General features: G+C 33.6%; 1 protein-coding gene across 1 annotated transcript; it reads right to left on the bottom strand.

The window, feature by feature from the left end:
* Nucleotides 1-19,437: 19,437 nt before the first annotated feature.
* On the bottom strand, nucleotides 19,438-32,801 carry PTAC12 (plastid transcriptionally active 12). Its single transcript, XM_039027822.2, has 11 exons — nucleotides 32,593-32,801; nucleotides 32,386-32,446; nucleotides 32,180-32,250; nucleotides 31,389-32,057; nucleotides 30,815-30,927; nucleotides 29,647-29,906; nucleotides 28,633-28,754; nucleotides 28,335-28,403; nucleotides 25,569-25,622; nucleotides 24,954-25,055; nucleotides 19,438-19,735 (listed from the first exon to the last, which is right to left on the bottom strand). Exons 2-11 carry the CDS (start codon nucleotides 32,417-32,419, stop codon nucleotides 19,637-19,639), a joined length of 1,593 nt encoding a protein of 530 aa, XP_038883750.1. The 5' UTR covers nucleotides 32,420-32,446; nucleotides 32,593-32,801; the 3' UTR covers nucleotides 19,438-19,636.
* Between the last annotated feature and the right edge of the window lie 29,870 nt (nucleotides 32,802-62,671).

Genomic DNA, 62,671 nt, shown 5'->3' with positions numbered 1-62,671 from the left:
AGGTTTGATGTGTAGGAAACATTACAGAGAAAGTTAGGATTAATTTATCCCAAGAAAGATGGGAATTGTCGGCTAAAAATAATAGAAAATTATGATTTTTTTAATTTTTTTTTTTTAAAAAATAAGATGTAACATGACAACTATTGAATCATGGTACGGATCGGAGACATGAACATGATTGTTTGGTCATGAATCAAAGCTAATGGACAGCTCTCTAACCCCCCAGCCTTTTTTTTTTGTTCGTACGAATTTAATTATATTTTTCGTACTTCTTTAAGTTAATTAATTAAATAATTAATTGTTTTAATTGTGTAGCACATCGTTTTCCAATAATCATTTCTGATTAACCATTTATTTTCTTTTAAGTACCATGTGATTTAGGAAGTCATTCTGTTTGTGTCTTGTCTAATTGTTTGGGTGGATTTGTTATTTGTTTCTTTGAGTTCCGTGCTTTTATTTTATTTATGTGTCACTTAGATTTTTTTTTTAGTTACTTTTGGTTTTGATCAAATTGTCTGATTAAATTTTGCAACTTCTAGAATTTTTTTTTTTCTTTTTTAGAATATATAGAGTAAGAGAATCGAACATCTAATCTCTAGACCAATAATACAAATTTTATATAGATTAAATTAAGCTCGCTTTAGCTTTAAAAAGTGATTTTTCTAATACAATATAAGTAGGGAGAGTCAAACCATGAATCTCTTAGTTTGCTAGCAAATATTGTGTGTCAACTGAGTTATACTCGTTTGAGCTTCAAAAATAGAAGTTTTATTCATTAATTTATATATTTGAAGTCATATTATATGCATGTTAAAATAAGTTTTCTTTTAAAGATCAAAGAAGATATTTAAAAATTTCTAGAGAGACTTGAGTGGAAAAACCAAATTTAAAGAAATGTAAAAATCTGTGAAAGTTTACAGATGAAAATAGAATACTTAAAAGTTGAAGGACAAAACGGAACTCAAATTTTTTTTCCTTTATTCTTTTTTATATATTTTATTTTGGGAAACATATTCCTCAAGTGGCTATCTTTAAATATTTCCTTTACCTTCTATAAGAAAGGTTGCTAAAAATGTACACAATTGAATTTTTTTAAAAAAAAAAGTTTTTCTTTTTGTTAAAAAATAAAAAGCTAGCAAAGATATATACAGCTATACAAAAAAATAAAATTTTATTAGAAATGATAAAATAAAATAGTTTTCAAACCAGATCTTAATCCAACATTAATAAAATTAGCATCTAATAATAACATATTTAATATAAAAGTAATGCTCCATCCGTATAGTTGGAGCATCACCAAAAAGGAAAAAAAGAAAGTTAGCTCAATTAGGGTATGCAATTGGTTTGAACCATAGAAGAAATTTTGGGTTTGAAAAGATTCAGTCAAAAAAAAGACATAATTTCATTATTGATTAAACTATGTTATCACATAAATATATTTAATGTATTTAAAAATACCCTATTGCTTCCTATTGGGAAAGTTTAGACCAAATCTCATAAATATTATTCTTATCAAAACCTAATTGGTAAAATGAAATCGGTTAAAATATCATTTTATTTTTTTACTTTAAATTTCATTTCTAATTTCATTCTTGTAATTTTAATTGTCTAAATTTAGTCTGTATCGATAAATTATAAATTTAGGCTCCATTTGAGATTATTGTAACTTTTAAAATAATTTAGACTAGTTGTGCTTTTAGAAAAAAAAGAATCAGGTGTGAAAAGAAATAAAATAGTGTTTGACAAACTTCAACTTCAACTTGAAAAAGTAGGTTAGAGTATTTGGTAAATAAATACAAAAACATCTTATTTTATATATAATAACTAAAATAGATTTATAATCAACTTTTTTTTTGTAATTTAAAATTTTAAATAATTGCTTAATATGAGAAATTTTGTTTGTTATAGATTATTTTTTAAATATTAAGAAAAATAGTTTTATTTAAAAAATATGAATATGGTATAATTTTTTTTAAAGAAATGATGCATTTAACTCGTGAAAATAGAAAATATATTTGATTATGTGAGAAATAGATAATTATATAAAATAAATCTTCTTTTTAAAGTATAAAATTGAAAATTAAATATTAATTAAAATTTTCTATCTCACTTTAGGAGAATCTAAAAGCTAGAAGATACTGTTTTTAAAGTCAACCTGAAACTAATGTGTTTTTAAAAGTGATTCTAATCAATTTAATTTAAATCTATTTGACCAAATGCAAAAAAAAAAAAAAAAAAAAAAGATTTTTTTTTTCTAAATGACTTTTTTACCCAACTAACATAATGTCAAACGTAGCCTTAATTTTTTAGTTTTTATACTTTACCTTTTATTTCTAATTTTAGTTCTTATAATTTTAATTGGTTAAATTTAGTCTCTATCGATAAATTACATATTTAATCTTTGTACTTCAATAAATCTTAAGTTTAGTTCTAGTTAATTTTGATCAAAATTAATTAAATAATAACAATAATTTTCGTGGAAAAAAAATACTATGTGAATATATTTCCAAAGTTTATAAAAGAGATATATAAAAAATGTATAAATGATAATATAAAGTAGATTAAAATTATTTTAATCCAAGGTTTGATGTTTAACAATCCAATTCTTAAATTTTAGTTTGTAATAGTTAATTAGTTTATAAATTTTATAATAGATAATAATTTAATCTTTGTAGTTTAAAATTTAAAAAACTAAATATATTTATTAGAAGTTACCAGACTAAATTTAAATATGTAAGATTGTCAAACGGTAAAATAAGACTTATAATTACCTTAATGAATGGACCAAATATATGACACAAAATTAAAATTCCTTAAATATATATAGTTTAAGAGAGTATCTTTCAAAACATTAATGAATGGACCAAATATGTGACACAAAATCAAAGATGGACTATACACATACACTACAAGTTGTGGAACATGAATAATTCAGCTAAAAGTCAAGAAACTCCATATCATATATTATAAAGCTAATAATTGCAAGCTAATCTTTTTATTTTCCAAATTATCCACCAAGGCTTTTTATTTTAAAAAAGAAATCAATTCTACTACTTTAGAGATAATAATTAGATGTATAACAATATTTTTTGAAAGTTACAAATATAGCTAAGTCTATTAGTGAAGACTCACATCAAGATCTATTATTGATAGAGTATCTATATTTTACTATATATTATATATATTACGTTATGATATATTTTCTAATATTTTGGATTTGATTTGTAATCATTCTTTAAGATTATTTTGGGAGAGACACGCATATATAAACAAACAGGTTAAAAATATATTTTTAAAAAATCAATTTATTCTAATTTCCCGTTAAAAAAATCAATAAGCATTATCGCTTGTTCAAACTTTTGTTGATAATTTTTAGTTTAATTGACAAATTTGATGTAAACTAGTTGATTCTAAAATTATAGGGGGCGTTTAGGACAATGAGTTAATTATCATAGTCCTAGGTTATTATAGTTGGGTTATGATAGTTTGCGTCTGGGTGTAGATTATTTTAGTTTATGTTATAATAGTATGAGTTTGAGGTGTAAACTATTTTAGTTTGGGAAGGAAATAGTAAACACTATAGCAAATAATAAAAAAAAATGATAAATATAAAATAGTAAAAACTGTAGTAAATAGTAAATACTGTGACAAATGGGAGTTTTGAAATAGTATTGACGATAGTTAATTGGAGACTTTGAAATAGTTTTTACGGTAGTAATAGATGGTTATTATATTTTGATGGTAACTCTTATCCCAGGCCATAATGTTTGATAAAAGAAATTTAAAAATGAAATTGCATATAACTAAATATAAATAAAAAGGGGGATGGAATTTAATTTTAATTAATTGTAAAGGGAATGGGAAGGCATTAAATATTGAAAATGATGTGTGTGTGAGAGGAAAATTATCCATTGTATGGTGACATAGGATGAGGGTTCGTTTGAATTAAGATCAAATTGTTGACTTTTAGGAATGAATTTTGGATGTCTGAAAAAAGGAGGAGGACAAACCAAACATGTCGTTTTAAAAGAATTTAACACCGACGACTATGGAAATATCGTAGCACACAAACATAAATCTCCTCAAAATATAATTAATTCACCATTTTTGTTATGAAATCGTCAAACAAAGAAAACGAAACTCCATACTTATTCAAAACGTCATATAACAGATTCAAAGGTATTTTAACAATTTTCAATGCTTTTTTAACCAACCCACACTAAAAGAACAAAAATATGTCTTTTTTAAAAATATTTATTATATATGTATGCATTTATGAGTTGGGAAGAATCATAGTGGATTTGAGACGAGAAGACTTTTGAGAAAAATGATTTGTTAGGAAATATTTTCTCTATTAAGCATGCTATACATGAGAAGAAATATTAGTTAAGTATTTTTTTAAAATTTTTTTATAGAAGTTATTACGGGTGGATTCTAGAATCAGGGTAAAAATGGCACGACAAGGGAAAGAGGACAAAAAGATGAAAGAAAAATGGATTGAGTAGCAAACGAGCATGATCAGCCTCGCTTATGAAAGATGGCCCAATCTTTTGAGTCTAGCATAATAAGGCCAAAGGCGTGAAGATCAGGCCCGAGGAGGCCAATCTGAACTGCTCGACCTCGACCCGAACAAACCCACTCTGAACTAGCATACAGGAGATCCTAATCAGACTAGGAAGTAAGAAAAGAGAATCTGAAAAGGAAACATGACTCAACCAAAAGCTATAAATAAGAAGGAAGGGAAGCACACTAGACAAATAAGTTTTTCGTTTAAAATCAAATACTTTCTGTCTTCCAACCTTCTGACTTTAGCATCGGAATAGGTATATCCTACACCACATCGGTGTCCAGATTTCTCATTATTTTCAGGCGAGCTCTCTTCCTCGAAATACAAATTTACTATTGCTATTACGTGGAGAATAAGTTCAGTTTGATTAAAATTTGACATCAACATAAATAGTACGTAATTTGAAGTATTAAAAGTCGTAATTTTAGTATCATAAAAAAATTTATTATTATTATTCTTTAATTGACTAAAAACAACTTTGAACTTTTGTGTTATCATAATCTTAAAAACTCTTTTATTTATTGTGATTATAGAGATGTAACATAAATATTTTCTTTAGGTTATATATAGGCGGAGACCACTCCCTCCCTCTAGATGGAGATTCTTTGAATCTCTACCCTAGGACCCATCGCTATGAGGAAAGGTAATACTCACTAGTTAGTTACACTCCCTATAACTAGTGGAATGATTTGACTATTTTTTTTTTATGATGAATAATTGCATATGTAATTTAGCATTTGTAAAGAACGAACAAACCTAATAAAAAACATAAAAGAAATAGAAAATTCCATTAATCTACTTCTTATAAATTTAAAGGTGAAATTAGACACTTTTTTTTAAGGCTGTCTTATTATTTCTTCAAATTTCTAGGACTCGCCAAATATCATACTAAAGTGAAAATTTAGTAGATTTGTATACAATACATCTCATAAATCTTTAAATTTTTTATTTAGTATTGAATATATCCCTCCATTCACTTCAGTGTCTAATAAGTTATTAACATATTCGACATTTTTTAAATTCACTAATCTACTAAACACAAAAGTAAAAATTTAAAATTTCTATTAGTCGTAACATTCATTTTTGTTTCCAGTTAATAGATTAATTATTTTTTGTAAATTTCAAATATATATATAAAGAACCTATTAATCATAAAATTGAAATGCATGTCAAATATATGGACCAAATAGACATGAACTTGAGAGTCAAAATGTCACACTTTTCCCAGATTGCTCTCTTAATCTGAGAAGTGATGTAAGCAATGGTCAATCCTCTTATGATAACTACTGCCCAACATACTCCTGTAAACCAATTCCCTGAGCACTTATTAACCTGATATACAGTTCATAACTTATACTCAAAATATGTATAACTTCCACACCAACTTATTAACTCAAATGCTACTATGCAGAGAAATTCACATTTATTTATACAACAAACATAACGATATTAAACGTTTATATTTACAATCTTTAACTCAAAATCCTACCCACTCCATGACATGTACAGACAAACTTAAGGTTTAACAGACATAGTAAACCGCCTAAGCTTCAACTTTCTGAAGAATCTTGAATAGTGATTGACTGGCAGATCTACTCGACTTCGGGGCGTTGACCGTTACTTGGAGAAATTAAACATTTTAAAACATGAGCTTAAATAGGCTCATTGAATGACTATTTTAGATATCATAAACAACGTAAAAGTGCTTTTCATAAAAACATTAACATGATCATGACCAGGGTTTAAAAAATAAAACTGAAACATGAAATCATATCAAATGGAAACCCTTAAATAGCTCATTAATATCATACTGTAAAATACCACTATTCCACTGTTTAAACATAGGGGAGAGCCCTTTTGCTAAATTCCTGCTATGATAGGTTGGACCGAAATGAGAGCCCTTTTGCTCAATCACTTACCAACCTGAGTTGAAATAGAGCCCTTTTGCCCAATCACCTACCAACCTGAGTTGAAACGTCGATAACATAAGTCATACGTGCGTACAAAGCTGTATTGAGTCTTGACCACCTTACCATACCTTTGGTGTCAAGGATCCCTGACATAACTGAAATTTGGGTACCTTACCATTCCTTTGGTACCAATATTGGAGTAGGACTTGTACAAGGCACAAAACATTTAAACATTTAAAGAACATAAACAGAATATATATTTAGAATAATCATATTTCATGGTTTCATATCATCGCATAGTGCCTTGTAAAACATGGAGTATACTTATAAAATTTCCTTGATAAACCTTCATTATGCTATAAAGTATAGGCATTAACATAATGAAAACACATGCTAAGTTCATAAATAACTTCATCATTTGAAAACATGGATCATGTGATCAACATTCCTTTAAAGGCATGTGTCAAATAAATCATGTTATAGAAACTTCATACAAACTGCCTATGCGTTGAAAATCATTCATGAAAACTATCATTGAAAGCATTTATTAAAACTTGTCACTCACAGTCTTAAGCTTCTTATCCAAGGGGTCTATAAGTCTCTCTTACTTGTGCCTGCCCTGTAATAAAAAGAGGTCCCTTGGTCAGTATCATTAGCTCCCTTTTGTGCTTAACATAACACTTAACTTTTCATTATCACACACATAAATCTTATCGCATCATATACTTAGCCACTTTACCTTCTTCCTGGCTACCCTCTCTATTGGGTGCTCAATGGTCACGAGGACACATTTCTATGCCTATACGTTAATCAACTTCCACGTGTCGTACTTCACGCCTATGCATGTTGTTGCATACCTTGGCAAGCCAGCTACTTGCTTACTCTTCGTATGTAGCTGCTTGCTTATTCATCCATGGCATCATTTCAGATTTTAATATTTTAAATCTCATAACTCTATTTCCAACCATCAAATTCCTTTACATGAATGTGCTAAAACTTCTTAGTTATTTACCTTAAAATTTGAGCGTTAAATCCTCTTTGATTCAGCTGAAAGTCCTCAAGTCTCTTCAAACTTGCTCGACAATCTCTTACACCTTCAGAGCTTCATAGGCATTCACACTTCTTCTTAGGTGTAAATAAAATTTGGCAAAATTGATTTCTTCTTTGCAAGCCAAGTTAGCTGATCTCAACTAAACACCACGCAAGTTAATTCTTAACTTAGCATCTCTAAGGTTGTAACTTAGTCTACTGCCCAGTGTTTCAACTGAATGCTTAGCTTAATTTTCATCGCATAGAGCTTGCAATCACTTAGACCTCATCACTGGTTATCGCATACTTCTAGCCTTAATCATACCACCTCGTCTTAGGTATTTTTAGCACACCTTACGTAGTCAATCTTTACTTTCTTAATGCACCATTTCATATCAACTGAGTGATCCATCATCGCATCTGTCCATGATAGTCTTGCCTACCAACATCTAAACTTCACGGCCACTTATTCTCTTACGACCATTCTAGCATTCTGCCTTAGCATCCCCTTTGGAGTTCTTGTCTAGGCAACTTAGCTATTTGCATGTCGCCTATACTAGTCTTCTCCACCTTAGGTGAAGCTGGTCGCATACTTCTCTCATCAGCCTCGACTAAACATCAAACTCGACGGCTAAGCTAACTTCCTTCCATGACCTTCGCGTACTTCGTGGGCTATACTTTGGCATAGTTTCCTTTCCTTAAATACTTGCCCACATAACATTTTGGAAGGGCTTGCCGCATACATTGGCATGACTTTGTCGCATGGACCTTCCGTTTTCCTTCTAAGTGTGAACTCCTCTTCAATTCACCCGAGAACTCAACACTTCATACTTAGAATATTTTCTACTTTCAAAACGCCCAAGGGCCATCTTTTAACACTTAGAAATTTTCTTCTCCCTTAACATCACATACATGCTCTTACACTTCTTATTATTACAAACATTATAAGTATCATAAACATAGACTTACAATGATATTAAACACATAATTAAGAGGACTTAAGCATAATTAGCTAGTAAAATGAGTTTAAGGGTTTACATTGGAGATGACTTATTGTACGTTTTTTAAAATTTTAGGGACCAAATGCAGAAAAAGTTGAAAGTGGATGGACTAGAATTGTAATTTAAATGAAAATTAATATAATTTATATTACTATGCTTAAATCTTATTTTGGTTCCTGAACTCTGAATGATCTTCTATTTTGGTCCAAAAACTTTAAAAAAATGTTCATTTTAGTTTTATAAACTTTAAATATTGTTTTATTTTTGTCCCTAAACTTTAAAAAATGTTTGTCCCTAAATTTTTAAAAAGTGCTTATTTTAGTCCTTCATATATTAAGATTTTGTTTAAGAGTGAGGTGATCAGTATTCTTGGATCACTAGACTACCAAATAAGTAAGCTATTGTAAGAAATCTAGAGTTTCAATTTTGAATAAGGCAACAAAGCGGGAGAATTTAAAAAACATTTTTAATTCAAAATTTTGGTCGTTCAGTATTTTGACATATTGGTTGTTGACGTTTTACTTCACCTTCATCTTATTCAATACATCTAACGTCTAGTTATCAAAAAATACAAATTTCCTCACATTTATATTGAAAAGTTAACATAACTTTAATAATATGGACTAAAATAAACACATTTTAAAGTTTAGAAAATAAAATGAACGTTTTGAAAGCTTAAAGACCGAAATAAGATAAGATTAGCAAGATTTAAAGAGGAAAGGTGAGAGAGAGTGAAAGTGAAAGGAGGGAAAGAGAGAGAAAGTGGGGAATGGGGAAAGAAAAAGTAAGAGATGCGAAGAAAGGGACAGGTGAGGGCTTAGATTTGAGGGACCCACTCCTAAATTCTCTCATTAGATTTTCCTCGTTCCACTTTCTTTTGACGCCACTCCCCCATTCCCACACGCCCACCGCCAACCAGCCTCAAGAAAACCGAACCCACTCGAACCGAACCGCCGCTATCCTAAACTAATCCTGACTCCGGTCCGGGTTTCTCTAAACTCCACCTCCGAACAAACTTTCCCTCCCTCAGGACTTTCTAAAGTTTTTTTTCCAATTAAAAAAAATATATTGTATCGATAATAAATTTTGTATGTGGGGTTTCTATATGAAAATCTTAGGAAAATACTTTTAAATTATATATTTATTTTATACTAAATATTGATATTATATTCATATTGGTTACATTTTTAACTTTTTTATTAAAAATCACTTTTAGTCTCTAAACTTTGGTATGTAACGATTTAGGTCTCGTTTGATAACCATTTCGTTTTTTGTTTTTAGTTTTTGAAAGTTAAGTCTATTTCCTCCTAATTAGTTACGATGATTTGCATTTTTCTTAAGTACAATGGTTGAATTCTTGCCAAATTTAAAAAACAAGAACAAGTTTAAACTATTTTTTTTAGTTTTCAAATTTTGATTTGTTTTTTCAAGCAATTGGTAAAAAGTAGGTAACAAAAAAAAATGAAGATGGAAGTAGTGTTTATAAGCTTAATTTTAAAAAACAAAAACCCAAAATCAAATGGGTTACCAAACGTGGTCTTAGTCTCTGAACTTTTTATTTTGTAACAATTTAGTAATTGTACTCTATAATTTATAACAGTTTAGTCTCTATTGTAGAAATTAGTGTTAAGGTTTATTGAGAAATCTTACATACATAAATTGATAAATTAATTAGATACTCCATGTTTTTACAAAATATAAAGTCTACATCATAAAATAATAAAAATTGATATTTATTTTTTATTACATCAGAGACTAAATTGTTACAAATTTAAAAGTACAAGGACTAAATTGTTACATACTAAAGTTTATGGACTAAATTGCTACAAAATTGAGAGTACAAAGACTAAATTATTACAATGACTAAATTATTACTTTCATGAAAGTTTAGTAACATGTACTTTTTAAACTTTCTTAATTATGTAAATCTGTACATATATATATTTTTTCATAAATCTAAGGTAAATAATTTTTAGAATTAATATTATTTGCTTTTAGGAATTTACTAAATTTCTTATGAAAACCGACGAGAGAGATTGGAACAATCAAAAGTGTTTTTTTTTTTTTTTTTTTTTTTAATGTTCATATCATGTTGGAAGACTTCATTTTGAGAATTTCACGTGATTATTTTCAAATAATCTTATTAATTTGATATTGGAAATAAGAAAAAAAAAAAGTTATAATACTATCTTGGTCATTTCACTCTATTTCAATTCTTATATGTTCAAATGTCGAAATTTAGTTTCATATATTCATATTTTTCATCCAAATAAAATAATAGTCATCCAAATTTTTAATGGAAAGATTGTAAAAATTAATTTTTCCTTTTGAAAAAATTAATTAACAAGAATCTAACAATAAGAACTATCTTAAAGATTTTATAAAAGTATATAAATTAATTGAAAATTGGGAAGGTTAAAGGTAAAATGACAAAAAAAGTCTTTAACCAAAGCAAAAAAAAAATTCCCTAGCATGTTTTGTTACTTGCAAGAATATTTCAAATATCAAAAAGAAAAATCCACCAAGAAATTCCAAGGAAATTATTTATTGGGGTAAGTTTTAGTCCAATGGGGAAAAAAATATACCTTTTTCCTCTTCAAGATTTTGATTCACATCACATAAAAAATATATTAAACATAAATTTTGAACTACTAAATAAATAAAGCAAGCATCTAAAAAGAGTCTTAATTCAACTTAAGCATCTAAAATAAACACTACATGTACATATAATATAACGCATATTAAAATTTTAAAAACTAGACAATATATCCAAACATCTCTTTAGCCAATTTTGAGCTCACTATATAATCTCTCTACATGCAAAGTCCACGGTAAAATTTTTACGTTGAGATGTTTTGAATCTAGTATGTGACACTTCAAACGACCAAATACGAGATATGGTTGACCGAGTTTAAGCTTTAGAAAAAAGACATCATTTATGTTTATAACTTTAGGATTTAGAGAAATTTATTATATAAACTCTATGTCTCAGTTTTGTAATATGTGTTATTCTCTCTGATTAAATTATTTTTTTTTTGTCCTGTGGACGTCGTAACTAATACACAAGAATCACGTAAATCTCTGTATCGATTTTTTTTGTTTTATAATTTTTATTTATCTTTGTTTATCGATACTTAACATTTGAAGAGACTAAATATTATTTGTTTTGATGTGGTTTAAGATTTAAATAGATATTATTTGAATTAGACTCAAATAGTCAACTAAATATTAAAAAGAAAAAAAGAAAATAAATAAATGGTAGAGAAAAAATGTGCATGGGAAATCCACAAGCAAAAGCGTGCACGTTTGAAATAAATAAGATTAAGAAGAAAGGGACATCAACCAATTAACCTTCGAGAAATAATATAATAATATAATAATTAATGATTAATAATTAATAATAGGGAATAAAATACCAATTAGGCAATAACTTTACGACTAATAAGTAAAGTTTTTGAAGAACAAATCATCTCAAAAGCCATCAAGTGGGACCCTTTTTGTATTAATCATGTTTGTTTGTTTCTTTGTTTTGTGAGACTTTAGACCCCACAAATCCCACTTTCAATTTCTTAATCAGTTTATTTACTCCTTAATTATGGTCTCTAATCTTTGTCATTAAGGACTTTAATCTCTGTCTTCATCTTTCCTCTTTTTTTTTTCTTTTTTTTTTTTTTGGTTTTACTTTTACCATTCCCCCCCCCCCAAAAAAAAGCCATTTGAGATATGGATTAAATTTTAATATTATTTTTTAAAAAGAATAATATTGTTGTAGGTTAAATTTAGATGTAAAAAAATAGTATTCCCCTTCCCCCACTCTATATATATGACTAAAATAAATAAATAATAAACAAAAGTACTACGTGATTTTGGCAATGACCCAATTGATCACAATTATTCGAGTATAAAGAGAGAACAATGATTAGGTGCACTTTCTAATATATATATTTTTTAAACATAGTATAAATAAAATCTTTTAAAAAATTTAATTGAATTCTTTTTTTGTCACGTGATACATTTTTATTGGGTGCAGCTTGGACAGCACAATTGAACTGCACCAATTTTTTTAAAAAGGAAAATACTTTAAAATTCTAAGTTAATTATCAGTAAGCCCTTTCCTCTCAAATTTTTCTAAAGAAAAATATTTGAACCTAGCAACAAACTCAAGGGAAAAAACACACATAAAACTTAATAACAAGACCTCTAAATCTAATTAAGAAGCATTTGATACCAATTAGAAGAATCAATATTCCATGGTTATTCTCATTCAATCATTAAAAGGTTGATTGCTAGCTTACTCAATCATTCTAAAAAGAAATAAAAACTTAATTAAAGATATCAATTTGATAAAAAGTTCAAAACTTCGAGATTGAATTTGTCTCACTCGTTTTTTTTTTTTTTTTTTTTTTTAAAAAAAAGTTTAAAAACTTATTTATTTGTCTCTATTTATCATTTATTGACCATATCATCTTTCACACCATAAAGTGATTGTCCAAATCTTCTTTTGTATTAAAAAAAAAAAAAAAAAAGAAATAGGGTTTTTCCCTAGAAAGGTTATTAACATGAAGAATAAACTAAACATTTTCATTCATTCTTAGGGCCTTTATCAAGGGGCCCAATTGATTATACCATGATTTGAAAATACATATGAAAGAAAGGTTTTAAAAAATGTTTAATTATTAAAGAGGTTCTCATTCTCAAACTCCTTGAAGAAGATGAAAGGTAAAACAAACACAAAATCCATTTAGGGTTTGTAAAGGAAGTTCCTTTTCCCTTTTGTCTCCTTTTTTTTTTCTAGGGTTTTTTTCTCAATAAAAAAATATTTTCCTTCTTCATCTTTTTTTTTTTTTTTTAATTTATGAAGAGGCAAAAAAAAAAAATAGAGAAAAGAAAATATAGAGGAGAGAGAGAGAGCAAGAAAACAAGAAAGCAAAGAAGTCAGTGTGTTAAGATTTTTTGTTGATCATGTTTTGGGTGACATTGAGTTTCCAAACATAACCCACAACTTTTAATTAATTAGCACAAATCATCATAATAATAATAATAATAATTATTATTATTATTTAAAAATAAATAAATAAAATTTGGTGTTTTTGGTGACAAAATTCGTTCACTAATCATTTCTTTATCATCATCAAGCTTAGTGAGGAAAAAGACCAACATACCCCATTATTGCTAATCATTTTCTTGTTTAGTCAAATCCCTTAATTTTCTTTCTTTGAATTAACCAATTAATTAATTCCATCAATCTAATCTCCCTTTCTTATGTGCTCAAATAGCATTTTGTCAATAAGGTGAATAAATGAGAGCTATCATTTCAAGAATATTATTCTCTCGGACAAATATCAATTTATATTCTTAAATTTTGGAGATTTTATCAATTTAAATCTTAAATTTTGGGAGTTGTATCAATTTAGACCCTAAACTTTTGGGATTTGTATCAATTTAAACTCTGAACTTTTGGGATTTGTATCAAATTAAACCCTATACTAATAACTATATTGATTTAAACCTTGAACTTTCATAAGGGTATCAATTTAAACCCTGAATATAGTGTATCCAAATAAAACATAACAGAGAGTTTTAAGTTGATACAATTATGAAAGTTCAAGACTTAAATTGATACACTTATAAAAGTTCAAGGTTTAAATTGATACAATTACCAGTTTAAATTGATATAATCCCTGAAGTTCAATTAAATTGATACAACATTCAAAGTTCAGTGGTATAAATTGATATTTGCCAATTCTTTTTATTTGGGTTGATTATAGATGGGGTCCTAATATTTTTGTTAAGATAAATAAATATTGGACTTTGATTATTAATGGGGATTTTTCTAGAGATAAATGTTGAGAAGAAAAGACATAAACTATAAAATAATTCAGGTAATAATTCAGGTAATTGTAGATTTTCTCCACGTGATCCAAGTTTGAACAACTTTTTAGGCATCAAAAAAGATAATTGGAATATTTTTTTGGAGTAAAAATAAATAAATAAAAATGTATGGAAGCTGCCACCAAAGCATATGAAATTAGGTTTGGTTTAAGTAACATCACTTGCTCATTTCATAATTTATAATATAATATGAAAAATTATAAAAAAAAATAACACCCTCAACTTTTCATCTTTTAAATCTAGCACGTTTTGAAAAATCGTTAAATTAATTTTTCTCAATGGATCTCGGACGAGATCGACCACTGAGATTTAGTTGAAAATTTTACTTTTTAAATTGTTCATCTCATTTTTTCATCTTATTTTTGGGATGATTGGTTTTAATTCACATTGAAATTGTTCATCTTATTTATAAAGAAATGATTTTTATATATATATATATTTGCTTCGAGAAAATGAATTATACAAACTTGAGAGTTTGGGAAACTTGTGCAAAGTTTGAGTCTATAATATAATTTGTAAATTTAATAATTGGAAGGAAAAAAATCCTAAATTTTTTCCCTCGTTTTTGTTTATATTCTTTATTCCGAGTATTTTGAGAATGACTTGTACTACATTACCAATAATAATATGAATATTCCAAAGAACTCTATTTTACCTCATCTTTATTTCTTCAAATAAAGAAATAAACTTTGGAAGATTTTAATTTTAACTCAAAACAATCCTCTTAATTAAGATGTGATGGAATTATATTCATATTCATATGCATCCTCTTTGGCATAAAATTTCAAACCTATCAAAATTATTATAATTCTTTTGTCTTTCACATGTTGTCAGAAATTAAAAAAAGTTGATTATAAATTGAATTCATCCCATATTACTAAATATAAAAAGTGATGCATGAACTAAATTGACTTATTGTTAAATAATAGATTGAATAAAGGAAATTTGGAGTTTAATCCAAAATTTAAAAGAGATTAATGCCTTTAAAAATTGCAAGCTTATTAATTGGAGAATATGGAATGTGCGGGCAAATTTAGCATAAAAGGTTGGGTTTTTAGCTTTGGGAATAGCAATAGTCTTTCATGACAGACATATCATTACTAAATCTTCAATGATGTCAAAAAAAAAAAAAAAAAAGCCATTAAAGGAAGCTTTCCTTTTTTTTTTTTTTCTTTTTTCTTTTTCAAAATTAAAATTTTAAATCAAAAGAAGTAAAATATGCTTACATCACATTATTGCTTTATTCTTTCCCATCCTTTTTAATTTCTACTTTTTATTCCCTAGATTATGCAAAGCACCATCTATTATTAGGCATGTAACTTTTTGAAACAAATTAAACCTAGAAAGAGAGAAGAGAGAAGCTTCTCTAATTATTTGTTGGGTTTGGACAAACTTGTATAGTTGAAGCTAATAATGAAGTTGACAAAATCTTTAACCTTTAATTCAACATTTCCAAACTGATTTTGATCTTCAAACTTTTATATTTATTATGTGTTTATTTTTAAATTGTAATGCGCTTGAAGATGGATGACCGAAGAATATTATCGAGGACGTAAAATGTAATGACAAAGGTTTAGAGATATTGAGTGTTTTTTTATTTTATTATTTTTATTCTTTTTGCTAAAAGTGAGTTCGATGGAAACTCACATGACCTTACTCTTCAGAGGTCAAAAGTTTGATCCTCTCATATTTTTTTTTTAAAAAAATAATTATGATTTGATTATATGACAAATTAAAAAGAAAACTAAGCTAAAAAGATGTTAGATTGCCAAAATGAGTATAAAACATCTCAATAAGTCTAAAAAGTTGAGATTCAAATCTTTAATAATAGCTCTTATATAGTGATGTGGTAGTGGTATTGAAATTAGTTTTTTTCCCAAAAAATTTCTATAAATATTTTTTTTAAAAAATAATCATAATGGAAAACTCCATTACTATAACCATAACTATTATTGAATAGTTCAACCAATTATTTAAAATTCATAAATAAGTGAAAAATAAATTTGACAGCCCAAACTCACAAATAGTTGACAGGCCAAATTATTGGACCAAAGAGTATTTGATCGATTCTGGACCAGCTCAAGCTCTGTTACGATTTTTAATTTTTTTTTTTTTAAAAAAAAAGAAAAAAAAAATTAAAGTTGCAAATGTTCATCCCTTCCTCAATTAAGAAGATTTTTACCCCATTTAATAACCAATTGACATTTTAGTTTTAGTTTTTGAAAATTTAAATATTTATTTTAAAATGTTTAGAGCAAAATAATAATAATAATTACTGTGAAGGAATGAACACAAATTTCAAAATAGAAATTAAACAAAATACTTTATAGTTTTTAAATTGTGATAAAAGGCTATAATAGAATCCATTGGAAATGGAAGAGATTTAAAATTTATGTATATAGTTTAATTGGTAGAACAAATGCTTCCTCTTCCTTTTCTTCTCCATATCCACATTAATGGACCAAAAAAGTCAAGAGTTTATTTATTTATTTTAGGATAGGATTCATATTCATATTCTGAAAAATTTCTAATTAAAATCAAATGAATATAATTTCAAGATCTATTCAAGAACTGATGTACCGAGAACAAAATTGGGAAACTTAATGCCTTTGAAAATAAAGCAGATGATAAATTATTAATAAATCAAGTAACATTATTTATATTTTCCATTATTAATTATTCATGATATAAATTCACATGGAAAACCGAAAAGTAAACTAGCTTGTGCCACTTGAAAGCCCAGGAATAAAATGGAAAAATAAGATAAAATAAATTTGTTTGTAATTTTTCTAAAAAAATACTTTTAATGTTAAAAAAAACATTCCTTTCAAGATTTTTTATTATTTATTATTTATTTTATTATTATTGTTATTATTTTTTGGAATGGTTCACAAAACGAAATCAAGTTTAAAAAAAATAGAAATATCAATTTATACCCTAAGCAATCAATTATCATGTACAACTTATAATTCAAGTCTAACTCATAAATTTAGCAATCAATTTAGACCCTTTATTACAATTACCTTTAAAAATCATTCATACATTAATTCTCAAATGTGTATAGACTTCTTCAAATGTCGATTTTACAAAATGAATTATTAAAGTACATGAGTGATTTCCAAATGAAACTTCGTCTAATAGTCTTAAATTGAGCAATTTATGATAGTAAAAGATTTAATTGATATAATTATAAATTTCACATGAAAATTTTTCAAACGAAATGCAATATAAGGTATAAATTCATACACATGCAAAAATTTACGGTTTAAATTGATATTTTTTTCTTGTACATATATATTACAAGCCATCATTTAATGGAAAACAGTACACAACATTCCTTGAACAAAGAAGAATGCATTACACTTAAAAGGGAGGATACATACTCTTTGAATGATGCATTTTAAACATCACACAACTTTATTGAATAATATTAGAAACCATGATCACCAAAATAAATGCATCCCCAAACAACAGTCAAGAATTCTAAAAGGCAGATAGTGATGGAAAATTCTTACACTAGAATACAATCTACTTTTGTTTATTTTAGTATAATAACAGAGATGAATGATTAAACTTCCGACTTCAAGAGAAGAAATACATGTTAACTACCATTAAATTAAGCTCACTTTAAAATGACATACTTCTTTTATTCAACATTTAACATATCACTAAATGATATATTATCAATATGTCATCGACCTCACACCATTCTTAAATTCTTTTTATGGCAAAGAAGGAATCAAGATAACAAAAAAAAAAAAAAAAAAAAAAACCTAATAAATATTTAAAGCCTTGAGCATCAGTACATATTCAGTAGTTCCAATGAACTAGACTGTTACATTTAAGCCTCAAGATTCGACTAAGTTAATAGACCTCTTCGCAAAGTAAAACATTTGAATTTCAAATTCAAATTATTGAGACAAGAGGCGATTCAGCTCTGTTAAGTTAGCTAAGTTCAAGGCGTTAAAAAGTTTATTTATTGTTCACAGGATATTAGAGACCCAAACCACACAATTCATAATAAACTCCATATTTTGTATCTTTGGTTTTTTTTTAAAAAAAAAAAAAAAAATTAAACGAAAAAAATACCATTTTTGTCTTTAGGCTTTGGGTAGAATTTTTATTTGGTCCCTAGGTTTTAAAATGTTATACATCTGGTCCTCAAGTTTTGAGTTTTATTTCAATTTAGTCCCTAAGCTTCAAAATATTATAATTTTATCTCTGAGATTTGAGTTTTATGTCAATTTGGTTCCTAAGTTTCAAATTTTATTTTTAACCTCAATTTTTCATTAAATACTCACTTTTGAAATATTAGGCGTCAATTTCTATTAATTAATTAAAAATAACCATGAAGTGAAAATTTAAATTTAATTTTAAAAGTGAAAAAATAGTGAAACTTAATTAATTATAATTCTTTTTTTGATTTTTAATTTATAAATATAAATTAATACTAATGATGGAAAATGAGTATTTAGTGAGATTAAAAGTGTAAATCTCGAAACATAGGAACTAAATTGAAGTAAAACTCAAATGTTCAAGAAAGAATTGTAACATTTTGAAACTTAGGGATTAGATTGAAACTAAACTCAAAATGGAAAGATTAGAAATATATCATTTTAAAACCTATGGACTAAATAGGAACTAGACCCCAAACCTAGGTACCAAAAAGATATTTTTCCCAAAATTAAATTACTTCATAAAACTATTTTGGTCAAATTCTAAATTTGGTCCCTATGATTTTAAAAGTTAGAATTTAGTCACTATAATTTGATAAAACCTCATAAATAGTCCCTATGGTTTGATAAAATTCTCATGAATAGTCACTCTATGGTAGAGACTATTTATGAATATTTGATCAAACCATGAGAACTACATTTTAATTAAAAACGATAGGAACTAAATTATAACTTTCTACAAACCCTAGGAACCAAATTTGCAATTTAACCAAATATTTTCAAACTCCAAACCATTGGAAACTATAAAGAATAATTTTAAAAAACTTGCATTTATTTTGACTAAATAGAAAACAAGAAGTGGGTTTAAAATGGTAAAAAGTCCAGCTTATTGATGATTTTATCAATAAATCAATAAATACTACAGATTCTAGTGAAATCAAAACTTTAACAGACAGATCAAGAAATTCAATCTAATAGGTTTCTCTATTATAGATTACGTAGGGGCTAGCTAGCTAGGAAGTAAACAGTTAATATTTAGAAGTTCAAAGAAGGAAAGAATCATCACTCATCTTCTTCGAAGTCCATAAGAAAATCAGTCAAGTTCTCAGAGTTATCAATGGCTCCCTCTAGTGATGCAGGATCCTCCTTTTTAGGCTTCCCCTGCATTTTCAGACAAACATTGAGGCGATGAGGAAAATTCCTTTCTAAAACAATCTTTTAACTGTTTCTCAAGTAAAATTGAAGATTATAAAACAGTTTTCTAAGTTCAGTATAGTCATTTCTAATAATAAAAGAAATTTGGAGAATATACTAAAAGTGTGGCATAGTTTTGTAAGGTACCTTATATAAGCATGGTATTGGTAAGGAGTATAAGAGTAATTGATTGATAGTCACTGAATATTGTTATAAATAGAAGCATGGTGAGTGAAGGAAGATAGGCTATAGTCGAGTGGTTTAGGGCTTGAGTTAGCATACTCAAAAGGGTGGTTCCAAATGCCTTGAACTTGGTTTAGTCATCTTTATATTTCAATATAATTCAGATCTTAGTCTTGTTAGGAGGTATCCTAACAAGTTTATGCATTACAAGAATTCATTCAATTTTATCTCTTAATTCATAAAATTTTCAATATGTAAGAGATTCATTAGCACAAAATCGAGAGTTTGACATTTCTTTTTAAATTATATGACTCAACTTGTATTTTAGCCAAAAATCTATCACTCCAAGAATTAACTCGCAGTTAGGTTAGAGCCGCAATTGCAACTTCAACTGAATTGAAAAATCAAATATAAGAGATATATTCCTAGTTTTTCCTTGTGTAACATGTTTATTTTCTTTTGCAGCTCAAATTAACAAAATGTACAGTATCAAAATCAGAGTTTTCCTAACGATCAAAGTGTTGATTATTTTCTTTATTGTGCAATTTTATATTGTACTTATTGTATTATATTTGTTATATTTTATTCTTTCCTTATTTGTAATTATTTTATTCTTTCTTTATTTGTAATTGGGTATTTCTTCTCTTTAAGAAACTCTTTCCTCCTAAGATTAATAGGAGAAAAGAATAATGGTTTCTAGCATGGTATCAGAGCAACAAAATTTTTGAAACCCTAAAAACTCAAAAAAAAAAAAAAAAAAAAAAAACTCTATTTTTTTTCTTTTTGAAACCCTAGAAAAAACCCAGTCTTCTGCCGACTGGTTGCCGCTGTCCGTTAGCTATAATTTTCCTAGTTGCTGGTTCGTTTAAGCCATCGTGTTTTTTTTTTTTTTTTTTTTTTTTTTTTTTTTCAGATCTACTGATTTTGTATTATGGGTTTTGTTTAAACGATATGTCGGACACTAAGGTATCCATCATTCGAGTTTGCGACCATTGCAATAAACCTCGACATACACGTGAAACTTGTTGGAAACTTCATGGAAAACTTGCGAATTAGAAAAGTTCTAAGCAACATGCCTCTAATGCTAATGTTGTTGACTCCAGCCCGTTTAACAAAGAGCAAATTGATCAAATTCTTAAGCTGCTACAAACCAATTCATCATCTGGTAATCCTAGTGTTTCCTTGGCACAATCAGGTACTTGTCCTCAAGCTCTCTCTTGCCTTGATTCATCTCCATGGACTCTGGAGCTTCTGATCATATGACAAGTTCCTCTTATTTATTTGAATCATATTCTCCTGTGTATTACAATGGAAAAATTCGCATTGCCGATGGCAGCTTCACCTCTATTGCAGGAAAAGGAACTATTCCTTTGACTACAAAACTTATATTACGTTCTGTCCTTCATGTTCCAAAATTAGCCTGTAACTTGTTGTCTGTTAGTAAACTCTCTAAGGATGCTAACTGTCGTGTTATCTTTTGTGAAACTCATTGTATCTTTCAGGATCAGGAATCGGGGGGGGGGGGGCATGATTGGACGTGCTAGGATGATTGATGGTCTCTATTACTTTGATGAAGTTTCTGTTAGTCGTAAAAAGTTCAGGGCTTGAGTAGTATTTGTTCTCCTATTAAAGAAACTATCATGCTTTGGCATCGTAGATTAGGGCATCCAAATTTCTTTTATTTAAAGTATGTGTTTCCCGATCTATTTAAAGGATTTGATCGTTCAGTTTTTCAATGTGAAAGTTGCATTTTTGCCAAACATCATCGATCCACCTATTTGCCTAAACCGTACAAGGCTTCATCACCTTTTTCCTTAATTCATACTGATGTTTGGGATCCGTCTAAAGTCTTAACTCATAGTGGTAAGCATTGGTTTGTTACCTTTATAGATGACCACACTCGTTTAACTTGGCTTTATTTGTTAACAAAAAAGTCAGAGGTAAAAGAGGTTTTTGTTCGGTTTTACAATATGATAGAGACTCAATTTCAAACTAAAATTCAAATTCTTCACTCTGATAACGGCACTGAATATTTCAATGAACAATTAACCAATGTTTTGCAAGAAAATGGCATTTTTCATCCGGCTACGTGTCGTGACACGCCTCAGTAGAATGGCATTGCTGAGCGAAAGAATAGACACTTACTTGAAGTTGCTCGTGCCCTTATGTTCTCTATGAATGTTCCAAAATATTTGTGGGGTAATGTCGTTCTTACAGCTACATATCTGATCAATCGAATGTCGTCTAAGGTTTTGAATTTTAAAACCCCTCTTAATCACTTCAATGAGTTTTTTCCTAATAACCGACTGTCTTCTGATTTACCAATTAAATTGCTTGGGTATACTGCTTATGTCCATACTTCTCCTCTTTCTCGAACTAAGCTTGATCCTCGAACCACTAAATGCATTTTTGTAGGCTATGTTTCTCATAAGAAAGCTTACAAATGTTTTGATCCTTTGACCCACAAGTATTTTGAGAGTATGGATGTGTCTTTTTTGGAAAATCAACCTTTTTTTGACCCAAATTTTCTTCAGGGGAGATATCTAACCTTGAAGATAATTTTTGGGATACTTTATCTCTCCCAAACATCAGTGGTCCTGCCATTATGAGCTCTAGTCCTTCGATACCAAGTATGGAGAGTTCTTCTTCAAGGGGAGAAACGCTATAAAATGACTCTACAAGTCGAAATCCTGAACTTCAGGTTTATACTAGAAGAAACTTGACTCAAAGAGTACGAGTTCAGACAATTGATTTATCACATGATCAATCAAATACTTCGATGAATGATCCTGAAGATCCAGGTATTGACACTCTACTCCTATTTCTCCTAGTTCTTCATCTCCTTTTAATCCTTTACCTGATGTCTCTGATCTTGATATTCCAATTGCCCATAAGAAAGGTACTCGTAAATGCACCAAATATCCCATTGAAAACTATCTTTCTTATCATAGATTGTCCGACTGTCATAAAGCCTTCACATCCAAAATAACCAACCTATTTGTTCCAAGGAATATACAGAAGCCCTAAATGATTTGAATTGGAAATTAGCAGTGATGGAAGAGTTCAATGCACTGAAACAAAATTGCACATGGGACATAGTCGAACTACCAAAAGATAAGAAACAGTGGGATGCAAATGGATGTTCACTGTAAAATATAAAGCTGATGGTAGTATTGAAAGGTACAAGGCCAGATTGGTTGTCAAGGGGTTCACTCAGACCTATGGCATTGATTATCAAGAAACATTTGCTCCAGTAGCTAAAATTAATTCTATTAGAATCTTGTTGTCTGTGGCAGTTAATTTTGATTGGCCTCTTTATCAACTTGATGTGAAGAATGTCTTTCTCAATGGGGATCTTGAAGAAGAGGTTTTTATGGACTTGCCACCTGGTTTTGAGGTGGATCTTGGGATTAACAAAGTGAGCAAGTTAAAGAAATCATTATATGAGCTTAAACAATCTCCCAGAGCATGGTTTGAACGGTTTGGAAAGGTAGTCACAAGCTATGGATTCGGTCAAAGTCAAGCTGATCATACTATGTTCTATAAACATACTGGAAGTGGTAAGTTGGTCGTTTTGATAGTGTATGTTGATGATATCATTCTTACAGGTAATGATGAGATAGGACTGAATATCTTGAAGAAAAACCTTGCTAATGATTTTCAATTCAAGTACCTGGGAACCTTAAAGTATTTCCTAGGAATGGAGTTTGCCAGATCTAAAAATGGCATTCTTGTCAACCAGAGGAAGTATATTCTTGACCTACTGAATGAGACATGTTTACTTGGTTGCAAGATAGCAGAAACTCCTATTGAGCAAAATTTAAAATTGGTTACTGCAACTGAAAAAGAAGTAAAAGAAAAGGAAAAGTACCAGAGGCTTGTAGGGAGACTCATATACCTCTCTCACACACGTCCTGACATTGCTTTTGCAGTTAGTGTAGCAAGTCAGTTCATGCATGCTCCCGGGTCAGTTCACTTTGAAATAGTTTATAGAATTTTGAGATATTTGAAAGGTACTCCAGGAAAAGGTATATTATTCACAAAGCAGACCACCTAAACATTAAGGTTTACACTAATGCTGATTGGGCCGGAAGCACGACTGATAGAAGATCTACTTCGGGGTATTGTTCTTTTGTTGGAAGAAACCTGGTTACTTGGCGAAGTAAAAAACAAAGTGTGGTTGCAAGAAGTAGTGCTGAAGCAGAATTTAAGGCATTAGCCCATGGTATTTGTGAGGGCATATGGATAAGAAGACTATTGGAAGAATTGAATTTCTCTCAGACAATGCCCAAATGCATCTATTGTGATAACAAGTCAGCAATTTCCTTTGACCACAATCCAGTCCTTCATGATAGTACCAAACATATTGAAGTTGATAAATACTTCATAAAGGAAAAGATTGATGCAGGAATAATATGCATTCCCTTTCTCCTGACAACAGAGCAAATTGCAGATGTGTTAACCAAAGGTCTTCCAAAGTGGCAATTCAACGAGTTGATTGACAAGCTGGCTATGAATGATATCTTCAAACCAGCTCAAGGGGGAGTATTGATTATTTCCTTTATTGTGAAATTTTATATTGTATTTATTGTAATATATTTACAATATTTTATTCTTTCCTTATTTGTAATTATTTTATTCTTTCCTTATTTGTAATTGGGTATTTCTTCTATTTAAGAAACTCTTTTCTCCTAAGATTAATAAGAGAAAAGAATAATGGTTTTTAGCACAAAGTTGTTGGAAAAACCAAAAATAATATCTAATAATTTAGATTATCATGTGTATATATTTACTTAAGACTTCAGTATGTATTGATAACTTCTATAGCTTGTGTATTGTATTAGCATTGCACTGAGATTTTCAAATTCACATCATTTCCGAATTTTGGTCATGCAAGAAAAGGGAAATACATTCAACATATAAAATATAACGATCAACCCAAACGCATGGGCCGTCTAGTGCACACACAACCATAAATTGAGAACAACATGAGTTTAATCACCTTAGGCTTGTTGAGATGGGGGCTGCTTTTCAAGACACTCCAGTTGCGTGTTATTTTTTCCTCTGCCTCTTCATCGCCCTCGACCTCACTATCCTCTCCATCCTAAATAAAAATCGAAGATGAAGTTGATTTGTTTACAATTGGAGGAATCATCAATAAAATTGGTATCGTGTATAAAGACTATATCTAAGTTACCCTATTGGAAGGTTAAATACCCCATTCTTCCTATTTAACATAATGGATTTGTTAAAACGAAACTAATAAACCAATTGTTCTTTTTTCTAATGAATCAAGTGGTAAATAAAATTGACACTACAATATCGTTTGGCTTGAGCGGTTAAAGTTTGAATCTCAATTAAGCTCTCGTTATGTTTTCACTAATAGTGTGATCTTAGAGATCTTTAGTTTTCAATAAATGATTTTTTACATTTATTTAATAGTGACGCCCAGTTGAATGTAATTTGATATTATTATTTAATATATGTGTAAGGTTTGCATCCATTAAGTTATGCTCGTAAAAGTTACTGGTTGTAAGAAGAATCAATGCAAGATAACTATGTAATAATAAACAACAAAAAGAACAAATGGAAGGACATGGAGGGAGGAGGAACTCACGTCATTTTCACCAATATCAATAGCTTGGGCCATGGCATCATCCATATCAGTCACCTGTTTTAAAGATATATCCATTCTTTAGTCTATATGATGCTTTTATTTATGAAGCTTTCGTTTTCCTTTAGCCACAATAATTGAAAGAAATGATATCAAGCTATCTGTAATAGCTTATGTCAGCAATTAATACAATGAATTCAAAAGTATCAAAACTTCTTTTGTTAAATAACTATATTAAAAGATAAGAATTTTTTGTAGAAAATCCATCAATGATAGATTCTATCACTGATAGCATGTCTATTACTGATACCATACTATCAGTGATAGAAGTTGTGCAGCTTGTGTTTAAAGTTTGATCAACCTAACAACCTGTTGTTAAATAGCTTTAAAATAACTTCTGTCAGCAATTAATACAATGAATTCAAAAGCATCAAAACTTCTTTTGTTAAATAACTATACTAATAGATAAGCATTTTTGCAGAAAATCCATCAATGATAGATTCTATCATTGATAGCATGTCTATTACTGATACCATACTATCAGTGATAGAAGTTGTGCAGCTTGTGTTTAAATTTTGATCAACGCAACAACCCTATTGAAGAACCAACCCAGAGACTAGATGATCGCTTAACAAGTCCAAACGATCATTTACAAAATACTATACGATCGCTTAAATTATGTACACGATCGTTGAGTAACAAAATGTTATACGATCGCCTACCCAATGCTAGACGATCGCCTACCAAATACTACACGATCACTGAGCTCGGCTAAACGATCGCTTAGCTCTGCTACATGAACGCTAAGTAACAAAATGCTATACGTTCGCCTACACAATGCTATACGATCGCCTACTAAATGTTACACGATCGCTTAGCTCTGCTACACAATCGTTGAGTAACAAAATGCTATATGATCGCTTAAGTTATCTACACGATCGCTGAGCTCCGCTACACGTTTGTTGATTAATAAAATGTTATACGATCGCCTACCCAACATTGAGAATAAAATGAGATACATATCAATTTCACCATCCATCAAATTTTTAAGGGTATTCATTCTTCATCCGATTTAAATGAATGGTCGGTCATTTTTCTCTCACACTAATATTCTTTTTATCACTGACATAATCATCAATTTGTGAGTATCTCATATGGGGCAATCACCTAAACATACAAGGTTGAACCATGGCTTGAACTTGTGACCTTGATGTATCTGAGTTTAGCTTATTCCTTGACCATAGGGCTAGTGTGGTAAGAACCACGCTTTCACTTCCACTAAGAGAAATGAAAGAATATACAAGGACACCAAAAAAAAAAAAAAAAAAAAAAGTTTGATCCCAACTACAGAAAATGACTTAAATCCAAAAAGACCAGGACCAATCTCATAATTACCCTGCCAAAAAATATTTATATAATCATAATTACAAAAAGGCCCAAGTCAATGCCCATAAGGAGACATTAAACCTAATCACTTCTCAAACTTTCTCCCTCAATCTGTCTCCCTAAAAATTCTATTATTCTGCTCAATCCAAATCCCCCACAAAACTGCAAGGCCTACCGCAAAACTTTACTCTTCTCCTAAATGAAGGAACTAAAAAACATCTCCTCCAGCTGAGCCCTACCATCTATATTTCAAACCCAATAGACACCAAACAACCTCATCCAGCAGCTCTAAAGTTTATGAGCAAACAGGCAATCCCAAATTGCACCATTGTGGGAACAAAACTCAGGAAGTGTGGCTTTGAACTCGATCTAAGACATTGCAAATAGTGATTATTAATCCTACACTCCCCATCTGGTGAAAGGTAAAAGGCCTACCAAAGGAAATGTGTAGTTGACAAAACGTGAAAATGAATTTAAAAATTCTAGGTTTTATCAACCATGAGCTAAGTCCTTTTCTGGCATACTTCAAATGAGGGACAAAATTGCTTAATAAATTCACCCATCCGTCTGTTTTAGGCAAGTAAACACGCACACTAAAGATAATATTAAATAAAACTCTTCTACAAACTCTACTTTGGCAATATAATTTGGTCGTTCAATGGAATTCTATTTAATCAAGTTGCAAACCAACTTCACTAGTTAATCAAACAAACCAAACAAACAAGCAAATCTGAAAAACAAAGGTGAGTTTATAAAGGCCCAATCCCCTACAACCCAGGCTACTTGTAGTTATAACTTGGGATTTTACATACATTTCACAAAGCACTTCTTTGGTGAGGGGGGAAATTGAATAATTGAAAGAATTCTATAATTAGCTTTTCTTTCAAATAAATTAAATTTTCTGGATTATTTCATGTAATTTAAATGACAAAATTTGTAATTATTGGGGCAGAAAAGGAAAAAATCACCATTTAGGTAAAATACATGGGGACGGGGATGAACAATAATGTGGAGCCAGGGAGAAACGAAGATTTGAAACTCCAAAAATAAGCACAGCTGATCGACCTTCCAATACACCATTAGATTCAGAATTAAATATTTCTAGTTCAGCTAAATTTTCCATGTGATGGGGAAAAAAAGTCTCGTCAGTTTTTTAACTTACGCAAAATGACCTTTTCATTTGCACTTTTTAGGATTCAACAAATAGAAGGAGATACCTTACAGTTAAGAAAAGGTGAAAGAAAGATACCAAATGAGAGAGAGAGCACTAGCAATTGCCTTTATCGTTTTAAAATAGACATGATATGCAGATTGCAGCCAAAGTTTATCTTTAAGTTCCTTAGTTGAATGTAGAATATCCTATCAAGCTTTGTATGTAAATACCTCAAGCTCTTCGTTTTTCTCTTTAGCCAGAATTTCCTGAAGCTCCTCTCTTGATATAATTTTACCATGCTGATTGAAAAAGGGAACAAGGAAAAGGTCAGTATTACATGTGTGAGCATAATCGAGCATAATCATCACAAACATCAACTTATGTCGTGAATTATACTCTATTCCAGCAGTTGCTAAATAATGTTTTTTTAACAGGATGTAAAAATTCATAAAGATGAACAAAAACAGAAACATCATATGGATGGGGTATAAAAGAAACTTCTAAAAATAATAAGCAAAGTAAAGCAACCTCCTTCAGAAAATCTAGCATGTCAGGCGTTGGTTCGTGAAAATCTGGACCCCTATAATCAATTATTTCATTAGGATCTTGAATGTAGTTGATGGTAGGGTACACAGGATCGCCCCCCCATACTGCAAAGGTCAACAACAGACTAAATTAAATTACTACAAAAGAGGGGGGGGGGGGATGTGGATGAAGTTAAAAAAATAAAAGAAAGCAATTTTCTCAGAAGAATATCATCTATGAAGTGAAAGTACAGGGTAATTGATACAGCGATAGTAACAAATACTTTGAATTCCAAGCCATTAGAATATTGAGAAATGGACCCAAGGGAAGTTGGTGGTAAAAGCTATGAAGAAGGGAAAAAAATAATAAAAATAAAAAACAAAAAATAAAGATACGAAACTTCTCATTAAGAAAACGAGGAGAGATTATTGCTCAGGAATACAACCTCCAAAAGGAGTTAAAAGGCAAAAAATCAGCAAGTAAACAAAGGAAGGCCAAACTAGCCATCAAAATCAAACTAATACACAATTCAGAAAGCTGAAAACAAAAGTTCCCCAACTGCGGTAAAAGTCTTAGCTGGAAAAAACATCAAATAACTTTGAGAGAGAACACCAAGATGAAGAATTTAGGCAAGCTAATTTTAAACTAATTAGAGCATGGTAGAAAAAGACTCTAAAATATTCTCTGAATTCTCTCAACTCATAATTCTGAAAGAATTGCTTTTGACTAAGTTCTCAAAGAAAATTTGCCACTGAATTTATCGAAGGACCTTGTTCAACATCCAATGTATTTTAGTGATCTCATTGACAAAACAAAAATTGTCAAAGTTGGACCCCACCCAACTAATTAGCCAGTGCAGCCAGATGAAACGTACACTTTAAGAGAAGGAATAGGATTAAAACCTATTTTTTACAGCTGGGAAAAAGATTGGTGCAGGAAATTGTGATGATAGAACAACATGACAATCGATGAATAAATTGAAATACCACACAAACTTATCAGCTTTGGAGTGGATACTTTGCTTAATCTGATCTTCTTGCATACGCATCGCCAATGGGTCCCTACGAATGCGAATATCAGTCCCCATCATAATGCGAAACTCTCTCTCTGTTTGATTTTGAAACATTTCGATCATTTGGGTGTTTTCATCTTCTCCAGTCTCTTCAAAATGTTTTTTTATGGCATCCTTTGAGGTATCCCTCTTCCAAGCTTTGACCCATTCTGAGTAGAATGCTATGGGACCTATTCTTTCCAACCTCTCCTGTTCAGCTTGAAGTCTGAAAAGATAGAATCTACTTATTACTAAAATGTTCCCAAACCACCTTTAAACAAAATGTTCCTAGACCATGGAGGTGCACAACTAGTCTTGTTTGGCTTTAAGCCCATAAAGATTTTACTTTTGTAATCAAATTTACCTCAATCAACAGCAGTGAAAATATTTTCACACCCGCAATGTGGTTAGAAAAATTTTGTAAGCATGTGAAATAAGAATCAACACGGAATTACTGAGCATCAAAATAGAATCAACTAGCATCTTTCAAAAAAGAAGAGAAAGAAGAAAAAGAAAAAAGAAAAGAAAACTCCTAGAAAAAAGAAAAGAAAACTCCTAGACGTTCAAAGGATCCAATAGACTTCCAAATTCTATATACTCCATTAAGTCTGATGCTTCTATATGAACCATATCTTTGAGTCTTTTAGAGGCACATCCCATTGTTTTTTTATACTCATGAAGGCTAGGGCCAATCTTATGTGCATCTGAATTAACCTTACGGGACAACTATATCATCCTACTGTAATTGGTTGCGAAGGATACTAATAGGATATCAAATCCTAGATAGGTGGACTTGTAAAATAAAAAATCCTAGGATGGCCATAAATTCATTCCCTCTAAGTCATTTAGTTTTTTTCATCTGACCCATAACTACTGGGTAACCTATGATACTTGAGGCCTGGTCTGAATTAGAAAGAAAATAATCGAATTAAGTTTCAGTCTGCTCAAAGTTATGCACTATTTATCATCCCTATACTTGAATCTAATAAAATTATAAACTGCATGCATTCTATATTCCTAATTAACTTTAAGAATATATTTCAGCTGCTAACATTCGGTACATCCTAAACAAGTCTAACCAAGTATACATGGTTAAGATAAATGTATCATACCACTCAAGCTAATACAGAATACCTTTCTTCCTTGTAAAGATGTCGCCGAGCCCTGTACAGAGAAGCTTCAGTTAATGTTGGATGTTCACCATACAGCTTTATCTGCCCAGTCTCTGCCATTGCTTTGAGAAAAACCTACAGACATTATAAACAAAGAAGGCCAATATAAATATCTAAAGCCGCTTTTCCTCATTTAAACAAGTTGTATATTGTGTATGGTGCTCGTCTAGTTATTAAACACGAAAATTAGATCGAAGAAAGAGCACTTTTCAAGGTTGACAAATTCTAGTTATTCATGGGGGAAACTCATCTGCAATCCTAATTAACACTGCTTTGCTATATGTATGCAAGAATCAAATATCAGTCGCTGATACACATATGTGCATATATACAATAATAATTAAGACTTAAGTGGAGACAAGCAATTAGAAATAATCTATGACTCAAATCCTGTATTTGTACTTTATGTTTATGGTTCTCGATATATTTTGCATATCTTTGCATGGAAAGTTCTAAATTCCACTCAATGCAATGTGAGTACACATGCAAAGTCATTTTCAACATTCACTATTCTCTTTCTTTGCAAATGGACTGACCGTTTCAACATCAGGTTTCCTCCTTTGCCACCTAGACCATTGCTCTTTTTCTGGCTTTCTCCAATTCCACCAAAGTTCTTCACTTGTACGTGGCTCCTCTATTGGCTTCTTCTTTACAGGGTCAATGAATGGGTGGGGATTTCCAAGTTTTTTGTCTAAATCAAATCCAGTTTCTTCCTCGTCAGGTTCTGTCCGATAAACAACATACTGTGAAGTAGCATCTTTAGGCTCCTCGATTAAATCCTCGGAAATGTCAGAGATCACTAGGTCACTTGAATCTACTTCAGTCACTTCGGATGAATCATGAGCAACAGCTGCTAGCGTTCTATTCTTCTTTCTCCTACTTCCTGGATTTTGGCCATAAGATGGAGATCCCACAGACGCACCAGTTGGTTCGGGAGCCCTTGCAGCTCTAACACGACTAGCAGTTCCTTCTGGCCAGTATTCCTCTCCTGGAATACTTGCACGTGCCCCCGAAGCTGGTTCAAGCTGCCCAGAAGTTGAGTCCATGTAACTATGGTATGGTGGGCGCTCCACCGATACATCTTCATATGATTCATCCCTATTCTCACCCTTGATGCAAGGAACCAACTGATTTCTCTGCAGTGGTTTGTTCAAGGCATTTCCAGCCAGCAGTAATCCTACTGGAAATGAACCCACAAATGGTGTCTGGATATTCAACAGAAAATTAACACGCGTTTAAGACTGGTAGCAAAAAAGATGAGCTGGATAAAACCACTCTTACACTCGGGAGAAAAAAATTGCAATCATGACATGATAAAACTGCAAACCTTCAGGAAATTTGATAAAGATTTCCCGCCAACACATCCATTTGCATAAAATACTCCATTCCATCCTCTATCTGCAATTCAAATATCTTTAGAGTGATAGAAACCAATCCCATTCTTCGCTGGCTTATAACAAATTAACAAATTCTATACGGCTAATTTGATCGACATTAAAACTACAAATCATAATCTGAATAACGATAACAAACCAGGATAAAGGCATGGAGTAGACAAGGAAGCCATCTCCAACCCAGTATATATACTTATAACCTGCACATATTTTCTCATTACAACACTATGAAATAGTACAAATCATGGGAAAAGCCACTATTCTCAGGGAATTCTTTTCCAAATCTTCATTAGATGATTCGTTTTACCAAAATTGAGAGGCGAATAACATGTAATGCGAAACTCACAGTTAACAATGGAGCAAACGAGTCCGGCTGCGGTCTACTCCGGTGGTATTTTGATTGAGATCACCGGAGAATTTCAGGCGGGTTAAGCTGAGGTTTTTCGCGCTCCTGCTGCCCCGAGAGGCACATGAAATATATTGAACAGGGTTTTAGAAGTGGATAAGGTTTAAAGCATTCAAAATTCGATTTGAATGAGAAATAATTTGACGAAATGACCCGAAACCCAAAAACTTTTCTACTAATAACTTCTTCCTAAAAAAATTTTTACCACTGATATTTTCTCCATGTAAAATTTCAAAATTATTTCTAGTTTTTAAAAAGTCTTCAGACCACACGGTGAACATGTCTTTTAAGCTAGCATTTAGATATTACTAAGCGATCGGATAGATATTACTAAGCAATCATAGAGATATTACTAAGCGATCGAAGAGAATACTAAGTGATCGTCTAGCTATCCACTATAGTTTATATTAAACGATCGTTTAGAGAATACTAAGAAATCGCTTAGCTAACGGTTCCGCAATCGTTTAGATATCCATTATGTGATCGTTTGGCTAATACTAAGCAATCGTTTAGATAATACTAAGTGGTAATTTAGCTAATACTAAGCAATCGTTTAGCTAACTGTTACGCGATCGTTTAGATATCTATTACGCGATCATGTACTAATTTATAAAGCGATCGTTTGGCTAATACTAAGCAATCGCTTAAGTTTTGTTATGCGATTGTTTAGAGAATACTAAGTGATCGTTTATGTTTTGTTAAGCAATTGTTAGATAATATTAAGTGATCGTTTAGTTTCCGTTTAGATAAATTTGTGCTACATTTGTAGAATACAATTGGTGTTGTACATTTAACTAAGCAAATAAATAACTAAGCGATAGTTTAGATAAATTTGTGCTAAAATTACATATTGTACAGTACAATTGGTGTTGTACATAATATAATTGGTGTTAAAATGACATATTGTATAGTGTAAATTTGTACAGAATAATTGGTGTTGTACAAAATATAATTGGTGTTTTACAGAAAAATCGAAGCGAAAGCGAAAATTACATATTGTTTAGTCTAGATGGGCCAGTGTCAGGTGTTATCAACATTTGTTTGTATGTTTTCTTGTTATGTCCTATCTGTCCACATCGTGTACACCTGTGCATTTGTCGTGGCTCCTCTCCAATTAAAGGTATCCTGACGGTTTGACGTTGGCCTACACTTACTGCCTTTTGCGGTAGTAGAATTGGTTCAAAATCTGCAACCCATTCTTGACTGTGTCCGACTGACAAGATTAGTTCAGCGTAAGTAGCAAGCACATACTCAACTGTAAACCACTTTGCACATAATGTTTGAACATTGATGTTTCTCAGGGTCGCTGCAGATATTGCATGGGAGCATGGGATCTGAGGCAATTAAACTCCATACACGAACATGTCCGTCAACAAAGATCAACCAACCCCCTCAAATATCCATCGTCCACATTAATTATATGCATATCCACCAGAGAAACACAATGTGTTCTAGACATCAATTCTGATTCTTTAATAATACTCATTGCGTAATCAGTCACAATGTTTGTGCATGCCATTGCGTGTGTACGTCGAATATAAAACCAACCTTGTAGTCACTTGCGGATATGCTCTAATAACTTCATTATTGGTAGTTATTGGGCTTCTTTCAACACTCCATTGAGGCATTCTACTATATTTGTCGTCATCTTGTCATACCTACAATGGACTCGATAAACCTTTGCCCATCGTTGTAATCCAACCTCCTAAAGATAGGACGTCATACCAGGATATTGATGGAGCTTAGCCCAATACATCTAAAATTCAGACATTCTATATGCTTTTGTCGTGGAAATGTGGGATTATGTCCTGACTGGGCTTTTTAGAGATAAGAAGGAATATAACAATTCGTATAGTTTATGCCTTTACAATCAGATTGAATGTTTCATAAAAATCGACATCGGGTGTTTAATGAAAACCTTTAGCAACTAACTTGGTATTGTGACGCTCAATCAAACCATCTAGCCGCCGTTTGAGATGAAATACCCACTTACAATTGACAATGTTCATAGACTTTGTGATGGAACCAAATCCGATGTGTGATTGGCCTAAAGAGTTGAGATTTCATTATCCATGACATTTTTCCAGACAGGAGTGGCCAAGGTAGTAGAAATTTATGTGGTCTCAGTTAAACTCCAATCAGCAGTCACCTGTGAGGTAAAAATTTAGGGTTTAAAGATATCTGCCTTAATGCGCGTTATCACTGGGTGACTGGGCAAGACCATTACTGTCAAAGAGGAGGAACTGGTGTTATCGGCAATAGTGGTGCTGGTTTTGGTGTATCAAAAAATGGAGAAAGACAGGATCACGTGACATGGGTAAGGGCGAAGAAGGAAGATTTGAGTCTGTGGGTTGATAAGGTGAAAGGCCATTATTTGGGTTTTCCTCATCGACACGTGGTGGGCTAGATGACACCCAAGCATGTGGCTTGGTCATAAGAGGCCGAGTATTTTGGAAAGAATGGATGGATTGGGTAATAGGCTCGTGAGAAAGAATAGTTGAGTGTTCAAGTTGGCATATTGTTAATAAATTTGTAGTGGGTTGTGTATTGGGCTAGAAATTTGGTAGTGGGTTGGGTTGGAAACTATGGGACATAGTGGAATCTAGAAGAATGTTGGACAGTAAAAAACCAATCTTGAATGGGAACTTTTTTTCGTTAAATTTAACATACCATGAGATAATTATTCCGCCACTTGAATTAAGACATTTGAAATCTTTGTAAGTTGGACTTGGGCCAATGTAAACACATTTGTTAGAATGAAAATCAATATTATATATATTGCAAGGACGTAAATAATGATAACAGGCACGACCGAAAATCTTCAAGGAAGAAAAATCAACATTATTTTAAAAAAGTATCTCACAAGGTATTTTACCATTAATTTCCTCAGTTGGAAGATTATTAATAAGCATGGTTGCTGTAAGAAAAGCCTCCCACCACGATTTTACTGGCATTGTAGGTTATGCTTGAAGGGTTAGCCTTATTTCAACAATGTGACGATATTTCCTTTATGCCCTTCTGTTATGAGCTGAAGTATAACTTTTGTTTCAATAATGTGACAAGATAGCCTCAACTGAATTCCCAACTGGTTGCATAACTAATGTACACGTTTATATTCTCCATCGTTATTAGACTGTAAGAATTTGATATGATGTCCAAATTAAGTTTTAATTAGGCTTGGAAAATGATTGAAAGCTGTTGCAACATCACTTCTAAGACATAACGTGTAAATACAGATAAAATGGCTAAAATCATTTAGGAAATGAACATAGTAACGAAAATCACCCATAGCCAACACCGAAGCTGGCCCCCACAAATCAGTATGAACTAACTCAAATGGTTAAGATGCTCTAGAATGAGACAATGTAAAAGGTAATGCATGCGATTTTCTACACTTACAGGTTTCACGAAAAGCAAAATTCTCATTTAATGTTACTAGCAGATTACACCGTTTAACTGAAGTTTTAACAATATCAGAGGATGGATGTCCAAGTCGTCTATGCCAAATTTCCTTGAACACAACCATATTAGCACTAATATTAACATTTGGTAACATACGAGCTGAAAACACAACTACATTATTTGCCGACTCCAAGCTTTTATCAACAACACTTGAAGCACTACCAGTAACAGAACTTCTTGTGTTCAGCTTGTAGAGCCATTCTTAAGATCCCCCTTTAGCACCACCTAACCTATACCAACATCCTTCACAAGACAATTACCAGCATGTAACTCAACAAAAACATCATTATCTCTAGTTAGTTTGGATACAATAACTAAGTTATTTGCTATTTCAAGAACACAAAGATTATTTTCAAGAGTAAGAAATCCGATATCGGTTTTTAAGCATGTTGTACCAATATGAGATATATTTAGTGCATTACCATTTCCAACAAATACTTGTTCCATACATCCATAATCAGAAGATTGTGCCATATCGTTGTAATCACTAGTCACATAACTAGTAGCTCCGTTGTCCATATACCAGCTGAGGTCAACAATAGTTTGTGGATTCTCAACAGTATTTTGAGTTGTAGCAAAAACAAAGGGAGTGTTTTGAGCCGCAAAGGCAAATGGAGGAATGTTTTGGTTTCTAATGTTTTGTTGCATTAGATTGTCTCTCTTGGATTGATTTGCTGGACTCACAAATTCCTTGTCTAGACGATGATATCAAATATCAACGGAATGGCCATACCTGTCACAAAATTTACAAACCGGTCGGTTTCTACCACCAATGTTCCAGCATTCTCTGCCTCAATTCCGTCCACCCCCTCCTATATGATTATTGTGATTGTTGTTAGTCTGTTGTCTGCTATTTGGCCATTATTTCCACTTTACCCATTTCCATTGATATTCTCATAAATTGTATTACTTACAACATTCATAGAGGGAGAGTTGTTAAAAGACACATAGTTTTTCTGAAAAGCTTGATATTCTAACATTGTTAAACACAATGAGCTCATTATGCATATCAGACCAAGAGATATCAAGTCTGCCTTGAATAGTAGCGACAACTGGATTATACTCTTCATCTAATCCCAATAGGATTAGAGATATTAAGGCTCTTGTAGAAACTGGACTCCTTGCTTGTCCAAGATTGTCAGCATGCTTTTTCATTGTCCTAAAGTATGCAAACATCTTAAGGGATCCTTTAAGGGTTTTCCAAAAAATATTGTCGTAAAAAGTCTTGTTCCGCTCTGGGTTGTACACCAAACAACTCTTGCATCATTGTCTATAAATCTCTTGAGTTTTCATAGCCCATTACTTACATTGCAACTTCAGAGTTCATAGAGTTAAAGCCAACCAAGTAATAATCAATTTGTAGCAACCTAAGATCCATAGAGAGGATTTATTGTTTGAGTAGAGGAAAAACTTGCCGCAAACGAGGAATAGATTTGGGCTGTTCTAGTTGCTGTTGTAGATGATGAGCCATTAGGCGTGACTCCTACAGCCGTATGCGAGGCATATGCTGATTGGTCGAAAAAAGAAAGATACTTTGGTGGACAAATGTTTTCATTTATGAGATAGGACTCCAACCGATAACTTTTCAAGATAGGCAGTGTCAAATTCCTCTATAACAAATAGTTACCACGTTTCAACTTTATTGAGGTAACTTGATTAAGAAATTGGTTAAGAGGAGGGCTACTAAAGTTGGACAAGGATTGACTCATGGTAGAAGGTGTTGCAGACGAGACGAAGGCCATTTTTGGCTCTGATATCGAAAGAGAAGCAAAAAAGCAAGAGAGCAACATATTGTTCAAAAGTTTTGGTGATGAATTTTCTTTTGTATTGAATGCAGAAGAAATACTTCTTTTATACATAGGTTACTATCCAATCTAGGGTTTCCCATATTTACATAAAATAACAAATGAAATTTAAATTACAATAAGGATACATTTGATAACAGAGAAAGAAAGGCATCACGTGATCGATTGTAAACTTGTTGGGATTGGTTTTGGTAAATTTCCTTCTTTTCCCTTGCTCTTAATATCATTTATTGTATTAGCTCTTTATAGTGTTTACGTGAGTATGAATTGTTAATATATTGAATGTGTTACATTCCTCTTTATTTGTTGTTAGATTATTGTTCGATGTGGAGAGTAGTACAAAAATTATGAAATTGACAAGTGTTCAAGTTGCGTAGACAATAGCTTGTGGACTATTAATGATGTTCGTTTTAAAATTTTTAAACTGAGTTGAAACTAACCTTGAATAAAACTAACAAAATTAAAAACGAACATTTATCTTAATGTAAGCTTAATAATTTAACTTTTCAAAAAAAAAAAAAAAAACAAAGGGTCAATAGTTTAATATTAAGGACTATAGACCTTAAACCTTTTTTTTCTTGGACTAATATAGACTTTAAACACTTTCTTGGTCTAGACTAATGTAGACTTTAAACATTAGAACTATAAACATACATTAAAAATTCAAGTTGTGAATTTGAATACTCTTCGATGAAGAAAAGCTTGAAGATTCAGCGATCTCCACCTTTCCCGTTAATTATTCAATTAAAGAAAACGATAATAATTTTGGGATTCCAACACAAAATATAAATTCAATCAATTTCATGTTTTTTCCTCCTTCGTCTTCATAAGCCACGCATGTTGGGATTGGAACATATACAATGCTTGTTTTTATAATATGTGGAGTGAGAAAATCAAATATTTAAATTTGAGTTTTTTTTTTTTTTTTTTTTTTTGTGCAATATGCAGGATGGAGGAATAAAATATATGACTTTTAGTTTGATAGTACAAGCATGGTACCAGTTGAGCTACTGTTAGTAAATAAAAACTGCAAATTAGTTTTTGAGTTGGTCTTGTCAATTCCTAGTTTCTAGGAAATAGTTGAAGTTATTTTTAGTTGTAGTAAAGTCTAAGTTCCTATTCTTGTGGAGTTAGTGGGATTAGTTGCTAACATTGTGGAATCTATTTTTAGATTCAAGATATGTATTTATATGGAGTTTTCTAGAATGAAATTCACACACTTCTCATTTTTTCTCATTTTTCTCCCATTAGTTAGAACAACAGTGGTATCAGAGCCCTCAATTCTTAAGGGATCTGTGAGTGAGAATCAGTGAAATATCTTCGAGAGAAACTGAGTGATACACCTGTGAGAGATGTTAGAGATAGAATTAGGATCAAACAGTTTTTCTTCATTGACTCCACCTGGGTTTGATGGTGAAAACTACCAGGCATGGGTTATCAAAATACAAGTCTACATGGAGGGTTGTGATTATTAGGAAGCAATTGAGCAAGACTATGAGATTGCTCCACTTCTTGATAACCCAACAATACATCAAATCAAGACTCACAAGGAGAGGGTCACTAGGAAGGCAAAAGCTCGAGCTTGCCTATATCCAGTTGTGTCTCTCGCCATATTCAATAGAATTATGGCCTTGAAGTCGGCAAAGGAGATCTAGAGTTCCTCAAAAGTGAGTATAAAGGTGATGAAAGGATTAAAGACATGAAAGTATTGAACTTGGTGCAAAAATTCGAGAGAATGAAAATGAAGGATTCTAAGTCCATTAAAGAGTACTCGGATAAGTTGATTGGGATTGATAACAAGGAAAGAGCATTAAGAACCAATTTATCTAACAATAGATTAGTTCAGAAGATTCTAGTTTCAGTACCTGAGAGATATGAAGCAACCATTGCTTCCTTAGAAAATACTAAAGACCTCTCAAAACTCAATTTGATAGAAGTGGTTAGTGCTTTGCAAGCACAAGAGTAGAGGGGGTTGATGAGACAAGAAGGAAGCATTGAAAAGGCATTGAAAACTAAAGTGCAACAGGGAAAAAGTGGAAGAGAGAAGAAAGGAAGTGGCAGCAGTAGCTTAGAATGTACGGCAAAGGATGCTGGTAGTACATGCAAGCACTGTGGGAAGTAGAATCATCCACATTTCAAATGTTGGAGAAGGCCAGATGCGAAGTGTAGAAGATGTCATTTATTAAGGCAAATTGAACAATTTTGTAAGGAAGCAAATACTCAACAACAAGAAGGAGCACATGTTGTAGTACAACAAGAAGAAGATTAACTCTTTGTGGCTACTTGTGAAGGATCTCATACCGATAGTTCCATGAGCGTGTTCGGATTGCTCCTACCTCACTGTGACCGAAATATAACAATATACATTCATCACATACAGTTATGCAAATAAATATAATTATCGGCATGCTAAGAACAAACAAAATCATAAGGGATAGATTTCCATACCAGTTGAAGACTATCTTCACAGTCCGGAACTCTAACGCAGCGGAAACCCTCTAAGAGATCTACCAACGCCCGGCGGGAACGTCGACTGCAATAGCACGATCAACGCGAACATGAACGCCGCAATGGGGACGACACACCACTAATGAGCCCTGGGTATTCTCAGAGTGAAAACCTAAAGGGTGGGCTTTGGTGAATTTAGTAGAGGATGGAGGAAAAACGATTCATATAGGCGATAAGCAAGTGAGAGAGAAAATAATGCTATCATATAGCATAAGTGCTTATCGCATAGAGGAGCTACATGATCGTGTAGGATTTGCTGAACGATCGTTTAGGAAAAGGTATACGATCGTTTAGCTAAATCGGCACACTATACGATTGTTTAAAGAAGCTATCTGATCGTCTAGGCGACAGTGTGCGATCGTTTAGGCGCGAGGTATAAGATCATTTAGGCGAAGAACACTATCGTATAGGCTCTCGAGCAATCATTTTCTTACACCAACGCGTGCTTTTGAATTCTTTTGGGCGATCTCATGGAATATCGATTGCACAATCTAAAATGAAAACTTTTTTTTTCATTTTTAACTCATCGATTACCATAACCGATGCTGCCCACTACCTACGTCCGAACGTGGAAAAAGGATTAATTATCATATAATTAATTAATTAATATAATCATATTATATTTATATCCTATAGTTTGATATCACAAATCTACTATAGTATTTTCTCCTTTACTTGACATAGATCATATTTATATCTAATTTTCTCCAAAATAATATATCTCATACATTTAGCCAATTATATCATATATAATTAACCAGTTCTATTATATCATATATAATTGAACTTCCTCTTATCAATTTGAACATTTCAAATTAACCTAAATACTGGTTCTCGACTTTTATCCAAGTTACCCAGGGGACCTAATGGACCTGTGGCTCGAAGCTCCAATGATACGTGAAGAGCTGACTAAACTTTTTAGTCACGAGATCCACCATCTATTAACTGTCAAACATTCCACTAAAGACCAACAGCTGAACTCTTCTTACCACAGATATATTTCTGTATCCATCGGATATAACCAATCATGAGTATGATGAACCTTCACAGATGCTCGTAAGTACAACTGTGCCAATTTACCGTTTTGCCCCCATAGTTACATCTCACTCCTTAAGTTCCACTGATTCCTCTAATGAACAATACAACATAGTCCAACTATGTGTGAACACCTTTCGAGCCAAGAGAAGATGTGTGGCACCACATCGTTCAAGCCCCGGAATCAGCCCTTAAGGGAGCCATCTATCTACTTACCACTGCCTCGGTGAATAAGTGAATTCCATCTTATGTAGCTAAGTTCCCAGCTTTCAAATAAGACGAATCCCCAAAATGGTAGGTTTGAATCAGTGAACTGGTCACTCGCATCTGATGAAACTTGAGACATATACAGTGGAATAAGGACCTAATTACACTCTAATTGCTTTTAATTTAAAGGAAAATATGCATGCAATTGAAGGGGAAAAAACAGTAATTAACTTACCTTTGAAGCTCCCGAAAACTGCTTTTCCTCGCTAAATCTCGACCCGAACTTTTTCGAACCACCACTAGAGTTGACCTACTATCCTCTTGACTCAGAACCGGATTGTGATACCCGGTGGATGAAGAACCCGAGAGAGAGAAAGAGATGGAAAAGAAGATGGAATTTGGGTAGGTTTGGGTTTTTTTTTTCAGCCCAGTTTTAGAAAATAATTTGGCAAAGTTGGAAAAAAAAAAAAAAAAAACTCTTTTCATTCAAAATGAAAGCCCATTTTATAGAAAAAACCATGCAACAATTGCATGAACCAAATTCATAAAAACCCAACACCTATAATCCACTGTCTTAGTGGGCTTAATGTCTACACTATAAGCCAACACCTAGCCCATTATTTTGTTAATGGAATTATCCAACAAAAGTTTGGATTTTCCCACTAACTATAGTCAAAGGGCAAAATAGTAATTAGGTCAAAGTCAAACTTTGACCAAAAAGTCAATATTTTGACTATGATTTTTTTTGTGTTGACTAATTTTGACCTCCCGAGCATGAATCCGCATTCATTTTCTCAAAATTCAAATCACATTTGAATATAAGATCGGTCAAAGTTTGACTTTTCAAAGTAAAACAGTCAACTCTTTGACTTTTTACATATTTGACCATTTTCATTATCTTTTAGCTTCCGAATATGAACGTATTCATATTTTTGATATTTAAATCACATTTAAATATTAAAGTTGTATCTCTAAACTGAAAACCCAACCACTTTATCACATATACTTGTCGGTTTCTCTCTCTTCACCTAATTCGAACAATTCAAATCATTCTATCATATTGTTCTAAGTTTATTCCATATGAGCTAGTATGGGAACCTAATGGACCGATAGATCATAGGCTCCAACGATCCGAGATTAGCTAGCTAAACTCTTTAGACGGAGGTAATCAATATTTGTTAATTAACGAGTCATTCCACTATAGTCCCGTAGTTGCACTCCCCTCACTATAGATATATTTGTGTCCATTTGATATAACCATGATTAGTAAGCTAATCCTTCACAGGTTGTTCGTAATCTCGGCTGGGTCATAAAAACCATTTTACCCCGAGACTACATCTTATTTCTTAAGTTCCACTGATCCTCTAATAAACAATTGGCTTAAGGTCTAACCTATAAACCGAATCCCTTTCGGGCTAGGAAAGGGCGGGGCCCCTTGTTCAAGACCTGGATTCAGTACTAAAGGGAACAACCTATCTACTATCCCTATAACGGGTATGAGTGAATTCCGTCTTGCACCTATGTTCCCAGCTATCCACTCGATCTTACCCCTGAAATAGGAGACTTATTGGGCCAGCGATAATGAGTTGCCCTCACCTATGCAAATCTAAGGATAATTCTGAGTAAACAGAAGTTCATAGCTAGCTGAGGATTAAGATTAAGTTACCTAGGTCATCAATTAACGAAATAGTCAGTTTTATACATAAAACGGCATTTAGAACGTAAAAATGACTATTTCATGGTTCAGCCTTATGCAAACTCATTGCATAGGATGCCCCCACTCACAATCTCTATATGAACGATTCAGGGTTACATCGTTTGTACTAACTACAAAGTGGGTTGTATCCATAGTGTCCTCGTAACAAAGCGCCCAACCTCATTCATATACTATAGACCTTTTTGTCTATATATTTGAACTTGATCCACATTTAGGTCACTACATAAAGTTCAAACTACATTAAATAGCCTCAAGACTTTAGTTTATTGGATTCAAGATTACTATTTCAATAACAACTTTATTGAAAAAGAAAACTGAATATGTTTATTAATTTATAAACTACGAGTTTTAGGACATAAAATCCAGCAAACTCCCACTTGGACTAAAACTCCTAGTGGAGTATCACAATGTCGAATTTAAGCGAGAAACATATGAGCACAATAAACATATAAATACAATAAATTAAGGCATATACCCAAAAGTTTTCCCACTTATCCTAGTTTACAAACTTCGTAGACCTAGAATCTGTAGGTGACCTTCAAACACTTTAGTCATGAGGGCTTTTGTAAAAGGACCAGCAATGTTTTGCTCAGAAGATATCTAGGTCACTACAACGTCTCCACAATGTACAATCTCCTGGATCAGATGGTATTTGCACTTAATATGCTTGTCGTGCTTGTGACTTCTTGGTTCTCTTGAATTTGCAACTGCGCCATTATTATCACAATATAGGGTGATAGGCAAATGTATATTTAGAACAACTTCCAAATCTGTCAAGAATTTCCTCAACCATACTGCTTCCTTTGCTGCTTCACAAGCAGCTACGTATTCAGCTTCTATTGTGGAGCCCGCAATACAGTTTTGCTTCACACTTCTCCACACTACTGCTCCTCCATTCAAAATGAACACTGATCCCGATGTAGATTTTCTTGTATCTTTATCAGTTTGAAAATCAGAGTCAGTGTATCCAGTAAGGATCAAATCCTTAGTACCATACACGAGCATGTAGTTCCTCATTCTCCTAAGATACTTGAGGATATTTTTAACTGCAGTCCAATGATCATATCCAAGATTGGACTGATACCTACTAACTATCCCTACTGCATATCATATGTCAGGTCTAGTACATAATATTGCATACATCAGGTTCCTTACTGCGGAAGCATAGGGAATGCGTCTCATATCCTCAACCTCTTGAGGTGTCTTAGGACATTGATCCTTTGACAAATGAATTCCATATATGTAAGGTAACAGACCTTTTTTGGAATTCTGCATCTTATACCCAGACAATATTTTATCTATATAAGTTGTTTGAGACATGGCTAGTGTTCTGTTCTTGCGGTTCCGACTAATCTGAATCCCAAGAACATATTGCGCATTTTCCAAATCTTTCATTTGGAACTGCGTTGCTAGCCATTTCTTGATGTTAGTTAGGTAACCTACTTCATTCCCAACGAGTAGAATATCGTCAACATATAAAACTAAGAACGCTGTAGTAGAATTGACAATCTTCTTTAAACACAAGGCTCGTCAACATTATGTACAAAGCCATAAGATTTGATCGCAGTATCAAATCTTATATTCCAAGATCTAGAAGCTTGTTTCAACCCATTAATGGATTTTTTAAGCTTACAAACATTTTGTTCTTGACCCTATGCAATAAACCCCTCTGGTTGAGCCATATAGATACTCTCCCTAAGATCGCCATTTAGAAAGGTTGTCTTGACATCCATCTGCCAAATTTCATAATCATAAAAGGTGGAAATGGATAAGAGTATTCTAATCGACTTAAGCATGGCAACGGGAGAGAAAGTTTCTTCATAGTCCACTATCTCTCTCTAGGTTTAACTCTTTGCCACAAGTCGAGCCTTAAAAGTCTGTACTTTAACGACTTGGTCTTCTTTTCTCTTGTAGATCCACTTACAACCAGTTGGTTTTACATCATTTGGTTGATCTACAAGTTTCTAGATAGAATTGAAGTACATAGACTCCATTTCGAGGTCCATGGCTTTGACCTACTGATCACAGTCCACATCTTTCATCGTCTGTTTATAGGTCAATGGATCCTCCGTGTCGTCATTAGGTAGGACGACTTGTGTTTCTATTAAACCCAAGTAACAGTCAGGCTGATGAACAACCCTCCCACTACGTCGAGGCATTCTCAACTTTTGAGAAGGACGTGACTGACCAGATGTACTAGTTTTATCTACTATTTTAATAGATGAACTAGCTCTATCTGTAGCGTTTTTAGAAAGTTCATTCAATACTAGTCTACTGCGAGGTTGATGACTTCTTATGTGGTCTTTCTCTAAGAATGTGGCATTTGTCGATACAAATACCTTATTCTCTTGAGGATCGTAAAATAGACCATCTTTTGTTTCTTTTGGATAACCTACAAATATGCATATTTTTAATGATGTTCCAATTTTTTAGGATTTTACACCAACACGTGTGTCGGGCATCCCCAAATCCTAAAGTGACGTAAATTGCTTTTGCGCCCTTTCCATAGCTCATAAGGTGTTTCTGAAACAATTTTAGAGGGAACGTTATTCAAAATATAGACAGCAATCTCTAATGCATGTCCCCAAAATAAATCAGGTAACTCATCAAAGCTCATCATTGAGCGAACCATATCCAACAAGGTTCTGTTTTTTCTTTCAGATACACCATTCTGCTGAGGCATATTAGGTGCAGAGAGTTGTGACTTGATTCCGTGTTCTATCATATAGTCCTGAAATCTTAAGTCCATGTACTCCCCACCTCGATCTGATCGTAGCGTCTTAATTTTTTTACCTAACTGGTTCTCAACCTCAGCCTTATATTCTTTAAACTTTTCAAAAAAATCAGACTTGTGATGCATTAGGTAAATATGACCATACCTTGAATAATCATCAATCAAACTGATGAAATATTCATATCCACTTCGAGCTTTCACATTCATCGGTCCATAGAGGTCCGAATGTACGAGCTCTAAGGGTATTATGGCTTTGAGACCTTTTCCAGTAAAAGATCTCTTAGTCATTTTTCCCTCAAGACAAGACTCACATGGAGGTAAAGAAATGTCTTATAACTGATTTAGGAGTCCATTCTTAACCAATCTCTCAATCCTTTTGAGATTTATGTGGCCAAGTCTTAGGTGCCATAGATAGGCATTAGAAGAAACTTGTTGTCTTTTATTCTAAGTTTTGGCTATTCTAAATATCTTAGTATTTAAGAAAAATTTGGCTTTAGTTGGTCTTAACTTATATAAGTTATTTTCAAGTATAGCAGAACAAATTTGAATACCTTTTCTGAAAATGAACGCTTCATTAACTTCAAAAGATATTTTATACATTTGTTCCATAATACAAGCAATAGATATTAAATTTCTCTTCATAAGAGGTGCATACAAAACATCTTTAAGTATGATATATCTATCATTGAAAAACAACTTCATGTCTCCCACTGCTTCGGTCGAGACAACCTATCATGTTCCAACCCTGAGGGTGATCTCGCCTTCTTCAAGATTTTTCTAGGAACTAGTTTCCTGGAGAGAGAGAAGCAAATATGTTTAGTGGCTCCTAAATCCAATATCCAGGTTGAGGTATCATACTCCACTAAACATGTTTCAGCAACTAATAAATCATATTTACCTTGTGCTTCTTTCGAGGCAGAGGCCTGAGGACATTCCTCAGTTAAGTCAAAACTCAGGTCATCTATTATTAGTGTTGAATTCAGATTTGTTTTCCATGTTGAGTAATTATCGCCGTTTAGTTTCTCGGAAGCTAAGAGTTGATCTAAAGAGCTAGTCATGCTGAAAAGAAACATATATTTTTTAGTAAAAAACATTAATCTTTTAAATCCAATCAAGTTTAGCAAAAAAAAAAAAAACTAATGATGTACTCTTCATTATTATATTTTGCAACGATATTTCAATGGTTTAGAATAACCTCCACCGAGGGGTGATCAACTATTCCTCCGTTGAACCAAGACTATCTTGACTAGATATTATCACCAGAATAACTCTTAGTCCTATAGTAACTCAGTTATCGCTACTTTGGCCAAGAATTTAATAACACTTAGTAATTCTCGTATGTATGAGCCTCCATTTTCAGACCTCAAAGATCAGAATCATTATGCTCCCAAAGTTGGAAAGACAAGAATGAAAACGAACCTGAGACCCTATTAATTTCTAGAGTTCGCGGAGTTCCAAATTCTATAATACAGCCCTTCGATTGGTAAGGTTGCTCCAGGGTAGACATGCAGGCGCATTATAGGAATCTCACGGTGCGACCTAATGGAAGAGACCATAAGATGTGTTGACACACTTCCTTCTCCCACTTACCATGAACAGCTTCCCCTATTCACCTTGGTATTGACTCATGCAAACACTCTTCGAATGGAGTCCGCTCCCAGGGCAGCCCAAAGCCAAGCATGAATCTCACGGTGTGAACTCTTAGGGACGCTAGAGCTAAAAGTACATTACTTCTCTCCAACTGAAGTGTTCTAGACGGTTAGGGTATAAAATACTTAGCGATACATTTCAATTAACTAAACATATCATAAGTCTAGGTGATTCATTCGAGTATAACTTTTATACTGGATTTTTAACCTACGATGTCTAAGTGATAAACACATTTTATTACCTCACACCGCTCACGCATGCTCATAAAACCGGTTTAACCTAACTCATATGCTGGCTCGATCTCCAAGTAGTAGGTGTTCTGTGAACCGTCAACTTAAAAACCTTCAACCTTAGTCATCTTATCTAACTTTTTGTCAAGATCTTGTCGGGTGAGTTTTCTTGTAACTTTGGTTTTACAAGATATTGACCTATTTTCTATGAAAATTGGGATTGCTTGATGGTTAACCCTAAATGAGCATGCATCTTATATTTGTTATAGATTTTAGAAGTCTAGGTTATTTTATAACAATTATAAAATAAATTATAATAATTATAACCCCAGAGCATTCATCTATAACATGCTTCCTTCAATTAAACATGCTTTAATATAACACTTATATTAAAACTAAGCATGCATAGTATATATATTATAACACTTATAACATATAACAAATGCATGTCACATGCTTTTCCTATGGTGAGGTTTTAAAACTATATGGCATACTATATGCACACATAATCAAACAACATTATACATCACATGCATAATAGGTAAACAACACTAAAATGGACCGATTTTGGCATTAAAAACAAACAAATAACTAATTTATTACAAAATTCAGCAACCAGCTTCCCGGAATTGACTTCAAACACTTTGAACCGGCCCACAAACTCCAAAAACCAAGTTGAATCGATCAAATGGACCGGTTCAGACCGTCTAAACTGGCTGGTCAATGGAAGTGCGAGCGGGTCGTGCGTGACAACTTCGTACCAGGTCGGTGAAGTAGAGCGAACGGGCACTAGTCGTATCCAGACGGGGCAGCATGCAAGCCAGGCGCATGTGTGAGAGAATCCGGGTGGCGAACCGGGTCGAGTCGGGTCTGGAAGCTTTATCTCGAGTCTGGTGGCCAAATTCGGGTCTGTAAGTAATTTATCTCCAATTTGGCTGCTGTCCTCTCTCCCGGAATCAAGAAATTACAACCTAATTTCAACTCTAATGACTCAAACAAATCTACAGACCCTTTTTCACACATTAATGCTCATAAACATGTGAGCAATTACAAATTTCCACAAGAAATTTAAATTAAAATAATGCCAAAATCATAATAAATCCACTTTAGTCCATATTTCATTCAACACTTGAATAGAAAAGAAAAAAAAACACCCACCAAAAGCAATTGAGCGTAATTAAAGCATGTTATGATATCGCATGATGGAACTCGAGATATAGCAGCGGAATAAGGACCTAATTACACTCCAATTGCTTTTAATTTAAAGAAAAAGATCCATGCAATTGTAGGGGAAAAAAACCCAATAATTAACTTACTTTTGAAGCTGCCGAAAACCGCTTTTCCTCGTTGAATCTCGACCCGAACTCTTCCGGACCACCACTAGAGTTAACCTACTATCCTCTTGACTCAAAACCGAATTGTGATACCCGGTGGATGAAGAACCCGAGAGAGAGAAAGAGATGGAAAATAAGATGAAATTTGGATAGGTTTGGGTTTTCTTTTCAGCCCAATTTAAGAAAATAATTTGGCAAAGTTGGAAAAAAAACTCTTTTCATTCAAAATGAAAGCCCATTTTTTTTTAAAAAAAACCATGCAACAATTGCATGAACCAAATCCATAAAAACCTAACACCTATAATCCACTATCTTAGCGGGCTTAATGTTTCCACTATAAGCCAACGCCTAGCCCACTATTTTGTTAGTGGAATTATCCAACAAAAGTTTGGATTTCCCATTAACTATAGTCAAAGGACAAAATAGTCATTTGGTCAAAGTCAAACTTTGAACAAAAAGTCAACATTTTGACTTTTTATGATTTTTTCCGTGTTGATTAATTTTGACCTCCCGAGCATAAATTTGAATTCATTTTCTCAAAATTCAAATCACATTTGAATATAAGGTCGGTCAAAGTTTGACTTTTCAAAGTAAAAAAGTCAACTCTTTGACTTTTTACATCCTTGACCATTTCCATTATTTTCGAGTTTCCGAATATGAACGTATTCATATTCTTGATATTTAAATCACATTTAAATATTAAAGTTGTATCTCTAAACTGAAAACTCGACCACTATATCACATATACTTGTCAGTTTCTCTCTCCTTACCTAATTCGAACAATTCGAATCATTATATCATACTGTTTTAAGTTTATTCGATATGAGCTAGTAGGGGAACCTAATGGATCTATAGATCATGGGCTCCAACGATCAGAGATTAGCTAGCTAAACTCTTTAGATAGAGCTAATCAACATTTGTTAACTAACGGGTCATTCCACTACAGTCTCGTAGTTGCACTCCCCTCACTATAGATATATTTGTGTCCATTTGATATAACCATGATTAGTAAGCTAATCCTTCACAGGTTGTTCGTAATCTCGGCTGGGTCATAAAAACACTTTTACCCCCGATACTACATCTTATTCCTTAAGCTCCACTGATCCTCTAATGAACAATTGGTTTAAGGTTCAACCTATAAACCGAATCCCTCTCGGGCCAAGGAGAAGGTGGGGCCTCTTGTTTAAGACCTTGATTCGGTACTAAAGGGAACAACATATCTACTATCCCTATAAGGGGAAGAAGTGAATTCCGTCTTGCACTCTATGTTCTCAGCTATCCACCAGATCTTACCCCTGAAATGGGAGACTTATTGGGCCAGCGATGATGAGTTGCCCTCACCTATGTAGATCTAAGGACAATTCCGAGTAAACAGAAGTTCATAGTTAACTTAGGATTAAGATTAAGTTACCTAAGTCATCAATTAATGAATGACATTTAGAACGTAAAAAATGACTATTTCATGGTTCAGTCTTATGCAAACTCACTGCATAGGATGCTTCACTCACATATCTCTATATGAACGATTCAGGATCACATCGTTTGTAGTAACTACAAAGTGGGCTGCATCCATAGTGTCCCCAGAACAAGACGCCCAACCTCATTCATATACTATAGACCATTTTGGCTATATATTTGAACTTGATCCACATTTATGCCAATACATAAAGTTCAAACCACATTAAATAGCCTCAGGACCCTAGTTTATTGGATTCAAGATTACTATTTCAATAACAACTTTATCGAAAAATAAAATAAAATATGTTTATTAATTTACAAACTACGAGTTTTAGGACATAAAATCCAACAGCACCTATACAAATCAAAGGACCGTCCTCAATGGCAGAAATTCCCAACTCACTCAGGATTGAGGTCATGTTACCTATAGTCATCCTAGTGAAGTAAAGTCTTTATCATGAACGATGTTATATAACGAGACGTTAACACTTTGTGATCAGGTCTTATACAAATACTTTGTATAGGACGCCCCCACTCACATGTCCCCAACACGAATGATCAGGATCAGACCATCTGTGACTAGTCACAACACTTGTGACCATTCCACAAAGTGAACCGTATCCGTAGCTTTACCAGGATAAGGTTTCCCTCCTATATCCCTATGCTACAGGCCATTTTGGTTTTCACTCAATACATGATCCACTTGTATGTCACCACATACAGATAACCAGAGATTTTATGTTTATTGATTTGTGGTAAAACAAATAAAACAAGTAAATTAGCAAAATACAAAATGTGAAGTAAATATCATATATTAAAAACACAAGAATTCGTACATACTGTTTACAAACTACTGGACACGTGACTTTAGGGCATCAACCTCAATAATCTCCCACTTGTCCTAAAGTGGAGTGGGGTGTACAATAAACTTAGTAGAAAATAATAAACTAGGGCATAAAAGCCCAGTACAAGAGAATCTCCCACTTGCCCTAGTTCAGCCGTGGGCGATCCTGTAGACTCATGCTGCGTAGGTGACCCTCAAACACTATAGCCGTGAGAGCCTTCGTAAACGGGTCAGTAACATTGTGCTCTGAAGCGATCTGTGTGACGATCACGTCCCCTCGAGGCACTATCTCGCGGATCAGATGATACTTCCGCTCTATGTGTTTGCCGCGTCTGTGACTCCTTGGCTCCTTGGAGTTCACCACTGCCCAACTATTATCACAATAGAGGATAATAGGCTTAGACATATCTGGAACAACTTCCAGATCTGTCAAGAACTTCCTGAGCCAGACGACCTCCTTAACAGCTTCGCAAGCCGATACGTACTCTTCCTCCATAGTGGAGTCATTGATGCACCCCTACTTAGTGCTTCGTCAATGTAGCTCCTCCGTAAGAGTAAAGACTGACCCTGATGTGAACTTGCGAGAGTCATTATCAGTCTATAATCCATGTATCCTGTAAGGATCAAATCCCTCAAACCATACACGAGCATGTAGTCCTTCGTTCTCCGAAGATACTTGAGGATGTTCTTTACTGCGGTCCAATGACCCTGCCCTGGGTTAGACTGATACCTACTAACTATGCCTACAGCGTAGCAAATGTCTGGACGAGTACATAGCATCACGTACATCAAACTGCCAACGACAGATGCATATGGGACCCATCTCATCTCCTCAACCTCTTGAGGCGTCTTAGGACACATTTCCTTAGACAAAGTGACTTCATACCTGAATAGCAGTAGGCTCCTCTTGGAGTCCTGCATCGAGTACTTGAGCAACATCTTGTCAATGTACGATGCCTGAGACAGTGCTAGCATTTTATTCTTAAGATCCCAAAATATCTGTATACCTAGAACAAACTGAGCCTTTCCCAAATCTTTCATTTGGAATTGGGTCGCTAGCCAGTTTTTAATTGCAGTCAGTAAACCTACATCATTCCCAGTGAGTAGGATATCGTCTACATACAACACTAAGAAGACTACTGAAGCATTGATGATCTTCTTGTAGACACAAGGTTCATCAACATTTTGGTCAAAGACATACAACTTGATCAACGTATCAAACCATATGTTCCAAGATCGAGACACCTGTTGCAGTCCATAAATGGACCGATTCAGTTTGCAAACCTTTTGCTCTTGACCTTGGGCTATAAATCCCTCGGGTTGCACCATATAAATGGTCTCCTTAAGATTGCCATTCAGAAAGGTCGTCCATTTGCTATATCTCATAATTATAATAAGCTGCAATGGACAGGAGGATGCATATTAACTTTAACATGACAACAGGAGAGAAAGTCCCCTCATAGTCGACTCCCTCTACCTGGGTATAACCCTTTGCCACAAGTCGAGCTTCGAAGTTCTGTACCTTCCCATCAGCACCCTGTTTGCGCTTGTAGATCTATTTACAACCTATAGGGCGAACCTTATCAGGCTGATCTACAAGATCCCATACTCAGTTAAAGTACATCGACTCCATATCAAGATCCATGGCCTTGACCCATTCATCCTGGTCAACATCTTCCATTTCCTTCTTATAAAACAACGGATCCTCAATGTCGCCATCTACTACCATAGCAAGGATTTCCGTAAAACCCAGATAGAGAATGGGTGGGTTCGCAACCCTTTCACTACGTCAAGGTTCCCTCAACGCTTGAGGTAGAACCGACCTACTAGATGAACTCCCATCAACAACTTCTTTTGATGTTTCAGTAGTTTCCCTGGAAAGCTCACGCAGCACGACTTTGTTGCGTGGACTTTGCTCTCTTATATGATCCTCCTCCAGGAAAGTAGCGTTTGTTGAAACAAACACCCTATTTTCCATCGGATCATAAAAATAACCCCCTCGTGTACCTTTGGGGTAGCCTACAAATAGGCATAACCTCGACCGTGGTTCCAACTTCTTGGGATTAGCCTCAAGCACATGTGCAGTGCAACCTTAAATGCGGAAGTGACGTAAACTAGCTTTACGCCCATTCCACAACTTCAGAGGTGTTCTTGCAACACTTTTAGAGGGAACACGGTTGAGTATGTACACCGTAGTCTCCACTGCGAAACCCCCAAACGAGTCTGGTAAAGAAGCGTAACTCATCATCGAGCAAACCATGTATAACAGGGTCCTATTTCTCCTCTCCGCTACACCATTCTGCTGAGGTGTACCCGACGCTGAGAGTTGGGAAATGATTCCATGTTCTATCAAATAGTCTTGGAATGCGGAGTCCAAAAACTCTCCACCTCGATCCGATCGAAGTGTTTTAATCCGTCTATCCAATGCATTTTAAACTTCTACCTTGAACTCTTTGAACTTTTCAAAGGATTCAGACTTCCGTTGCATAAGATAAACATACCCGTACCTAGAGAATCATCAGTAAAACTATAAAATACTCATAGCCACCTCGGGCTCGCACATTCATAGGACCACAAAGGTCAGAATGTACTAACTCAAGTGGCTCCTTGGCTCTAGAACCTTTTCCAGTAAAAGGTCATTTAGTCATTTTACCCTCAAGGCAAGATTCGCACACAGGTAAAGAATTTTCTTCTAACTCACTTAGAAGTCCATTCTTCACCAATCTCTCAATCCTATTGAGATTGATGTACCCTAAACGTAGATGTCAAAATTAGGCATTTTATTTTGGAGAAATTCGTCGACGTTTTGATTGAGTTACGGCAGTTCTGAAATTTTAGTATTGTGAAGGGAATTAATGGCTAACAGCCTTAGCACAAATAAATTCGATTCTAGATTTGCTGCGCAAATAAAAACACCATCTTTATGAATAAACGCTTTATCCACATCAAAAGAGACAGTATATTTATATTGCAATAAACACTTTACAAAAACAAGATTTCTTTTTAGTTTAGGAATAATATATACATTATTTAAAGTAAGAAACCTATTCTGTAAAGCTAACTTGAGTCCTCCCACTACCTCAGCTGAGACGATGTGTTCGGTGCCTACTCGCATCATCATCTCACTAGTCTCCCGCTGTCGCCAAGATCTAATCCCCTGAAAAGAAGAACAAACATGGTTAGTGGCGCCTGAGTCAATTATCCAGATAGAATCATCATTCTTCATTAAACAAGTTTCAAGGACAAGTAAATCACATTTACCTTTATCGGCCTTGGCCTTAGCCTTGGTTACTTTCTTCTCTTTCAGATACCGAGGACAGTTCCTCTTCCAGTATCCATCTTGGTTGCAATGGAAATACTTTCCTTTAGCAATTTGTGGACACCTCCTTGAGGCGACAGGCGGTGGGTTAGCAGATGTCTTCCCTTTTCCCTTACCACCTTTATTCTTCTTCCCCTTTGCAGAGTTATAAGTAGAAGGTAAAAATTTCGTTCCTGAGGTTGAACCTCTATGGAACGTCCTGGAGGATGAAGCAACATTTGCCTCACCCTTCTACCCCTCCTTACTTTTCAGTAAAGATTGGTATGTTTGCAACTCATTGAGGAGAGTTGTAAGGTTATATTTCACTTTGTTAAGAATCACATTACTAACAAAGTGCAAGGAGCTCTTCGGCAAATAATGTAGGATTATGCTAACCTGGCTGCTCTCATCGATGGTAGACCCATTCAACTCCACCACATTAAAGTGGACCATCATATTTAGCACATGTTCACGAACAGAGGTGTCTTCTTGCATTTTGGAGTTCAATATGTATTTAAGAGCCTAATGCATACGTTGTTCAGACGGTTATCCAAGCATCCCCCGTAGGGACTCCATGACCTCATGTGCTGAGACCATAGGCTCATGTTTCTTGGCCAAGACTTTAGAAAGACTTTCTAAGATATAGTCTTGAGCCTTCTCATTCGCAATTGTCCATCGCTCGTATGCCTCTCAAAAATTTTGAGCGACATTTGGAGCTGGAATAGGAGGACAAGCCTCCGTGAGAGCGAACATGAGATCCTCGATGAATAGGATTGTCGTGATCATGTGTTTCCATGTTGCGAAATTATCGCCATAAGTTTTTCAGCACTTAACAACGATAACGTGGTTGTTGCCATTTGAAAATATTGCTGAAAATACGAACAAAACTTTATTAGATTTTGCTAAACTACTTTTAAACCAATCAGTTTTGCAAAACAGTTTCAAGTACCTTAAGTTATAGACTTCTATTTTGCAATGATGCCCAGTGAGGCACGAAAAATGCCACCGGTGGGGTGATCAGTTGCCCTTTCGCTGGGATGAGACATTCTCAACCATTCGACAGAACCAACTCTTGGAACTGAACCTAACAGCCACAATTTTTCGGTCCAAAATCGTTAACTTTTAACTATTCTGCTTAAGTGTAACCCTTCACTTTCGGTGCCAGAGTCCCGCCCTAATGAGCTTACCATAGGGAAAAGACAGATTAGGACAAGAGACTAAGTTACCTTATCCTCTTACAGGAGATCAAATAAAGAAACGTGTAAAACTGCCATCCTTTAGGGGGACACTCCCAGGGTACCTTGAGGCGATGCGTAGTAACTTTATTCAACCTAACAAGGGAGATCGAGGGATATGTTGTCGCACTTCCCGCTCCCACTTACTATGAACATTCTCTCCATCCACCTTGATATTGACCTACCTAAACACCATCCATTAGGGGGACACGCCAAAGGTGCTGCGAGGCCGAGGATAGATCTCGCGGTGTGGACTATTTAGGAGAAAAGTGAAAGGTTTAAGTGAAACATCTTATGCCCTAAGTACCTCCCACTGAATGTTCTACCTAGGGATTCATTAACCTAGACAATCCGAGTATTGATTTTAGTCTAAGTCGTTTTTTTAAACTCTGCTCGTAAATAACGTTTATCTATGAAATATGAACAAGTTCAAGTAGTCACATTTAAACACTTTAATGGACTATCCCTAACTTTCATGCATGCATCAAATCTATCTAATTCACCTTTCCAGGTAAGTTCCCAGGTAGGGGTGTTATGTTTCCGTCAACTTAAATACCCCAGCCTAGATAGAACCCGCCTTAGACAAAAAGTCCCTTGTAGATAGATTTGCTACACTTAACCTTTCATTAGCCAATTTAATCCTATTAAACAGATTAAAAGATTAAAGTCTTAGGGTAATCGTGATCTTAGGTCTATGTGATCCAAGATTTAAACATTTTAAAACCATGAATTAAACCTAAGTGAGCATGCATGTTTTTCTTATTTCTTTTAGTTCTAATTTCTCTTTAACTTTTAAAAAGAAACAACTAAAACCATTGCGCACAACGAGGCACTTATAACATTTATAAAATAACCTGTGTGTCATGATTCATGCAATGTCTGGTCATTACTATATATAACGCGTAACAACCAAGCAAACATGCTACCATTCACCCTTATACTATAACATTTATAATATAAAGGTGATACATGTCAATGTTTTTTATGCAGGCTTAAATATAACTCTTATATTATATGATGCATGAGCATACTCTTACATAATTAAAATCATGCTTCTCTAAATTATAACAATTACAATAAAGAGATGATGCATGACCATTGCATAATCTAAGGTGGGATTTACTATATGTACATGTCATATGACATATAAAAAACATACATCGAATGTAATAAACAAAGGATTAATGGACCGGGATGAGCCTTTACAAAAAAAGGAATGAAAAAAACCCTATCAATTACATTTTTCATCGAGCAAACCGGTTCACAGGCGAACTGGGTCTTGAACCGCCAGAAGGTCATCATCGTGTAGCAAACTTCAACAGGTAGATGATCATTCAACGCACACTAGACGATAGGAGCATAAGTAAACGATCGCGTAGACGATGATAAGGCTGCAAAGCCTGACCGTCCATGCGATTGTGTAGCGCGATGACAAGTAAACGATTTACCTTGAGTTACTAAGCGATCATTTAGTCAATTACTAAGCGATGAAGCTTGCTGATGTAAATGATCGTCTAGCGCGTGCCTTTAAACGATACGCAAGCGTCTCATCATCTACATTATGCGTGCAACTAGGTAAACGATTTACCTTGCGATACTAAGCGATCGTTTAGTCAGTTACTAAGCGATGAAACTTCTGACCTAAATGATCGTCTAGCGTGCCCACGCGTTAAGCGATTCACGAGCATCTCATCGTCTATACGATGCGATACTCAGCGATCGCGTACTCGATCATCAACCCGATGCGACCAACTCTTGATCGCATTTCCCATCATTTTACCCGATGTGTTCATCAGCGATCGCGTACTCCTTCATCTTTACAATGCGATGGACAAAGATCGCGTAAAACTTCTTCTGCACGATGCGATCAACCCCATATTGCCTCCTTCCCCGAAGAGCCGCAACCTTTGCACAAAACTTCGACGAACGACTCAAAACTTCAAACAAACTTTGAATATAGACTCGATAACGATTATTAATGCCCCAAAACACAATGGCCTTTACAAATAACCGCAAATGTAAAAGGATTTAAATCAAACCGAGGCTAATCATCCCGAAAACATCCATTAATCTGACACATCTACATCATATTTAACAATTAAACAGCACAGAAATGCACCCACTATGAATGTAAAAGTTATTTCGTTGCAACAAATGAAATTGGAGTATCAGAACTGGCTCTGATACCAATTAAAGGATCTCATATCGAGAGTTCCATGAGCGCGTTCGGATCGCTCCGATCTCACCATGACTGAAATGTAACAATATACATTCATCACATACAGTTATGCAAATAAATCTAATTATCGACATGCTAAGAACAAACAAAATCATAAGGGATAGAGTTCCATACCATTTGAAGACTATTTTCACACTCCGGAACTCCAACGCAGCAGAAACCCTCCAGGAGATCTATCAACGCCCGGCGGGAACATTAATTGCAACAACACGATCAATGCGAACACGAACGCCGCAACAGGGACGACACCACCTCTAATGAGCCCTGGATATTCTTGGAGTAAAAACCCAAACGGTGGGATTTGGTGAATTTGGTAGAAGACGGAGGAAAAATGAGTCGTGTAGGCGATAAGCAAGTGGGAGAGAAAACAATGCTATCATATAGCATAAGTGCTTATCGCATAGAGAAGCTACACAATTGTGTAGGATTTGCTGAACGATCGTTTAAGAAAAGGTATACGATCGTTTAAGCGGAGAACACTATCGTATAGGCTCTCGAGCGATTGTTTTCTTTCACCAACGCGCGCTACCAAATTCTTTTAGGCGATCTCACGGAATATCGATTGCACGATCCAAAATGAAAACTTTTTTTCATTTTTAACTCATCGGTTACCATAACCGATGCTACCCACTACCCACGCCCGAACGTGGAAAAATGATTAATTATCATATAAGTAATTAATTAATATAATCATATTATATTTATATCTTATAGTTTGATATCACAGATCTACTATACTATTTTCTCCTTTACTTCATAGAAATCATATTTATATCTAATTTCCTCCAAAATAATGTATCTCATACATTTAACCAATTATCTCATATATAATTAACCAGTCCAATTATATCATATATAATCGAAATTCTTCTTGTCAATTTAAACGTTTCAAACTAACTCAAATACCGATTCTCGACTTTTATCCAAACTACCCAGGGGACCTAATGGACCTGTGGCTTGAAGCTCCAACGGTACGTGAATAGCTAACCAAACTCTTTAGCACGAGATCCACCATCCGTTATGTCGGGCATTCCACTAAAGACCTACAACTGAACTCTTCTTACCACAAATATATTTTTGTGTCCATCGGATATAACCAATCATGAGTACGATGACCCTTCACAGATGCTCGTAAGTACTGTTGGGCCAATTTACCATTTTGCCCTTGTAGTTACATCTCACTTCTTAAGTACCACCGATTCCTCCAGTGAACAATGCAACATAGTCCAACTATGAGTGAACACCTCTCAAGCCAAGAGAAAGTGTGTGGTGCCACATCGTTCAAGCCCCGAAATCAGCCCTTAAGGGAGCCATCTATCTACTTACCCTGCCTCGGGGAAGGAGTGAATTTCATATTGTGTAGCTGAGTTCCCAGCTCCCAAATAAGACGAATCCCCAAAATGGTAGGTTTGAATCGGCGACCTGGCCACTCGCACTCATATAAATCAAAGGATCGCCCTCAATGGCAGGTGTTCCCAACTCACTCAGGATTGAGGTCATGTTACCTATGGTCATCCTAGTGAAGTAAAGTCTCTATCAGGAACAGTGTTATATAACGAGACGTTAACACTTCATGGTCATGTCTTATACAAACTTTTTGTATAGGACACCCCCGCTCGCATATCCCCAACACGAATGATCAGGATCAAACCATCTATGACAAGTCACAACACTTGTGACCATTCCACAAAGCGAGCCGCATCCGTATCGTTACCAGGATAAGGTTTCCCTCCTATATCCATATATTATAGACCATTTTGGTTGTCACTCAAGACATGATCCACTTGTATGTCACCATATACATGCTTGAGTCACATACAGATGACCAGGGATTTTATGTTTATTGGTTTGTGGTAAAGCAAATAAAACAAGTAAATGAGTAAAATAAAAAATGTGAAGTAAATATCATATATTAACAACACAAGCGTTCGTACATATTGTTTCCAAACTATAGGACAAAAGACTTTAGGGCATCAACCCCAACAACTTGTTTGTCATCAGTCACTCAATGTGATGGTTGGTTGGTTGATAGTGGGTGTATCAATCATAGACAAGTGACAGAGAGTTATTCAAGGACCTTGACAAGTCATTCAAATCAAGGGTGAAGATAGAAAATGGTGAATGTTTAGAAGTAAAGGAGGAGGGCACAGTGTCAATAGAGAGCTGTGCTGGAACCAAGTTGATTACTGAAGTGTTGTTTGTCCCTAAAATTGATCAAAACTTGTTAAGTGTTGGTCAATTAGTAGAGAAGGGATTCAAAGTATTGTTTGATGAAGGAAAGTGCCTAATTTCTGATTCCAATGAGAATGAATTGTTCAAAATAAAGATGCAGCACAAGAGCTTCTCGTTAGATCCACTCGAGAAGAAGCAGATAGCTTTCAAATGTTAAGTGAATGACACTGAGTTATGGCACAAAAGGTTGGGGCATTTTCATCAGAAAGGGTTGCAGTATCTGCAGAAGAATGAGATGGCAGTAGAAGTACCAGTTCTAGAGAAGTGGGACTGGACAAAAGAAGCAGAGGTGAAGCAACAAGAAGTCTCTCTGGATCCTGATGAATTAGTTGATGATGCACCAATTAGAGGGACTAGTCTATTGAGTGGGGTGTATGAAAGAAGTAATGTAGCTACATTAGAGCCTGCAGAATATGAAGAAGCTAAAAGAGATACGAAGTGGTTGGAGGCAATAAAGGAATAGTTGAGTATGATAGAGAAAAACAATGCATGAGAGCTGGTGGAGAAGCCTGCAGACAGGAAAGTGATTGGAGTCAAATGAGTTTTCAACACCAAATTAAACCTAGATGACTCTATGAACAAGCTCAATGCCAGGTTGATGGTAAAAGGGTATGCACAAGTCTGAGAAATTGATTTTTCTGAGATTTTTGCACCAATTGTAAGAATGGACACAATTAGGTTGCTACTTGTTGTATCAACCCAACATGGATGGAAGGTGTATCAGCTAGATGTGAAGTCAGCATTCCTAAATGGAGTGTTAAAAAAAGAGATCTATGTTGAGCAACCAGACAGATTCATCATACCAGGACAAGAGCACAAAGTTTATTTGTTGAAGAAGGCTCTCTATGGGTTGAAGCAAGCTCCTAAGGCATGGTACAACAAGATGGATGATCACTTACTGAACCTGTGTTTTACGTGAATCATTTTCAAGCTTTTAGGAGCAAGTTAGGTGTTTGCAGTATTTGAGTTAGAGGATAATGTTAGTAACTCAAAACTAAAAATTAGTTTTTGAGTTGGTCTAGTTAATTTCTAATTTATAGGAAATAGTTGAAGTTTTTTTTAGTTGTAGTCAAGTATAAGTTCCTATTCTTGTGAAGTTGGTTGGATTAGTTGATAACATTGTGGAATCTATTTTTAGATTCAAGTTATGTATTTATATGGAGTTTTCTAGAATGAAATTCACGCACTTCCCATTTTTCTCATTTCCCTCTCATTAGTTAGAACAACAGCTATGGTCACTTTGGCCGATATGTATTATATAGTTAAATGATATATGGAATATTCAATACTAAAATTTTAGTCGGACACAAGTTACATGCATGTAAGTTATGTTAAAATCTTAAGTTTGAAGACGTCCACTCTAACTAATTAATATATCTATTATTTACTAATAGGTTAGACGTCTAAATCATTTTATGGACATGTCACACAATAAATGAAGTAAAGGAAAAAAAATATATATATATCAAATTGTACTTCTAAAATTTGGAGCTCATATGAGTTTAAACCTTAAGAATTCACAAGTAGATAAATTTAGAGAGCTTTTGTATTTATTTATTTTAAAATCAAATCAAAATTACATAGATAAAATAGTTGTGTTCCAAAAAAGACACTAGTATATTGAAAAAGTTATAAAATGATTATTTATAAACAATAGAGAAAAATAAAGGAAGATGGTCCATTGAAAACAGTACAAATAAGGGAAAACAATACTTTTGACCTTTTTTTTTTTTTTTTTTTTTTTTTTTTTTTCTATCAATATTTTGAATTTTGAATTTAAAATGAAAAATTATAGGAAATTTTTCACAAATAAAAGAATGTCGATCTATTTATAGAAATAGTAAAAAAAAAAAAAACACTGATACACATCGATAGACTTTTCACGGCCTCTATCAATGATAAACTTTAATCAATTTCTATTACTGATAGACACTGATAGAATTTTATCATCATCTATCAGTGATAGGCTTGTATCAATTTCTATCATTGGCAGTATCAATGATAGACTTTTATAAGTTTTTATCACTAATA

This window comes from Benincasa hispida, chromosome 3, assembly GCF_027475165.1.
Source record: "Benincasa hispida cultivar pf3 chromosome 3, pf3_genome.v1.1, whole genome shotgun sequence".
Lineage (NCBI taxonomy): Eukaryota > Viridiplantae > Streptophyta > Magnoliopsida > Cucurbitales > Cucurbitaceae > Benincasa > Benincasa hispida.
Note: the sequence above shows the minus strand (reverse complement) of the source record. Positions and strands in the feature narration are given on the sequence as shown.

What these genes read in the sequence shown, in the direction of transcription:
- PTAC12 (XM_039027822.2), bottom strand. Translation starts at nt 32,419, where the DNA reads ATGGCTTCCTTGTCTACTCCATGCCTTTATCCTG. An exon ending in TACTCCATGCCTTTATCCTG is followed by an intron (nt 32,251 to 32,385) that starts GTTTGTTATCGT and finishes TTTGAATTGCAG; the next exon opens with ATAGAGGATGGAATGGAGTA. An exon ending in CATCTTTACAAGGAAGAAAG is followed by an intron (nt 29,907 to 30,814) that starts GTATTCTGTATT and finishes CTATCTTTTCAG; the next exon opens with ACTTCAAGCTGAACAGGAGA.